The 72,089-nt window shown below is 36.0% G+C and overlaps 1 long non-coding RNA gene across 1 annotated transcript; it reads right to left on the bottom strand.

The window, feature by feature from the left end:
- Nucleotides 1–57,014: 57,014 nt before the first annotated feature.
- On the bottom strand, nt 57,015–66,060 carry LOC134421960 (uncharacterized). The gene is made up of 2 exons (XR_010028705.1): nt 59,580–66,060; nt 57,015–58,289 (listed from the first exon to the last, which is right to left on the bottom strand). It is a non-coding gene; the product is annotated as an uncharacterized LOC134421960 (long non-coding RNA).
- Nucleotides 66,061–72,089: the final 6,029 nt, after the last annotated feature.

Raw genomic sequence — 72,089 nt, 5'->3', positions numbered from 1 at the left:
TGCAATCCATGGTAGACTTGTTCAGTGAATTTAAGCATTAACTAACTGAGATTTTTTACATTTATCAAGGAAAGTAAAAACTATGTTGACCAAATCATCAAATGACACTGGAGAGCCTTAAAGGAAAAGCTTATTTAGCTGCTACTCAGAGACATAGTTCTGTGTAATTAGCATACTTCAGGTAGCAGGTCTGTGGTCTTGATAACATGGGATGGATGATTGGTAACAGAAATAAATAATGCATACTTACAGTTACGCTTTCTTTAATGACACATGTTTTAAGCTCAGTGCATCTAAAGAAGAAGAAAATTTTAATTTTTTAATTGCTAGAAAACATAATCATAACTCATGGAAAATGTCAGAAAAAAGTATTCAGTAAGGTAATATATGTCGGTGAAGAATATTCTCTCATTAAATGACAGCACCCTCTGGATCCAATCCTGTAGAACTTCAAATATTTTTTTTCCTAAAGTAACTTTAGGCAATATTAAGAAAAGCACTCCCATAGACTTCAAAGGAACTTTGCTTATACATTTTAGATTGACTGAAACTAAAATAATCCATTTATCTTAGATTCAGAAACAGAAAAAAATGATGTTATCAGATGTTTTGTACTTGTGGGACAGAACTGATAATATCTGTTAATTTGTTTCTTGACAAAAAGCAGGAAAAATTTGTTTGTACATAGTTTTTTGGCAAGATGAGTCTAGAACATGTGTCTTGTGGTTGAAAACTTCATTTAGAAAAGGTCATTTAATTTCCTGTTTCCTAAAATGGAGCTTAGCACAGGTTTTTCCTGAGTTGACCTTGATTAAATATCAAACTCCAAGCCACCTATCTTCCCTCCTCAACACAACAGGAGAAGAAAGTATGATGAAAAAGCTGGTAGGTCAAGATAAAATCAGAGTGATATCTTATTAGTTACTGTCAGAGGCAAAGCAGATTTGACTTGGGGAAAATAAATTTAATGCCAAATAGAAGTGTTTGGGGATGGTAAGAATCAAAGATAATAAACAAAATGTCTTTCTTCCCTATCTTTCAGATTTTTCTTCATGCTTTCACTCTCCTTTCTTCCTACCCCCTCTGCCCATTCTGCCCCTGGAAGAGCACAGGGGGCTGCAGTCATTTCCCAAAGGCTTCTCTCTGGCACTCCTACTCCTCACACACTCTTACTGCTCCAGGGTCTGTCCTTCCAGATGCCACAGTTCCCTGAGGAAATGGGCACTGGATCCATCATAGGGTCCTTTCCAACCCCAGAAAGGAATGTTTCTTTTGTCTCCTGTAGTCTCTCCTTCTCTGTCTTGGGCTTTTCAGGTTGCTATCTCCCTATTTTTCTATCTCCCTAAGTTCTCTCCTCCTCTCACCACATTGTGCTTTCTGCCCTTTCTTACGTGTGTTTTCCCCAGGGTACCACCCCTGGAACTGATGGGCTCAGTCACGTTGTGCTGGGTCGCACTGGGTCAGTCACTGGGTCTATTACAGAGGCAGTAGAATTGTCTGGATTTAGCTGCATCCAACACAGGGCAGTCCTAGCCTCTCCTCACAGAGGCCTGTTCTGTAGCTCCTCACTGCCAAAGACTCCTCACTGGGCTCCTGAAACCTAACAATGTACAAAAACTGGGGTTTCACTAAATCTATTGAAGTAAAAAAAAAAAAAAAATCCTTGTAAACGTATTCTTTTGAGATTTGTAATGACGAACATAACCACAGGGTATATTAGCTCACAGTCTTAAAAGTAGGAGTTGTTTATGCAGATGGAAAATTCAAGTCATTAATCAAACATCATCAGGAACTCTGAACTGTTTTCTTTCTTTTTTGAACACCTGTTTTCGCATGACATTTCTTTCTGAAACACCTGCTTGCTCTGCTACGTATTCTGAAATCATTAGGTATAGGAAAAATACAGACAAAAGATCAAGCTTTCCATAGGAACTCAGATCACAGATAGAAAGAAACTCCAGCTAAAGCTGTTTTACAATACAGTAGATATCAGCCGGAGAATAAGTAGAAAAGAGGCAACTCTTATTTCCAAAGGAGACCCTGTCAGAGGCTATCTGAGTTTGCAGTATAGGTGCATTGGCTAATGGGCTGGCTAGTAGGAGTTAGTCAGGAAAAACAGAGAACCTGACCAGTGTTAAGTTGTTCATGTTAATCTGAATTGGTTGCCGAACAACCATGAGGTTTTGGCAATCCTACAGCTACCTTGCAGAATTTCCACAAGCCAGTGAGCTGCAGGGCTACCTTAGTATTTTGATTAGGAGGTTGCAATATTGAGACCTCATATAAGTAAATTTTATTATCTCTTGCTTTTTTTTTCTCTAGACTGTGTTCCCAAGGCTTTGGCTTTGATCTTGCAACTGTCTTGATGTCCATAATTTCAGCTCTAAAACCAGCTGGGCAGTATGTAGAGAAACTGGAGATACCAGGCTGAAGATATGGTTAGGCCATGTGGTTTATTCAGCCTTCTGCTATTGGACGGGAATGCTGACAGCTTGAACCACATAAAAGCTAGAAACTTTCAAAATAAGCTTTCAAGCAGTCAAACTGTATAACTCTTCAAAAAACCTACTTGTGTTATGGGAACTAAACCCATTGAATTAAATCAGGATTGGATTCTCAAGCAGGAAAAAGATGCTAAAGCTGAGAACTTGTGGAAAAATTACAGGCTGTTGGACAGCAGAACTGACTGTTAGCGTAATGCTCTTTTCCAAATTAATCTTTTAAGTGAATTTCAGAGAATGATTTTCTAGAAGCAACCCCCAAATTATTTATCTGCAGGTTTACTCTCCATTTTTCTGAATTAAAACCCTGAAACTTCACTGGCAAATTACCTGTAGTTTAGGTGTTATTCACAAGAAATAGTTCTTCTATTTGTAGGACATTATCACAATTAAATCAAATACACTGCGGCTAGAGGGGGTGATGTTTCATTACACTCATCCCCCAAAATCATAAATTAATTCCTTCTAAGCTTTAAAGCCTAACTTCAAACAGGAAAGACTGATTATTACTGCAAGTATGAACCCCAAAACAATGTTACTTGCTAATAAATTCATTTCCAAGTAAAAGCTGGAAAAGGTGACTCCAGAAAACCCATTCCAGAGAGATTAAGCTGTTACAGATTAATTTAATTTTTCTCAAAGGTTTTAAAATAATTAAGGTATTGCTCAGTATTGTGGATGAATAATCAGGAATACCATCCACAAAAATTAAGGTTCTATAGCACAATAATACTGTCTAGGAGCAAAATCCATCTCTTATTACTGATATTTTAAAATAATTTTATCTCTTAAAAACACCCTGTTGATATTATCCCAGCAAGAAATGTTAGATAAACACAAGTGGGCTATTTTGTCATTACTGATTTTTTCATACTTCTACTTTTTGAAAGAGCTGGCTACTTCTTTTGTGTGATGTTTTCTATTATTTTATTCTCTACTAGGGTATGTAAAGAAGAGTTAGACATGAATGTAACTGTCTGGAAGTATGTCTCATCTGTTAAATTGCTATTCTCTTACCATCTTGCTCTTATTTTTGAGCATATGTCGTACCATTTTCTATAAATAACTTCTATTACCTAGTGGATCTATAACTGTCTTCTTGAAAACATCATGCCAAAGGATACTTGGCACATTCTCTAGACTTTATATATAGAAATTACCTGAATAGTGTGACCAAAATACAGACAGAATGCAAAGCTTTCCTTCTTTGTGTCTTGGCTATTAAAAGTGATAAAAACAGCATAAATAGAATAAAATTAATTAAAAAGTTGTCTGACCTGATGTTTGTGTGTCTTGATGTAATATTGGATGTATGGTTGTTTTTAAAAACAAGTTCCAGGAAATGAAATGAAATGAAATGAAGTGAAATGAAATGAAATGAAATGAAATGAAATGAAATGAAATGAAATGAAATACCAGGAAAGTTTTCTGGTCATGAAGATGTAGGGTATTTTTGGCACATATATGAATTACAGGAGTTAAAATTGAAGGTAAAAATGCCAAACATTCCTTCGAAAATTGATCTTCCACACGTTCTGTAATAAAACAATAGTGATCATGTTTGTTTTGAATCACTGAAATCTTTACATGTGCACTGGGATTGGGATTTATGGAAATTAATATTCTGAAGAAAGCCTTTATATAGTTAGCACACAACTCAATAATAGAATAATTTAATCTAGCCGTACTATTTTAGGTAGACAACAACCTCTACTTTTTATTTGATTTACGCTAGTCTGAATGATGAGTTGCATAACAATATTATTAGCCAGTGTCACCAGTAGGTGTTAAGAGTCCTCCAAGAAAGCATCCTGATATATCTAACTTAAATATATAAGGCAAGTGTTGCTTAGGGTTGTTTAGGTTCTCCAGCCTCATTCTGTATGAACTTTTGATGTGAACAATAAAATGGAAAGGTTTAGAATTGAATTTGACTCAGAGAGCAGGACAGAATGGGATTTGTCTGTCTGTAATAATATGCAAGCTTAAGGTGAAATACCCGCAGGAAATTTTAGCAGGGCCTTTGATCACAGGTATTAGAAAGTTATTGGTTAGATATGACAATACCTTAGGTATGACAATACCTCAGAACACATTATCAGCTTATTAAATGCTTGGATGTATGTATGGCTCGCGCTGGTCTAGTAATGCACTGATTTCTCAGCCTGGTTCTGAGTATTACACATCTGAATTAACAAGACTTCTGTTAAAACAAAGTCTAGTATCTTATTCGAGATTGCATTAAAAATATTCACTGGACATTAAATGAAGTCTCTTATTCCTCAGAGATATTGCAAAGATGACTTCTAAATTTTGATAGGGATTTCCTGGTTCATTCACATTCTGTGTGCAGTAAAAATAATCAGACCTGTCCCTGCTTTTCCCAGTATAAAGGTGAATAAAACCTGCCTATATTCAACCCTCAAAACTATTTCTGTTTTTCTTTAGCTTTATCCTGGAATAATGGGTGTTTGTTCACTTGGATTTTGAAAGAGATCTGAATACAACCCAAGATTGACTAAATTACTCTGTGACTCATTATGCTGGAATAAACTTAAATTAATAGCAGGTTTCAGCCATATCAGCCTGTAAGAAGGATGAATTTGGGTAGTTCTTTGGTGTTAAAAGAGTGAAAGTCTAACCTGTAAAGAAACATGCTGTGTTATTTATTTTTTTAAATTATTTTTTACTTGATCTAAATTTATTTTGATTCTCTTTCTTAATCTATATCAGGGGATGCATTATTAAATTTTCCTTTTAGAGATGCTATGAATGAAAGCCTTGGTAGGTATCAAGTATCGGATGTTTAGGGTTTTGTTTTAATGGAAATCTTTTAACTAAAATAAGATAGAGAGGAAGATTTTCCCAAGATGTCTGGAAACAAATATGATATTTAACATCTTTTAAAGTGAATTGCTTTAGAAGCAAAAGGAAGCTGTGAGCCGGGGTGATTAAAAGTAGGATTTAAATTTTCATGGACAAATATTAGAGGGATGGGCAATCTCCAGCCCTGTGAAGTTTAACAAGGGAAAGTGCCAGATTCTGCCCCTGCAATGGGTCAGCCCTGATTGTGTGTATAGACTGGGAAAGGGGAGGCTGGAGAGCAGTGCTGTGGAAGGTGACCTGGGGGTCCTGGTTGATGGCAAGTTGAACAGGAGTCAGCAGTGCCCTGGCAGCCAGGAGTGTCCTGGGGTGCATCAGGCACAGCATCACAGCCAGGCAAGGAAGGGGATTGTTCTGCTCTGCTCTGAGCTGGGGCAGCCTCACCTCGAGTGCTAGGGGCAGTTTTGAGCACCACAATGTACGAAAGGCATTAAATTATTAGAGAGAGTTGAAAGGTGGACCGTGAGAATGGCAAAAGGCCATAAGGGGAAGCTGTATGAAGAGTGTCTGAAGGTGCTTATTCATCCTGTTCAGCCTGGAGAAGAGGTGACCAAGGGGAGACCTCATTGTGATCTTCAACATCCTCATGAGGGCAAGCAAAGGGGCAGGCACTCTTCACTCCTGTGATCAGGCACAGGACTCTGAGAATGAGCATGAAGCTGTCAGGGGAGGTTTAGGCTCGATATTAGAAAAAGGTTCTTCACTCAGAGGGCAAAGGCTCTCCAGGGCTGTAGTCACAGCACCAGCCTGAGAGAGTTCAAGTGTTTGGACAATGTCTTTGGGCTGTACTCCTAGGGTGTGATGTGTAGGACCAGGAGCTGGACTCAATGATCCTTGTAAATCCCTTCCAACTCAGCTTATTCTATAACTTTATGTTTCTATGATAGAATAATTTAGCTTTTCCATATTAGTGAATACTGCCTTAAGATGTACTTTATATTTAAAGATGAATCATGGAATCATATAATTGTTTGGTTTGGAAAGAGCCTTAAAGATCATCTAGTTTCAAGCCCCCTGCCATGGACAGAGAAAACTTTCCTAGACCAAGTGATTCAAAGACAGATCCAACCTGGCCTTTAACACTTCCAGGGATAGGGCATCCACAGCTTTTCTGGACAACATGTACTAGCATCTCACTATTGTCACAGTGAAGAATTTTTCCTGACATTTAATTTAAACCTGCCCTCTGACAGCTCAAATCCATTCCTTCTTGCTTTATCACTGCATGCACTTGCAAAAAAAATCCCTCTCCATTTCTCTTGTAACCCCCTTTAGGTTCTGGAAAAATGTTTTAAGGTCTTCTTGGGTCCTCTTCACCAGGCTGAGCAATCCCAACTCTCCTAGCCTGTCTTCATAGGAAATGTGCTGCAGATCTCTGATCATATTTGTGCCCCTCCTCAGACCTATCTCCTGCAGGTCAATGTTTTTCTTGTGCTGGGGGAACCCAGAGCCAGACAGACTCCAGCTGGAGTCTCATGAAAGCAGAGTAGAAGAGGAAAATTCCCTTCCTCACCCTGCTGGCCACGCTGCTTTTGATGGAGCCCAGGACAGAATTGGCTTTCTGGGCTGCAAACACACATTGCCAGCTCATGGTGAAGCTTCTCATCAAGCAGCACCTCCAAGCTCTTCCCAGCAGGGCTGCTCTCAATGAGAGCAAGTATGAACCTGCATTATATCCTGCTGAGCTGGTTTCTTATGCAGTGGTATTCAGTGCCTCCAAATATTTATTCAACACTTCTAAATGACCTCTAAGAACTGCAAGACTCACTAGACTAAGTATGACTGGTGTGGGGGTAGCTTCCTGCTGAAATATGATTTAAGTAAAGCTTTGTTCATAACTTACCATTTAGACATTTCCTGTGGCTCTGTTTTAAAAAAGTAGTGCAGAATGAGGTTTTATTCTACTGCTGTCACTGTTCCAACTATTTGCTTATTTTTCCCATTTTAGAAACTTGCTTAGCCCAGATTCTGAAATGGTATTAAGAGGATGCAATTACATTACACCCTTACAGATCAGGATTGGAAAGCCACTTGTGCTTAAGATGCACTTGATTTCAGTGTTATGAAGACTAGGATTTCTTGTTATTCCTACATATTTTCTAAAGCTGTTCTCTACAGTGCACTTTCAAAAGCCTGTTTTTATTGCATCTGTTCACTTTTAAGAGTATCCCCTGGTGCAATTGCCAAAGGCAGGAAATGGAAAGGCTGAACAGGCATCTAACAGTAAGATCTGTAGTAACTTGAGACATGAGTGTTAAGTGTGGTGGCTCTTTCTAGGTTACCAATTCCAAAGCAAATAGGATCTGTTACCTTGGAGACAAAGCTAAATTCTGCTCAGAAGCCAGTTCAGAGAACCCAAGGAGTCCCTGTCTTCTGTAGTTTGCCACCACCATGGAATTCAGCAACAAAAGGTCTCTTCCACTGTTGGCACTTCCCAGTTCCAAGAATTGTCAAACAATGTCTTTGTATTCAGTGAGGGACAGAGAAATACATTTTTTTAAACTGCCTTCAGTGACTAATCCAGACAAAATAGATTCAGGTATAAACTATGCTTAGAAGAAGCCTATCAAAATAGCAATCCATGTGAAGATTCAAAAATCAAAAAGAAGCATGGACTTTAATTCCAAAAGTTGTAAATTACAGCTAATAATGGAAAGAAATAGAAAGTCCCTCTGAATGGAATGCTAGTTGCAGTAATTAGTATAAAGAAATGTGAAAAAAGCTCTGCATTTAAGATGAGCACTAAGCCACAACATACATAGAGTAGGCAGGAATCTATGCCCAATAGTATTGAGAAAGAGTGGAAGAATTAGGACTTTGTAAGAAGAAAATGTAAGACTTAAAGTTTAGAATGTATGACACCAGGAAATATTTTTTGCCAACAGCCTTTAGTGGAATTTTGTGCAGAAGAAAGATTGCTTAGGTCTAGGCTGCCAAGTGATCTGACCCGAGGTAGATACATTTGTCTATAGTGCCTAACACAATCACACAAAAAAAACTCAAAAAAACCAAAAAAAAACCAAAAAAACAAAAAAACCAAAAAAAAAAAACCACCCCAAAAGAATAACAAAAATCCCCAACCAAGAAAAGAAGAAGAAGAAGAAGAAGAAGAAGAAAAGAAGAAGAAGAAGAAGAAGAAGAAGAAGAAGAAGAAGAAAGAAAGAAACAAGAATCTGACTTATCACTTAGAAAATTATTAGGAAAAGGTTAAATATCTTTGTCAGACGAATGTATAGCCGAATATGAAGCAGTTTTGGGAGATAAGTATAGAGAAGACCACGTTTACACTTTACTAGAGGACAACTTACTGGGTTGTTGACATGCGCTTCTAAACAGATAAATTGCTATAAATCTGGATTGTGTAATTCATCACAATCAAAATAATGTTGGGTTTTTTGCTTCCGGATTTAAATGTCTTGAGTGTAGTAAAAATTGTTTTCATGCTAAAAAATATTTTCAAATATATGGAAACCCAAGTAATCAGTCTGGAGTTTTACCCTGTTCTTGCTTACACTTTACAAAAGCTTTCCAGCTAACTTTTAGTGGGAGTTGGGTTTTTGGAGATTTTAAAAGACTGTATCATCTGTTTGGTATAAGACTGTATTATTTTCCCAAAGTCTTATTTAGGTTTTTTCAAAAAGAACTTCCAAGCAGAAATGGTAGGTCAGTCAATCAGTGTTTTTTTTCAACAGCTTTGTTAGGATAAAAAGTGTCCTACACCATTTGATTTTCTGTCAGCATCAGAAAAAAATTGATAGTGATTTCCCCTCTAGTGTTTTCAATACTCTTATGTGAACAGACTTGCATTCTGATCTAAATTATGAAACTGAGTTGTGTGCTGCTTGTGCTAGAAGCATGAGTGCCATCATGATATAAACAGAACATCTTCCATTCAGGAGGTAAAGCTGAAAAAATTGTTCCTGGAACATAGTATTTTGGGTGAGATCATAGAATCCTCTTTTAGTCCTTTTATTACAAACATTATATTGTACTATCCTGAGAATGCCTTAGCTTTTTGAAACATATTTGTTATAAGAAGCTTAGCTACTCAGATTTTATTTACTATACTTTTACTATAGAGAGGAAAAAGATAATGGAATACAAATCTAGGTCACTCTCCTAATCTTCATCTCCTACATGGTTGGACTTTCAAGCTGCAGCTCAAAAAAACCCTAGTCCCCAAGTTGTTTTACACTAAATACAGCTATCAATAAGTAAGTAATGAGAATAAAACCATTTTTTTGAGTAAATAGAAAGAATAAGAAACTGGTAGAAGCTATCTAATATAAACATTAGTGGGAGGACAATTGTTTCAATTGACACAGAGGACACAGAACAAACACCTAGTGAGAAGAAAAAATAAATAAAAAGTCCCAGGAGCCACTAAAATTTGAAACCAAAGTCAAGCTACAATAGTTGAGAACTGTAACAGACTCAAATGATAAATGGACTGATGCTAGTCAGAATTCACAGATAACCCTTTGGCAGGAATATATTCTGAAATGTTATTCATCCAAAATAAACTCCTTAGAAGTCACAGTAATCCCGCTGCACCTTATACCTAAAGCTGCATTTTGGCAGAAAGGGTAGTCAAACATTCACCAGAGGCACAGATTATAGACTGTATTCGTAGAGATATTTTCATTTTCAGTGATATGGGAAATTCTAGAAACATGTGAAAAAGTATCAAGGGGACAGACATGAAATATCTTTGATAAAGGAATAACTGAAGAATCTGAAGTCCTCTCCATTGGGAGAGGACTGTGCAGGATACCCTGTCACTCTAAAGTAACAACCTGATAATTTTCACATATGCAGCCTGTAGCAAATGCAGTGGGGGAAAAAAAAAGCACATAGATGAAGCAAGAATGGAAACATTTTGCTCCTGACTAATTTGTTTTACCAGGTGCTAGGTAGTGAAAATAAATTAATCACTTATGTGCTTCAGTACTTGAAATGAATGAATGACTTGCACTGTGAATATCCACTGTGTGGATTTGTAGAGAGGTAGGGGTGGGAACTAGGCAGCTGGAAGTTATAGCTGAAACTCAGTGCCATTGTTCTTTTAATTCCATGTGTCAAAAAGAAAAGTGTTCACAACCATATTATTTATCTTATTTCTCTTAAGCTAAAAGATCCCTTGCTTTTAGCAAATGCTAAAAACAGCATTCTTGATTTTGTATAGCATGTGCTATAGTCTTCAAAATACTGAGGTTGGTTTTAATACTTTATACTTTTTATCCCTTTTTTAATCCTTTATTTTGTCACTTGGGTATATGCCAATTACGAACACAAAAAAAAGATCATCATTAAATCATGCAATCCCAAAGTAATGTGGTTTATTTGAAAGGTCTTCTGAGCTGCATTGTCAGTGTTAATGCAATACATATCCTAAATCAAAATGGATCTGAGTGTCATTAAAGGATTATATTTGCATCTTGCATTGAGCAATGGACTGTTCTTTCCAAAGTGTAATAGGAAGATGTTTAGTAAAAGATAATTCTTGGCAGACCTAAGAGAAGAGAACCTGCAAAAGTAGCTTTTGACAGAACAATCATTCTAACTAAAAACAAAATAAAAATCTACAAAGCCATCCTGAAACAGCATAGACGTGACAGGAACAAGAGCTGAAAAAGTATCATTAAAGGAACCTATGGACTAACCACAAAAACTGCTCAAGAGGGATGTAAGAGTATTTCTCCTTAGCATTTTAAATGATCTGCACCATGTTAAACAGTTACAAATATTTCTTCTTTACTTTACTTTCTTTAATTTCTCTTCTTTATTTCATTTACTTGCTATTTACTTCAATATTTGTTCTGAAAAATCCTGAACAACAACACCAAACCATTCCAAAATAGCTCTCAAAAAACGGACCACATTTTTTCCACTGTACTAGAAAAACAAATTACTTTGGAGTTCGATATTATCTTGTAACTCTATCAGACGGAAATTGAAATGAACTTGCAAAGGAGTAGAGATCTATTAATTTAAGAGATATTATAGAATATCCCCAAGTTAAACAGACTTTTCAAAATGAAGTAAATATATCTCAAATAGTTTCATATAATAAGAAAGAGACATCAGAGATTTACATCATGTGTGATATGCTCACTAATGAGAAGTGTAGCCAGGATTATGTTCTAATGCTAAGACAACTGATTGTTGTCCCTGGAGAACTTTTGTACAGTAGAAATAAAAATTCTTGCCAGTGGTATAGGCTGAAAATGGATTTGAGATCAATTCTGAACCTGAAAAATAAAATAAGCCGAATATAGATTTTTGAATAATGAATCCTTTGGCTACACTTACTGATTTACTTTTTTTTCTGACCTAATTAAGTGTATTGAATTACATGAATATATAATTATCTTATTGGATTTTTAGGAAACATCCAATCAAAACTGAAAACAAAATCATGCAGTGTAAAATTCCCTATTTGTCTTCTTTATCCCCATCCTATTCAATGTCACTTTTGCATCTGTCACCTGCATTGTACCACCTGGGATGTTTCAATTAATTTTCATACTGTTATGCTCAAATGTTGACATTATTCTGTTGAAATATTTATCAATTGACAGGAACAAATGTGCCCACTAAAGTTTATATAAGAGATGAGCAACAGTTCTGAACGCCAAATTCATATGGGTGGACATCCATGCAGAACAACCTATTGTTATGTGATTAAAATGAAGAATTTAGTAAAATTTTTACTGAATTAAAACTCTTAGTTTTCAAAGAACTATGGGAAGAGAAACAGTTATCAAGCCAACTTTTTTTTTACTATCCTTTAGCAAAAGTTTCACAGGCTTTGTGGGACTTCATAACAAAAGCAGCTTGTAGGGCTACAATAAGAAGAAATCTATGGTTCATCCATATATCTAGACAGAAAAAACAACCTGATTTTCTGTACTTGTTGACAGTGATTAATACATGAAGCTCTTTGGAAAGCAATCACATGATGTACTATAAAAACTGAAAAGATATATGGAGTAAAAAACACCTACAGCCCTGAGATGCAAAATGCCGAGAATGACGAAGACCTCCCTCTTCAGACTGGGACCTCCACCACCATCTTCATCTTTCAGTCAACAGAATAAAATGAGTCACAAAAGAATAAGAAAGGAAATGGAGCATCAGAATATGTGACTTTAAATTAAAGCAGTTAATTTGGATGTCTGTCCATATGGTAGAGGAGCCAACATTTTGTGTTAAGAGGTTTTATGCATGAAGCAATGGAGGGCATTTTGACTTTTTTGTGAAGTCAAGGTCTTGGAGCAACAATTTGGGTGTGTGGCCCTTCTTTTTATGAAGTAGGAAGAAAATTCAATGTATAGAGACCAGAGAATTTGAGTCAAAGTCTTCCTACAAGTTTCATGCAGGTATGCTCTGCAAAAAACACAGATGGGAGTCTGGAACCAGTAGATCCAGAAAAACTAGTCAGATATACCAAAAGCAGGAAAATCACATGATTTAAGATCTTTTATCAAAAAAAAAAAAAAAAAACAACAAAAAAGACCAACAAACAAAAACCAAAAAAAAAACCCAAAACCAACCAAACAAAAAAACCCTGAAAACCCCAAAGCCACATGCGTAAAAAACTAAACACAAAAACCAAAATAAACAAAAGCGCAAAACAAACTAAAATCCAAACTCAAATAGTACAACCACAGTTGTACTTCATGATGCCCTGAAGTGTCTGAAGCATTTTTCCCTTACAATAATTCTGAGCAGTGAATGGCACCTAGGGTCAACAGTAGAAATCTGTTCTCTCCTGATTTCTGGCCAGTGTCAGGTGTACAAAGGGAAGCTAATCTACTTGTAACCCCTGGCCCGCTTTTTCTATTTCAGTCAGAGTCGTCCTAGTCTATGACTTGGAAACATCCTCTTCAACTTCTGTGTGCTCCAGGAAACACCTGCAGCTGTAGAAGAAAGCAGACTGGAAGCAACTACTAATCTGAACTCTGAGTCCCTATTGAGAGAGTTCTAAGTGAGAAAAAGTCAAGCTAGCTGCAAGTTTGAGGTATTCTTATGGCCAAAGTTTTTCTTAACTCTTACTTGAGCATGTGCATCTGGGGGCAGAGTACAGAAGATCAAGGAGAGCAAGACTACTCCTAAGGTTCTTACAGTAAGCAGCTTAGAATTTCAAAGAGAAAGTTTGGAGGAGCTGGGTTTTATTAATCCTCTCCCACTGTGCTGCTTCAGACAAGTGAGCTGAGAAAGGCACATGATTCACCCTTAAGTCTTCAAAAGGAGGTGCTCTCTCCTCCATCCCCAACTTCACATATCGCTCCTGCTTTGAGGGTAGCTCTGCAATACTCATGAGAATGTGCTTTTACTCTTTATAGGAAGGGATCATCGACATAATGGGTGTGAAAATTTTTAGCTTAAACCCATGGATAAGCATGAAGAAGCAGAGGTCGCTTTTGAAGATTAGAAGAAGTTTGATTGTTAAGTGCTACCTTCAATTAGACTAATCCTCCTTTTCCTTGGACCATGTTGGAACATTCTGGATAATAAAGTTTAAAGCCTTGTTTGTCAGCTGGCCTTCACAGAAACCTTTTTTGCAGGTTTGTTAACCATGGGCAAACAAAATAGTACTTTTTGGATATTTGTAAGTATAGGAGAATGCTACCTAAGAACTGCATTTAACAAATATTTGGAAAAAGACCTCTTGATAATCTTATTGGAATGAGAAGGGTTCTAAGATGAAGGACATAGAATAGCAGTACATCTGGAATAAGTATTAAAAGAACAAATACAATTATATAATGTATAAACTAGACTGCATTGCTTGGTGGATAGGAGATATTATTCCATCTGTGGTTAACTAGGCGGGTACCGAGTATGTATGAGAAGGCTTGCATTACCTAGATTTTCAAGACAGCCCAAGTTCTTTCTTCTGACAGACTTTCATCCCTCATTTAAGTGAGTAGAACTGTGTGATTTATTATTATTTGGAGTGGATTTATGTATTTTACTGTGTTCATGAGATTTTGTTTGGTTACAAACAGACCTGAACAGCAGGTTATCTAATACTTTCCCATGAGTATAAGGAATAGTTAGAATCAAAATAAATAGAAAATAAAAGATCCCAGCTAGGGGACACAAATTAAAATGAAGTTATAACATTTATGGATCATCATTTACTTAATTAAGTGCACTATTTTTCCATTTCTGTGGGGGGAAAAAGATCCAGACTATTGATATACATGATATTCATAAAATTTGTTTGTTGGTTGGTTGGTTGGTTGGTTGGTTGGTTGGTTTATTTGTTTGTTTGTTTATAGGGTTTTTGTTGCAAGCATACCACCTAAGTATAATTTTGTGAGTCAATCAGTAGAAGGTCTTTAAAACTTCAGCACTGATTACTAGACTGGACTTTGCAGACCCTTGAAGAAATAAGTTGCAGCTGATGCCATAGGTATAAGCACTCATGCCTCATTATTACATCTTCATTTTAACACCATGTTCTGATTTTGCAGGCCAGTATCATTAAATGCAATTAGTGATCTTCTATGATTTAAAGAAAGAGAAAACTATATCCTGACAGTTCACATTGTAATACTGGTGCCACACAAGACAAATTGGAGTTCTGAGGACAAGGAATTTAAAGAAAAAATTCCTAATTCAGTATTTTTAGCTTCAAATTTCAAATTCTCAAACACAGAATTGTAATTAAGGACTGTTTTTGCATTAGATATCTGTAGTTGTATGCTACCCAAATTTTGGATATGGGGAAATGGCTGTGAATAGAATTTGATAAAATAACAAAAAGATTGGTTTGAATTTTTTTTTCCCTGGACTATGTAATGTGCAGAATGAGATGCAGTTGAACTACTCCCTAATATAAAGTTATATCATTAAAAAAAGTTTTACAGGCTGCATTTACAAAATGTAGGTGTGAATATTTAACAAAAAACAAACCAAACCAAACAGGTCTGTATGGTTTGAAGATAGTCAGATGTTTATTGGACCAGTAGTTTGCACTATGAAACTATGTTTTTTACAAAAAGCAGTAAATACTAGGGAAAGCTGAGTAAGAAAACTGAGTGCTCTGTGTATCTTGCTATTCTGGTTCCAAAGGAAATACTCTGGCTTTTTGTGTCTATGCTCAAAATAACTGTATTGAAAATTTAGGAGGTACAGAGAAGAGGCATTAGTTCAAAAGGAAAAAAAAGAGAAAACAAACCCAACTTGGTGAATTCAAACTGCCTGGGTTTTTTGGGAGTTTTTTGTGGGTGTTTTTTTTATTTTATTTTTTTTTTTGTTTGGTTTGGTGTTGTTTTTTTTTTTTTTTTTTTTTTTGTTGTTGTTTTGTTTTTTGTTTTTGGGTTTTTTTCTGAGAGAGAGCTGCTCAGTGATTGGTCTACAGGTAGTTCAGTGTGAAGTGATCTTTTGGATAGCAGTAAAATATCGTGAATGCCCACGTTTGGAAGTAAGACTAAGACATAGTAGAAGTAAAATATAAATATGATGAGTACATTTTAACTGTGAATCTTTGATTAAGTATGATTTTGGTGGATTCCTCATCATTTGAATTCTATAATTGAAGATGGGATATTCCTCTGCCAGACAGTGTTTAGTCCAAAGAAAAATTACTTATGATTTATTCTTGTTACAGAAACTCTTCTGATTATCTCTGTACTTGAAAAATATTAATACTTTCTTATACCTCTAAAGTGAAAGACACTTTCTGAAATAGGACCAGGAATGAAATATTCAGCCCAATTAGGCTTAAATAAATTAATAGAATTATTTATAATAAATCTAACTGTTTAACTTACTGTGAGGCTATGAGGTTTTTATTTTGTTTTTTTTTTTTGGTACTATATTGTCCTGGACAGCTTTTGTATCTTAGGCTCATTTTAAGAACTGAGAGAAAGAATAAAATAGTCAGGGATCCCTGTGCCAATCCTTACAAAAATTTATAGGAACAAAGCAGACTGGTGTTCATTGTATAAAAGAAAGCTCTTTATGCAGATAGTGGTTATGTGTGAATTTAGTCACATTTGCTTTGACCTTTGGTGCAAAACACTGTCAAAACAGACACAGAGAACAAAGCTTCTAGGTGGACTATTTTATGTTAAAAACCCTATTAAAGTGTTTCTCAAGTGCATTTTTAAGAAGAAAAATTAAATTACAAAGGAACTTTCTGATTAAAAAATTATTTTCCTGGGTCTTCTGAAGAAATTTGAGTGGATTATTTTGAAAAACTGTCCAATTTCAAAGAAGTAGTTATCACAGTGGGAAAGGCTATAACTTGTAACTACAATAATATCTCTACAGGCATGATAAATGTATCTGTGATTGGACCAATTGGGATTTCATGCTCTGAAGCATTATGAATTTGTCAGTTCTGTTCAATTGTTTCCAGCAAAGTGACTCCATCATATTGTTCATATTATTTGAAAGAAAAAAAAATGTAAAAATCAAAATGAAAGGGTTTAAAATTAGATTGTGTTCTGACTCCAGGCAATCAGTCCTTGTCCAGAATCATTTTCCTATCTGTTGATAGATTCTTGCTGTAATATTCACGATCCATTTGTGGCTAGTCACAGCCCATTAGCCATCTGTTCTCCTATTAAGCAACTTTCTTTTTGTAATGTGAGTATTTAATTTTAATAAACTCTATCTGCTGAGCATCTATCTTACACATAATAAGGAACTGTTTCAAACAAGATTACTGGGCCTTGTAAAAGCAATATTTTTTATGTACTTCCTCAGATATAGAATGGAAAGACATAATTAGAATACCTTGAAAATTTGAAAATATTTGAAATACAGATTATTGTAAATAAATACTAGCTCTTTAAAGAGTGATATGAACAACAAATTTTGCATGCTGAAACATTGCTAGCTGTAACTTTGATTTTATAGTTTGCAACAGGCAGCAAAAGATCTCATAACAGCAATGTTTATAAAACACTTCAAACATAAAGTATAGATGACTAGTATGTTTTTAAAAATCCAGTTACCTGTCTTTCTTTCTTATGACAGTTTGGCAAATATAATGAATAATATGAACCAACAACTATGGAATTATATCTATGAAGTTTAAAAAGCATAGTAGAAAATAAAAGGATTCTCAGAGTGATATTCAGTTTCAAAATGTACACATGGGCACTGCGATAATTTCTAATTACCTAATTATAATTAATTTCTGGCAAATTTCTGAATGAGATAGGACTCCCACAGAAATTCACATATGGGTCAACCTATAAGATAATGGAGGAATACTTGGCTTCAAGTGTTGAATTTTACAGCAGCAATAAAATTACCAGTTTTAGTGGAAGTGTTGTTACTAAAGGGGGGGGGGGAAGTAGAGGGTGGGTTTTTTTGTTTTGTTTCTGTATTTATTTGGCTTTGTTGGTTTTGTTTTTGTTTTGCGGTTTTGGTGTTTGGTTGGTTTTTTTTGTCATACTGTTTGTCTTTGGTTACAGTGTAAGGTGTAACCAAAGTATGTGTTCTACCGCCATCCTTATTACCTTCTGATGAGCTGTTAAAATGGGTGGAGAACTGCTTCTTTATCTTCACCATGACTCAACTGTGATAACTCCCTCTGGGAAAGCAGCCGCCACTCTGAAGGGGCCATCTCTGCTAATGGACCTCCAAGGACTCCCTAGAACAGCTCACAGAATTACAACACCCCATTGTGAAATTCCCCACCCTGGGGGAGGTACCAAACATTCCTGTCTGTAGATAATCTGGGGCTTGGGACACCAAGATCCCACCATTGGATATCTAGAGGACAAGAGGTCCTGACAAACCACCACTGGACCTCCAGAGAAGAACCAGACCTTTCGACAGAATCACTGCTTCAAACAGATCACATTCCATCACTCCAACAGGACTGCAGCCACCCTTCAATCAGACTACTACCACCACACTGACCAACAGATTGTCAGGTCGTATTCTGGCTTGGGCAGTTTAGGCCAGTGTCTCTGTGCTATTGTCTTTCTTGCACTTGTTCTATGAAATTGTAGGTCTGACTTTGAATCTATCAAAGGTGTTTTTGTGGGGATAATTCCTCCTGCTCGTTAACCTTGAAACCAGCACACTGCATTTTTTTAAACTGGGTTATGAAGTACAATAATAGAACTCACTCAAGCTGTGAAGGCTATAGGTCCTACCTGTGATTTGGAATTTCAGTAAATAGTTTGTGGGGAACTTGGTATTTTTTGTCCCAGTCTCCCCTTTTTTTTGGTTGGTTTTTTTTTTTTTTTTAATAGTACTGAAATCATCTGCTTACCAGTCATCTTGGAGAAAACACTGGTTACTCTATTCTTCAGTTCACTAGTGTGTTGGTTTCTTTGTTTTTTCCTCTCACTCACTTTGTTGCTTGGTTCTTAATTTCTTTCACTTAGATGAAAAATGTTCCCCTGCAGTTTTCACTGATGTTGGTCTGGTTAGCATAAATCTGAATGTTGCTCTCACTCCAGGAAGTTTTTTTTGCTTCATATTTTGGATTTAACAGGAAATAGGAAGGTGATGGGGATAATGTTATTATTGTGCTATGTATAAAATAATGAAGTTTAGACTAAAAAGATGTACTTTAAAGATAAACAATTTGGTTTAAGTAAAAGAATGTCTAAAAGAATTCCTGTAGCAAGACAGAAGGATCTTTCTTGTAGAAAGAACTGAGGAAACTATGGCATTCATGTTCTCCAGAAATGTCCTGAAAATGCATATGCTTTTAAAATTTTCTCTTGAAACAAAAGAAAAGTTTTCTGTGAAGGAAAATTCCAGAAGACTCTGCATTTAAAATTAAAATATGGTCATATGTTTTTAAATATTTGGACATATCTAGGAAAAGAAGTTACTACAGCAAAATTTCCTGAATAACTGAACTTTGTTCCACTCTCTTTGTGACATGGAACTTATTCTTCTGTAACTTCTGAATTCAAGTATCCAATCTGGATGGAATTGAACAAGGGATAGTCTTAGTCTTGAAGGCTAAGCTCCAGCACATTTTATTAAAGGGCTGCCAGAGAAGCTTCAACAAAGATACTGCCTACAGAGCTTATTGCTTTATTTTGGTTTCAACTGTGATAGAGTTATTGTCTTCTTACTAGCTGCTACAGTGCTCTGTTTTGGATTTAGTATGAAAATAATGTTGATAACACATTGATGTTTTAGCTTTTGCTGCGTAGTAATGTACATAAATCAAGGATTTTTCAGTGTTTCATGATCTGCCAGTAAGGAAGTGCACAAGAGACTGACCTGAACCAGCCAAAGGGACATTCCAGGGCATAGGACATCATGCCCAAAGTGTAAATTGAGAGGTGTTACCTGGAAAAGGCTGATCTTTCTTTGGGGCCAAGCTGGACATTGGTTAACAGGTGGCCAGAAATTGTATAGTGCATCACTTGTTAATAGTATTATTGCCATTATATTTAACCTTATTTCAATTATTGAACTCTTTTTATCTAAACCCATAGATGTTACTTTTTTACCCTTATTCTCCCCCTATCCCACCAGGTTGGAGGATGTGGAGAGAAGTGAGTGAGCTTACTAAATGACATGCTTACTTGCATAACAAGCTTACTAAAAATAAAATAATATGGAAGATTAACTGTATTCCACAGAGGAATCCAATCTCCACTTGTTTGTTGCTAATGGAATTATTAAGTTGATTGTTTTCAATATTTTTGCTTTTTACTATTGCCAGTTGCAGTGCCTTCAGAAAGTACAGAAATTGGAGGGAATTTCAAGAAGCTGTGCTCTCAGCTGTAAGACAGTTTAGTAGTTTAGAGATTTTAGTTTCTTAAATTTCATCTAGTGTACAGCAACTTTCAGAACAAAATCCCTGTCATTTAAAACTGAATTTCAGTATTTTTAAGCTTGTATAGACTTTCAGCAGTGAAACATTAGTGTAGTCCGATTTAAAGGTTACATGGCAGCCAGAAGATTTTGAATTAATAGCAATTAAAAATACTAGGAGAAACCAATAATACATTGGGAAAGCCACCATATCTGTCTAAATTTCAGAAAACATTCTCTCCATTCATTGTTCCTGACCCCATTGTATTGTGCTTTTGTGTTTATTAAGAACTCATGTCAGACCCTTTATCTTCTCTATACATATAAACTTGTGAATGTAAAACATTCTTCACAACTGGCTACTCTGGTCAAAATCACCTGCCTATTTTGCTGCCCAAAAATTTTTGCATCAATTTTTCACAAAGGTACAATATACATTGCTAAAGAAATTTTGAAGCTGTATTGCTATGCTCATTCCATCTCTCTTTCTCTTCAACACTGTATTCAAAAAGAAAAATAAAATAAGTTGCCATCTCTCAGCTACATTTAGATTGAACCAATACAGGTAAGAAGGAACATGATACAAACAGTAATTAAATATTGCAAACAATTTCAGACAAAAGGTGAAAATGGATGGGTTTGTGAGTATCTTTCCAGCTCTCTTTTTCTTACCTTATATATCATTCCACTAAGAGGGGAAGAAAGCTGAAAATTGAAAAGACAGAGTGCACAGTATCTGGCCTAATCACTTTTGACATCTGTGGGAATATACATGCTTCAGTTTTACTTGGCCACTGAAGGTAATGTTGGAAAGTTCTGCATTGGACTGGACTGCCAGCAGTTTGGAAACCAATTCCGAATCTGTAATTGAAGTACTATGTGTTTGGAATTAAAATCCATAGCTGATGCTAAAGCCCACTTCTTATATAGATTTTTTCATGAGGAAAACTATTTTTAGCAGCAAGGCATAAAAATATGTCAGCTAATTATTATCAATTCAACATAAAGTGTAAAATAAGTAGTTAGATAGTTTTGTTTTTTGCTTTTTTGATTTTGTTTTTTGTTTTTTTTGTTTTGTTTTTTTTTTAATATATATTCAACAATGAGCCTTGACATAAAATATTTTAGATCGCAGTTTGAAAGCTGAGCATGTAGATGTGCATTTATCAATGTCAGGACAGGAACTTCATCTTGAACATTCAACAGGAAAAAATGTTATGATCCAAATTCAGTTTTACTTGGGTTAATATTGATTTAAACATTTGCCATCGTCTTGCTTTCAGAGTTGCCCATTCACTTCAGAGAGTGTGATCAAAAAGTTCTCTCATCCTGAACGAATGTACTATTCATCTCACACAATATGAAGGGCCCCAGCAGGTGTAAATTGGCTTTGCTCCATTGAATTCAGTGAAACTGTGTCAGTTTTCCATGACTGGAAATGTGGCCATTTTAACTTACAGAATAGGTTACGTTCAAAGAGGTCTTTAATCACAAAGTTTAATGAAGAATTATTCTTTCATCTGAATGCTGCCCTAACTCCAGCCTTGACTGTCCTTCCCCTAAGCTCTATAGGCAGCACTGGCTTCATGATACAGGCAAAGACCTTTTATTGCTTTATGTAGTTGTTATAATCAGGTATTTAACCACTAAAATAAGAAGATCTTTTGCTTAATTTAGAGAGTGTTTATAAATGAAGTAGAGTTGGTGCTTTTTCTTGAAGGTTGCTTAATAGACTTCTCCTGGGAGTTGCTATAGTAACACACAACAATAATTGAACCTTAAAGGTGATGTCTCATTTATGTGGAAGATAATGCATACAAAGGGAGAGAACATAGAAGTTTTTTTACTAAACCATTTAAAGTCTGTTTAAGAAGGGGTATTAAAATGGCAAAATTCATAAGTTGTTTTTTATTTTTTTCCCAGGTTTTATTTAAGGAAAATGTCAAAGATAAAACCCTGCTCAATCTTTTTTTTTCCCTTAGGTGTTCAAGTGAAAAGGAATGCAAATATTCCTTTAAACAGAATTTAAAATTTTTATTTAACCTGTAAACACAATTCAAATTTGACTCATCAAGAATTAAATCTGCTTTCATTATAAATGCTGCCATTCCAAAGGACTGCATTTTCATACAGAAATCTGTAGTCATTCACTTGTTCCCAAGACCATGAAAGAAAGAAATTTGTCGGGCATGGTGGTATTCAGAAATTTCTTGAATTTTACATAGCTGGTATCAGTGATAAGGCTTAAGCATCATTTCTGGCTCAGCTAGGACACAGCTGAAATTATTTTCCAGGTTTGACATCTAAGGGTTACACTGTGCATTAACATCAATATCAAAACTAGGCAGTAGAATTCTGAAAGAATGTTCTGTCATCAGTTATTCTCCAGCTGAATTACAGTAATCTATATATCTTGGTAAATTTCATTAATATTTAGTAACTCCTGTGCAAGCCATTAATTGATTCCTTTCCATAATCTCCAGGGTATGTAGTGCCAAACAATACTAAACTTTATTAAAGGAAGTTTGAGGATACAACGACAGAAGAAAAAGCGGATTTTGTTTCCTGGCATTTCACCTGCTTGAGCCATTGCTGAGACAGAAATTGCAAGTTTGGTTTCATTTAGCTGCCTTTCAGATGTGACATTTTGGATCTGGTGCGTGCTAAAGGACATGACTGTATGGTTCACATCATTTAGAAGCACTGTCAGAGAAGTGAGGTTTCTATCCTTGCAAGCCATGAAACTAAAGATATGAATTGAGGGATATGCCAGGTCACAGCTGGAAGGAAGGGCAGAGCAGAGATACATTAGATGGTGTTAAAGTTGTGAGAAACATGGAGTATGAGGCATCAATTTATGTCACTTTGAACTTCTTTTTGCACTCAAAATTCAATCATCCACATTCAATAAAGAATCATGTGGCTGCAACTCATACACCTGTAAAAATAGGAAATATACAGGTCTTCTGAGAGGAAAATCACAGTGTTTTACTGTACTATTTCATAGATTAAGGGTATGAGTGGAATCTCTAAGGAAGTTAAAAGAAGAAAAAGGAATTAAAATACTTTTGCTGATATAAGAATTATCTGAGAATAATATTACGAGGTTAAATCTTTCTCACTCTATTAATTTAAACCATGATTCCTATATGTGAATGGGATTTAAAATTAATACAAGAAGATATGAGAATTTTAATAAGGCTGATACTAAGGTGAAATGATGTGGAGACTCTAAAACTTATCCCTAATAACCTGACAAAATCGTCATTTTTTTTCTACAACACGACAAAAATGATAATGTATTTTGCTTTGAAATTGGTTCTGATGGATGCTACCTGCATACAGACAAGATTTTTCTCTTCAACAGAAAGCTTCAAGTAATTTTGTGATTTTTCTGAGTTGTGTTTGTTTGTTCCCATGCTTCATTTAGGTACTGGAAGATTGCTATAATGTATCCCTAGAGCCTTCTCTTCTCAGGGGTTGAACAACTCCAAGTCTTTCAGCCTTTCCTTGTAGGAGAGATGTTCCATGCCTCTAACAGTCTCCATTACCCTCCTCTGGACTTGCTTCATCAGGTCCACAGCATGATACCAATGTCCATCAGGATATGAAGCTGTTGACCACAACCCCTTTAATAAGAGCTAAATTGCCAGTGCTGTTTAAGTGCCCATGTTCTATTTAGAATCTGTTCACCATTGATTTTCAGTGAGATGTGGGCACCAAAATTAGAATTTTTTCCTCCTGAAGAAGTGCCTAGCAGAAAGCTTTGCCACTAGCAAGATGCTACAGGCATCAGAACTGTACCAATAAACTCAGTAAAGTATTTAGTAACAGGAATGCAATGGTAGATAAATGCAGAATGCATATGATGTTGAATATCCAGATGTGGGACTTCAAGTTGATTGCACAGTAACCCTTCCTGGCCAGTTGCTCGGACTAACCCACAGCTCTTCTGAATAGACACCAGGAGAAATTTAGCCTGAAATTTTGAATTTGGCATGAGAAGGAAAAATGAAGTGGTTTTGTCTGTGGTTTTGTGGGGTTTTTTTTTGTTGTTTTTTTTTGGTTTTTTTTTTTTTTGTTTTGTTTTGTTTTTTTTTTTTCCCCTAATGTATTTTTATTTTAACACAGGCACAGCAGCAGGTTGGTCAGGACATTAGAAATATGATGTAGGTCAGGAAGGAGATGAGCACAGTTCTGCAGCAGAATGACCCCACGCAACGGCACACACTGGGACTGACTGGTGAGTTAGCAGTCCTGCAAAAGAGTAGTGGAGTTTGACCTGAATATGAGTGGGCAGTGTTCACTGTAGAAGACAGACTGCATACTGAACTACATTGCTGTGACTAACAGATCAAAAGAAGTTATTAGCTCTTTTTGTTCAGTCTTACTGAGGCTGCCTACTTCCTATGCCTTTTATTCTCCCAGTTCAAAAAGCTGTTGAGAAAACCAAGTGCAGTGGTGGAAAAATCAAGATAATCAGAACCAACTAGAATAAGAAGTTGAGAAGATTGGACTTTTTTTAAGCTGATGTAGTTTTCGTTTAAGGGTAATTGGAAGCTACTTGAAGAGGAATTACAAAGGTCACAGATAATTCTCAGTAGTGGCAGGAGAAGTGATAAAACAATGGCCATGAGCTGCAGCTTGGAATTAGATATTGGCATATTAGATATTATCCTTCCCTAGCCAAGTTGAAGGGGATGGGAGTACAGATATATATATATTTATAGATTTATGTAGGTATGTGTATACATAGATATAGATATATAGATATATAGATATATATACACATATTTATACATATATACATACAAATATATATATATATACATGTGTAGCATTGTGTCAGTTTACCTAGAGATGTCATGGAATCTCCTTGGAGATCTCCAAGACTTCAGTAGGCAGAGTCATGGCTGATCTGACCTAGTTCTGAGAAAAGTTACTCTTCAAGTAGAAATAAAATTAGGTGACCTCCAGAGACCTTTTACAGACAAACCTTTATGACTCCATCAGCTGCTTAAAGTTCTTACATCAGCTGCTGAACTACATCTGAAAGGACTAAAATATCACAATGGGGAAATTGCCAGGAATGTAAAAATGGCTGAGGAAAGAGTAGCCTCTCCCTGTGTACTCCACCTACTTAAGTAGTACTAACCACAGGAGTGTGTCCTTTCCCTCTGAACTGGCACTCAGTTTATGTACAGATGCAACATGATGTAGTACAATTTATATAATGGATAATTTTGCCCTCTTACAATTTTTAATTTATTTTTTAACTGGCCAATTGCTTTAAAATATATGTGAAAGAGACTGTAAGGTTAATTATTGCTTCTTCCAGCAATTTTCTTCCTGTGGGACAAGTAGTCTCATTTTTTCCTTTTGAATGTTGAACCTCCTTGAAAGAGAGAAAAGGATGTGAGTGCAAACTTCCTTTAAATAAGCTTCCCCTAAATAAACTTAATTACATTTCCATTGGGGAAAAAAAAATCAAACTCTAATAGGTTTTGAGTTTTTCTTATGAATTTATAATTCCATTTTTCTTGTTAATCTAGGCCTGGCAATACCTGGGTTTGATAGTTCAAGGAAGAACTAGAAACTTTTACTTCCTGTATCCAGAGACAACTGAATGTAAACAGAAGATTTTCTGGTATCTACATTTTGACTTCTCTCTGAAGGCTGAAGACAAAGGCTTTTTTCTCTCAGTAATTCTCTGACTGATATTTCCATCTGTAGTGTTAGTTTGAAATACTTTTAGGTTTTATTACATTTTATGTCTAGTGTCTGGTCATAATGAACAAAGAAAAAGACCCATTGAGGATCAGATGATCAGACACATTAGAAGGAATGCTTGTGCCTTTCTCCTGAGGCTATCAGAGGAGAACAGTCAGCCCCACTGTGACCCACCAAGAGAGTTCCCTTCTTTCCTGGACCGCCTTGAAGACTACAGTAAGCTACTGATACAGTAGCCAGTATGGGGCAGAAAAAGATTTGGGGAATGTGTAAAATTCGTTAGAGGATATTTTAGGCGGGAAACTGAATATGGGGTTCTTAAGTGGGGGAGCAAAGGCAGGGAAAGGGACAACCAGAGGTAGATAAAGAAGGAATGAGCACATGAAAACATGCACATGAACAAGAATATGAAAAGGCACAAAAGAAATTGTTACTGCCAGTTGACTGTAAGCAGATGGCTAGCCAGCAAATTTATCTACATTTATACCCTGTGGTTGTGACTGTACTGTGTCATGTCTTCTTTTTAAACCCTATCCTTCTTTTCCTGGGTGGAATATTCTGTGTTTGCACAGCACTAGTGAAATAATGAAGAGACAGATGTGAGAGTTAGCTGCTGCAGGCACCATAAATCCAAAACAGCTCCCAGAAAGACAAAGGGACCTGAAGGTCAACATCAGCAAAGATCATCAGTCTGGACAACTTATTGGAGAGAACTGTTGAGAGAAGGAAGTGCAAATGCACTGTCTATGTATATGTTGGTAATGACAAGAAATCCAAATACCATCAGCTGTAGTGGGGCTGCAAATCTCAAATTCTTGCATGTCCTGGTGAAGGAAGCCAAGGAGACTCAAGATGTCTGGGGGAGGGCCACTGGATAGACTTGAGTGCCTAAGGCTACTCAGCCTCTGGAGTGTTCCATATTGTCTGCTCACTTTTGTGCAGTAGCTGACCTCAGTACTGAACAGATGGACAGGAGGAACAGGATTGGCCCATCTGTGCCGTTCACATTTGTGGGAATGTTACTTTTATTCTCCTGTGCGTTCTGCTAAAGTAACATTTGCTACATGTCCAACTGTGTAGCCACATATGGGTAGTACTTGAAGTGCAATTTTACATATATTTACTGTCATCCTCACTATTGGCCAAACCTGGGGACATGTAGCTGCAATGTCATTGCATCTTTTTTTTTTTTTTGTAAGATACAAGATGACAAAGTAAATATAAAATGCCATACTTCCTCAAGTTTGAAACAAATTACAATGAAACCAAAGCAATAAAATATTAGCTTGCGAATGCTCCAAAAATTAAATACTAGCCAAAGACGACTGTCAGAGTTTGAGACTCCTGGAATTTGTAATAAGAAAAAATTTAATCTCAGAAGAATGAGAGGGAAAGGAAAAATAGAAGTCACAATCAAATTTTCATCTATTCTGCCTAGATATATAGACTATTTATAAATACTGGAAGAAGGCAGGGGGAGAACCCTTTAATATTATTGCATACTACATCAAAGAGTCATCTTAGACATTGCAGAATCTTGTTGTAAAATTATTTCAAGCATATATGAACCAGCTGTGCTGAGAATAAACAATGGACCAAATTATGCCTTTCAGAACCCCTGGACAGTTGAAACTTCATAATCAGAAACCGGAGCAGACACTGTAGCCTCTGTTCCCAAAATATATGTGTAGTGTCTGATGTCTTGTGGGAAGTTAAGGAGTAGTTCCAGCTGAATGTCTGGGTGTGTAAAGATTCAGCAAGGACTCACTGAAAATGCCAGTCAAACACTACTGGGCAGTGGGGGCAACAGACAGAGAATGACTCAAAATACATTGGCATTAGGCAATGTGGGCCAAATGCACACACTCTTTAGGTAAAAGACTCCAAAACTTCACATTACAGTTTCCCCTATGCTTCTCCAAGTTCAGGTGTGATGATGTGCTTTTTATTATCTGACAGTGGTACTGGCAAGTGACTCTAGTTGCGAGTGCAGACTTTATAAATTCATCTTTTCTGTGTGAGTTTCAGATTGACACTTTTGCTTAGGAGTAGTTTAATTTAAATGTTTGTTTCTAGAAGTTGATATTGTTTGCATCTCTCCCATTAGCAGCCACGTTAACCCAGAAGATTTGTTCCCATCTGTTAACCAAAAATTAAGAAAAGAGAAAAATACTTCTCAGGTCTGAGTTCCTTGATTCCTGAGGTCCCTCTCTTTCTCTGTCCAGCTCACATAATTGACTTAGTTTCCTATTTTTTTACCTTATAATATGTGACTGAGGCCCTGGGTTACAGAGATAATTCCATTTATTAGGGTTTCTCTCATGGAATGAAGTCACAACTACATTCAATCCTCTTGACCAGTCCTTCTGGCTTATATTATTTAGCTGTCAAAGTCATTATAAAAATATTATCAAGGGCAATTAACAATCAGTTGCTGCATCCTTTTAGGAATTTGGCCCTGTGATAAACTGGTGAGGAAATTCCATTAGCATTTTGCGAATTTAATTTCTCATGACAAAGCAGTTCCAGTATTAGTCTCTTTGATAACATAAGCACTCTCAGATCATATTTTGGTCTGGCTCTAAGATTTTGTATCAGATTCCTACTACTGCATTAGCACTTTATTCTTGATTATCGTTGTACAAATTATATAGCCATATCTGTTACATCTATTAAGCCTAGTTTGTAGTCTTAGGCATCATGGACGTAAAATGTTGATTCACTCTCTCTATCCCTTCATTGGCTTGCCAGGATAGAAGAGTATCTTTCAATACTTGTTTTTGTCACAATTACTTCTCAGCATGATTTGTCATGAAATGTTGCCATGAAATTCATAATGAAAATTTTGTTGGGTACACTTGATTCACAAAACTCCTAGATGATACTTCCAGTTACTTCCCTTAAATTCTATAATGTCTGCTATTGTTCTGACAATTAATGCAGTAATAAAAAGAACAAGTGTCTGAAAACTGAATATTTTGCATAGATGACTTAAAACTTATTATATTTACGGAAAGGATTTTTTAATATTATGTAAGTTTCAAGTTTAAAACACAAATGTACTTGGTTTCTCCACTTATAAAATTCAAAAGGAATAATAATAAAATAAGGATTTCACAAGGAATAATTATGAAATTAATGAGAATTGTGCTGGGAACTACCTTAGCTGAAGGAAATACATGTTTAGCTCAAGTATTAGACATGAATATTATTTTGCTAATAAAAAATTAGTTTCCTATTCAGTTGAAGTTAATAGGAGAGTTATATTGAAATTCTTTGGATCATGACTTTCAAATGTTGTCATACTTAGAAAAATCCTGAGTCATGTTTTGGCAATATGTAAATATTTCTTTGCTTGTGCTGCTTGCTAGCCAGAGGCCATAGATGTGCACTATTTCAATCAAAACAGCAAAGTTACTTTTTCTGGTTATGTACACCTCTTCTAGAAGGAATTTCCCCATAACAATTCTGTAATATCAGCCTCCAAAATTAATTAAACAAAGCTTATGAGATAATCTGGGAGAATTAAAGAACTCTTAAAATTATAAGAGAAAGCCAGAGGAAAAGATATGAAATAATCTGCTACCAATTTGGAATTTCTTTAAGTGTTTCATTATGTTACTAGTGCTTCATTATGTTATTACTTATGTGCATTATTGTTTAAATATAACTTTCTTAAATGTCTGTAACATCACTCTTTCATAATACAGCCATACCATATAAATTAAACACATGTATGGCATATTTCACTTTATCCTTACAATGGAGAAACAGAAAATTCTAATAAATTTTCATACAATCTATGAATTTTATAGATAGATAAATATCATATATATAACACATAATAGGTATATTATGACATGTACATCCAATTCTTATTTCTTAGTTGAACTTGCTGGAAACGACTTTTTAAAGATTTTGTGGTTAAATTGAAAAAATTAGTGTTGGAGAGAAAGAGGAGTAAGGTATTCCCAAGTCTTTTGTAGTATTGCACTGATTCTGGACAATGATGTAAACTTAGACACTATTCATGTCTCAGAGTTCATAGGCAGTATTGTGTCATGCAATTTAACCTCCTCCTTTTATCCATGAAGGAGAATTTTACAGATTAATTAAAAAATCTTTCTACCAATTTGGTTATTGAATTACATGTTTATACAGTGTATAAGGTTTTTGTCACAATGGCATTTGTAAAATAAATAAGTTTAATTTTTTTTTTGGCCAGTCCTTCAGGTGGGTAAATTAGTCTTTACTCAAATCCATTCATTTGAAAGTACTTTCAAATGAATTGCAGTGATTTAGACTTGTATTGTGGGTTACATTTTGAAAAGTGTAGAGCTGCATATTTTCAAGAGAGTCTGTGGGTGCACAGATTTCTATCTCTTATTGAATCCTTATAATAGGATTTATAACTGTGAGTCATGCTGGTGCCTTATGAAAAAGGTTTAATCATCCCTGGAAATATGTGTACTGTCTGACTATACAGGGACACAGAGGCCAGAGATTCAGGGTGAAGAGCAGAAACAGGGTATGACCTGGTCAGATCTGCTACAGTTTCTGGTGACTGACTTATTCATTACTTTATCCAGGAGCACAGGGGTAGACCTCTCTGAAGTCAGGGGACATTCAGGCTTTGTGCAGCTGCTGACCTGCCCCAAGAAGGAAAGGGTCAGAAGTGTGCCTTCTTCTGTGTTCTGATTTACAGAGTGGACAAAGAGGTGTTGGAGACAGAGCAGAAAGTATTTCCAGCATCCTCAGATGGGAAGCAAGCAATAGTTGAGGTGTATCAGGGCCACATTGTTGTTCCAGGCCTGAGAACAGATTGCTCTGGCATGACTCTAGTTGAAACTGCAGCTCCTTGTGTGACCTTCTCAGCTACAGAGAGTGCTGCAGCAATTGCAGTTCATCCCAGGGACAAACCAGCACTGCCAGATGAGGCCATTGTCTGACTGGCAATGTTCCTCTTTTGCTCGGAGCACCAGCTGCGCTCCTCACCTCTAAGACAGTTTCCCTGTTAGAACCAAGAAAAGGAGGAATCTTATGCTGAGAGACAGTCCTCTCATTTGGGAGCAGTGTCAGTGCAATGCTGGTGCATCCCAGCCATGCCCAGTGCTGAGCAGCTGAGCTGTTCTGTGAGGCGCGCTCCTCCTCCTGCCTGGCACACACCACCAGTAACCACCACCTTTGCCTTCAGGCTTGAACTTAAGCAAGAGCTCTGTCTTTGACCTTTAGGTAGGCTATTTTCAAGTCAGCATTGTCTACCTGGTACTTCTGCACATAGTCTGAGCAAGATGGGGCCGTTTATGCAGGCTCTGACATGAAGGCTTACTCTGTTGTCTGGTCAAGATACCTGTGAAGGTATCCCTTGCCAGCTGCTTGGGAACTCATGGACAAAAAGGTATCTTGTTTGGGTTAAAAGACTGCAGAATTTTTCCTGAGGGATGGAAAGGTGTTCCAGCATCTCAGAACAAGCTTTCAGTTTATAAAATGTCTTTGCAGTAATTGTAGACACTAGAAGGTTAGACAGTGTTGTTCAGGAAAAGAATGTGATGCATTCCACACTTGAAAGAGAAGGAGTAATAGGCAAAGAATCAGAATTCACATGGCATAGTCCATCCTATTTTGGCACATGTTAAGAAGACAATACAGTACTAAAGAGTTATTCAGATCTACCAGTAATAGCTACTGCTCCAGCCCAGGAGTTTAATTACGAATTGATGCTATGCAGTGTGGTGGTGTTCACAGGGATCCCAGGAAGAGGGAAGAGACGAGGCTCTGACTCCATGTTTCAGAAGGCTGATTTATTATTTTATTATATATATTATATTAAAACTATAGTAAAAGAATAGAAGAAAGGATTTCATCAGAAGGCTTGAAAAGAAAGAGAAGAATGGAATGATAATAAAATCTCGCGACTGACCAGCCCATCCGCGAAAGCTGGGCGGTGATTGGCCATTAATTAGAAACAACCAACATGGACCTATCAAAGATCCACCTGTTGCATTCCACAGCAGTAGATAATTATTGTTTGCATTTGTTTCTGAGGCCTCTCAGCTTCTCAGGAGAAAAAATCCTAGCAAAAGGATTTTTCATAAAATGTGTCTGTGACAATGCAGGGGTATAGAGGGCCAGGACTCAAGTCAAATGTGGATTATGGTCCTATTATCCCTCTGTTTTTGTTTGCTCCTGTTTATTTTAGAGATTCCAATAAAATCATCTGGAAGGAGATGGGAAAATGCTCTTCTTTCAGAGGCTATTGAGGTGTCTCAATATGCAAAGTACTTAAGAATTTAAAGCGTAAGGCTAGAGAAGAATTTCTATTTGCAGTTTGAAGCCTGAACCTCAAGGATATCAAGAAACTTTTCAAGACTGGGAACTGAGAACCAGACTAGGGATGACATGAGCTATGCAAGTGTCTGCAACTCTGAAAACATATCCCTGAACTGGCCGTGATAAAGGCCTTCCCTCCAAGGCTGCAATGTGGAGTACTTGTCAAACCTCCTGTTTCCCTGCATTGGCTGGTGTTTTGTCTATTTAAAAGTTTAGAATTTTTAATTCAAATAATCTGTGGGGCTTTGCTGCTTTAGAAACCTTTCAGTCTTTTGCAGAAAGTCTAGCCACAGTTATCAGTAAACCTGCAAACAGCACAAGAACCACTTGTCAGTAAAATTCCCAGTGCTCGCTATGCTCAAAATTTGGGTAAGCTTACTTTTGTCATGAAACACAAATTTGCTGGAAGCAGCAGAGATGGAGCTCAGGCTCTTTGCCTCATAGAGAAATGTGTGATGCCTGGAACCAGAGTTCAGCTGAAGGATGCGATGAGAAAAGAGAGCTGCAAACAGGGAAAGAGGTTTTATCTGCTTTATTCATATACACCACATGCTCCTCTGTTATAGCTCTGCTGTCATGAGTGATCCCAGTGGTACCAAAAATATGAAACCCACTGAGCTGGTGAATATTAAGGGTTAAAACACTTTTACATCCTTCAATAAACTGTCATCTTAAACAGACACATAGAGAGGTTCTGTGCTGACTGAGGTTCCTCAGGGGTTGGTAACAGGACTGGTGCTGTTAAACATTATTGTCAGTCTCATGGACAGTAGGATTGAGTGCATCCTCAGCAAGTTTCACCATTGCTCCAAGCTGTGTGGTGTGGTTGCCATATTGGTGGGGAGGAATGCCAACCAGAGGGACCTACACAGGCTTCACAGAAAGTCCTATGCACACCTCGTGAAGTTCAACAAGGTCAACTGCAAGGTCCTGCACCTGGGTCAGGCTCTGATCTTCCCCACCAGTGATGGGAAGAGGACATAGCAGGAGAGGTTTTTGACCTGAAAATTTTCATTTTGAGCTTTGATTTCTTTTCTTATATTGATGTTGCTCTTGCACTCCTTGAAAGATGTGCTATCACTTCCAAATGTGCTTTGTAGTGCAGTTATGATTTCTTAGGATTTGTGTTATAGAATTAATTACATTTTGGTTAGTGCTATGTACTTTACATGTGATGTTCCTCAAGCAAATTTCCCTAGGTTCTCATATCCAATCTAATTAACAGTAAGCAAATTAGTTTAATCATAAAGATAGATAAGTAATATAAATATTTGTTCCATCTCTTCTGTTTTGCTTAGTACATAGTGGGATTGCACCTGCTTTAATTTATTCTGGATTTATCCATTTGCTTATGACCTTCCTGCATATTTTTCAGGTATCTTAGATTCTGGTTGGCATCATCAATGGGAAACCCACCTACACCTCCATGTAACTTTTAAGTGAGCCTTATTTTCTAATTTCTTTCAAAGTGCTGTCAAAAGTCCAGTCCTGTATTCTCTTAAAATTTGTTCATTAATGTGCTAACAAATACAGTTCAATTTTTACCTTTTTTTTTTTTAAATTTAGAATGGTTAAACAGTAGCTGCATTTATGTTAGGTAGATGTTCATCAAACACATCCAGAGTGTGAATTCAGGTTTCTCTTTTCACACTTAAGTAAATGCACATACTATAAATGTGTACTGTGGGGTTTTGCCACTCTAACTGGACATATAGCAGTGATTTTCCTACTTCTTTTTATGAAAAATCTTTTCATTAAGAAAATATTACCTGACAGCTGGATACTTGGGGCTGCTCAAAAAAGTTCAACCTGTCCACCTTATCTGTGACAGGCTTTAGTAAAAAAAAAACTTTTGAAATCCTATCCTTGCCATTTAGAAAAAATTGCATTCCTAAGATTTTAATCACAAATCATTGAAGTCAATTAGACCTCTAATTGCCCTGGTTTTCTATTAGCATTACAGGGTCAGATTACTTTAACATTCACTCCTAATAATGACAAATTTCAATCCAAAATGTGTAAAGCTCACTTTAGCAGAGAAATTTGGTTACAGTGAATATTAGCAGCATTTGACTGAGAACAGCCACATTATACCAAGTGGCTTTCAAACCCTGGAGCAAAGAAAATTAAGTCAGGTACAGAGTTTGTTACAAGACAGAGAGAAATGAAAATAAGGAGACAATGAGTATCAGGGACAATTTGTAATGCTGAAATAATATGTGTTGTGGATATAATGAAAGCCCTTTGATTTGGATTCTAAGTGCTGCATAATAGAAAAGCTGTGGGGAACTGTCCTGTGCCTGCAAACAAACTGACCCGACTAGCTAATAACTTGTTCTGCATCCAGCTTCCACGGTGAGATACCAGACCTATAGATCAAATAAGTAAATTTGAATTTCATGTTATTCAGAATCAGAATAGTCACTAAACCTAATGTTAATAATAATAATAATAATATATATATATTTTTAGTCTGCTTTTATGGAGTTCATTAGTCTCACGTATTTATTTTTGTTGTGGAGCACAGATCTGGATTGCCCATTAAATAATCTGGGGGGGTCCTCAAGCTGATTTACAAGCTTGAGAATAATTGCATTTTAAGCAATACATTAGAATGGAAAGAGAGGTCTGTCTTTTCTGGTAGCTTTCCATTTTTGCAATTTAGAAGATAATTTTTATTTTTTTACTTGATCATACTGCCCTCCCAACAGCACAATATCAAGATGCAGTGCTACTGCCAGTCTACAGCCTTGAGACAATTGCTGGTGAGAGGTTAATTTCTAATGTCACTACCCTGAGAGGTTGAGGGACAGTCAGGTGTGGTACATCGTGTTACTACATCTTGACCTGCAGTTTAGGTGCATCTGGCATGTATTGTTTGAGTTCTTTATTCTAAACAATGACAGCTTTTGTCAGCTTGTAGAAACCCCAGATAGTGTGAGATAAGGTCCAACTTTGTGTAATATAGCCGGGGATTTTAATTGTGGATCTTGTATTGATTCTTTCCCAGCTACATCTGAAGTGTGCATGCACCAGTAGAGAAATTAATTCTTCTCACAAGTTACAGTCTTCTGGGTTTCTGAATTGTACATGTTAATTCTGCAGCCACTTTAGTTTATTGAAAATAAAACTTAGAGTCTGTACGATCAGTCTTGAGGTATGAAAAGTACCTGTAGTGGTGCTATCTCATAACTTTCAACAGGAAACATAACTCTGCTGCTGAGTGTGCTGGCAATAAAAATTGGGGGAAATTTGGAATTATGATAGCTGTAAAAAAACAGTTTTACAAAACCAGTCAAAATCTGTCTTTTAACAATATATGCCTGATCTATTTGTTTTGTGAAGCTACATGAGAATTTTATATCAAGTAATATTGAAGTTTGCAGTCATTGCTTATGGGTAATACCGAGGGGCTTTTTTTATGTCTAAGAAATTATTTATACACTGTCATTCCACAGAAATCCAGCATTTCCTGAGCCATTTCAGTCCCAGTGGAGATGAGAAGGTGTAGTTTAAGTAATGGCAAGGACGTGCCAGGAGTAGCCTGCATAATTTTGGCAAGCAATAGAGTTACAAGCAGAATTTAGTCTCGTGATGCTCAGGCAGTTTGTCATGCTACCTGAGCATTAATAGAATTGATTAGCTAAGGTAATGGTGCCCCTGGGGTGAAGGTGCAGGGCTTCTCAGCTACTTTTAATTTTTCATATTCACAGAAACTCTTGTTCTTCATTCAGAAACTTTGAAAGAAAACTGAAAAATGCAATTTTCAAATTAAAAAAAAATTGCACTGCTGCAAAACACTTTGAGGAAATTTAAAAGGTTAAACTTTCGTAAAATAATTCTCCTTGCTTTCTGCTTCTTGTATGTATTACACTTACTGAGGCACTAGCCCCTAATATTCCATTTAGTTCAAGTCTTGAACCTGAAACTTTATCTAGCTAAAATGTTCCTTAAAGTAAGAATTAAGCATGCCTGTATCTAGAGTGTGTATGTTCCAGTCTCGTCTCAGCCTTTAAAGAAATACATTTTTATGCAAATCAAAGAAACTGCTCAAGGTAAAAGTTCAAGAGTATCTAATGTGTTTAAATATTGATGTATATTCTATTGCAATTTTTTTAATGTGCCTTGCCAGAGCTTTGGGATGCATGCACAAATCAATTTAAAAACACACAATCTTATGTGGAAGCATGGAAAGAGAGTCTTCAGAAGAATTATCCATCAGAGGAAGGCTTATTCTCACTAGCTAATTGAGAAGGGTATGGTATGGTATAAAATATATATGCTCATTTGTGTTTTCTCTTTATAAATTTAAAATTGAAAAGGGAAGGTCTTCATTACTTTTGGCACAAGTAATAGAGCTGTATAGAAATTCACTGCTAAATCTCAGTAGCATTTTTGATAATTCATTTGCATTCATCTAGTATAATGCAGTATAATTAAATAGCTTATTAGACCAACAAAATATTTTACTTAAAAGAATATTTTATGCTGAGGAAAATTTAGTAAGGATAGAGTGCCAGGAGAGGATGCAAGCTTAACTCATTATCTCAATTCAGGGGGGAAGAATAGCTGTAAGACTGCAGCTGTAGGGGTGACACAGGGTTAGCCCAAATGTCCTTGTGTATATTGTCCCACAGAAGTCTTCCAGGGTTCAGAAGATAACTGGCATTTAGGGAGGAAAACTAATCTTTGCTCTGGAAATAATGTCTTCATCCAGAAACAAATGTTGAGAAAGCCTGGCAGTAGTTGTATTTATGCACTATACTGTTTTTATTTCCAAACTGTGGCCTTTACTGTTCTGGATCAGATGTTATGCTAAAATACATAGACTTCTTTTGTCCAACTTAAGGTTAGGTCTTTTTCAGTGTTATCATCCATTTAAAAGTATGTGAAAGTTTTTAGTTAAACCAGTGTGTTTTCACAAGAATTTTAACAGAACTTGTTTGATATGTATCATTATCTCTTGAAATAAGATGATATGACAAAATACATTGAAACTCACAGTTTAACTGGTGATGAATATCAGGACAGTATCCTTGAATGTATTTCTTTTGTGATTCATATTTATAAAGTCCAGAGTCACTGCTCTGAATTAATTTGATGATTGGCATATACATGTCAATGATATCAAGCACAATGATGTAATTTTTCCTTAACACTGAATAAAATCCCTGTAGATCTCCCCCGTGTGCCTTAAATGAGGCAATTAGTGCACCTTAAACCTGTTCCAGGTTTCCTGTGACATAATATGCAGCTTTGGGAAGTACATCTCAATCAGCCTGTCACTAGGATTAGTTTCATTTTTTAAACTTCTACAGCTGTGTCTATGCTAGCAGATTAATCAACAAGCATTTCTACACACTGAAATATGACTGCCTAGTCTATAAAACTATGTTCCCTATGTTCCCTAAATACAAATTAGTGAATCCTAAACAGTTTATTGGAACAGCTTGGGGTTGATATAACTCCAAGGGTTGTTCCCAATGTTAAGCTCACTGCAGCATGTCCTGTGGTGGAGAATAAGAGAATATGATCATAATTTTTGAATACCAAAAATCCGACAAGCTACTCCATGCTACTCATATTTGGGGGAAGTTCCTGGGCACACTCAGTCAAGTATTGTAGTATGGACAGTGTCCTGACAACCTTCCTTATGCAAGAAACTGAAAGGGAAGTCTTATCTCTGCAACCTCTATATTTCTGGAAAGCATAAGATCCAAATAAGAGTGTTTTCTAACTTTTCCATTAGTAAAATTGGACTAAAACTCTTGCATGCTTACTGTTAAAATAAAAACTAAACAATTTGTCTGTAGAGTGAAACAATAGCAACTGAGATTAAACAGACCCCAAACATCATCAAATTCAAATTTTATCACTTCTATTATGAAAAAAAATATAATTGGTAAAGCCAGTTTGATGTTAAACCATGCTAATTGAATGGCATGAAATAATGTTATCTGAATAAGAAGAAAACTAAATACAATAGATTCCTTTTTCTACAACAGATTTTTTGGTTTTTACTCACAGAAAGTATAAGGCTTAGAAGAAAATCAAAGCTTCCTTCAGAACATTCTGAGCTTGTGAAAACTGCTTTTCTTACAAAATCATTCTGATTAGAAAACTGTCCAGCTCTTCCTTTGATGTATATGTACCAAATACTTGTCCAAATTAAGCTTGTATTTCAAAATCTCTCCCTCTTCAGAGTCTTTCTGTAGTTAAGAGATTTTCAGAATATTAATACTTATATTCATGCTGCAATATCTGCAGATATTACTGTGAGATTAAGCACCTTTTTTTTCTTTAGGTAGGCTTCCTAATATAAAAGTGGAGAGGAAGTGATTTAAAGCCAAGATTACCATTACTATGTGTTTGTTTGTTTGTATATTTATCCACAAATTTTGTGTGTTAAACTACATGTATGTTTACACTCATTTAAAATAATGTATTTTAAATATAATGGATTTTTTCCCCTTCCAGCCAGAACTGGAGCTATTATCATGTTGTGATCTGAACAAAAAACTAATTGCAGATCTACAAAACAAATTATGATTCTTTAAAAAAGAAATATTTTTCAGTTCAAGAATAGAGAGATGCTTTATATCTACATACATGTATAAATAATTGGAAGCCAGTAGATGGTGCTCACTGTGTAGCATAATCTCTGGGGTTACCAAGACCAGTACAATTTGTCGCTGCGGAGTCAAACCAGTGTCTGTACACTCTTTACAGCTACTCTGAACAGATGGTAGGAATCTTCTGTCTAATTTAGTGTGTAGTACCAGCTTGAATACAGATCCATATACCACATGAAGACGGAGAGACTCCTTTTGCTGGCAGTAGAAAGATTTCTACTGCCCTTGCGGGTGACTGCTTGAAGTAAACATGCTGGCCCAACAAGTGAAGATAAATTGGGAGGGATTCCAAGGAGCAAGGGTGTGAAGGGACTCTCTTGAAACAGCAAATAACTAATGCCAAGAAGAAAAAATCAAAGGATAAGAGCAGTGGGTTGAGGAGAAAAAATAAAGTGATAGACAAGTGGTTACAATATTTAAGGAAATATTGATGGAGATGGGATAATAGCAATTGAAGTGGAATAAATAAAGCTGAATACAGATAAAAGACATAAAAAACAGAAGATAATTAAGAAGATTATTAGAAAAAATATTGAGGAGGTAGATATTAAGAGACAATGATACATACAAGGAAAAAGAGTGATGAGAAAAGGCAACATGTAGTGGTTACGTGTAGTACTAGGAAAGAAATATTATTGAACTACTGATTTCATATTAGCCAATACTATGTTGGTGTAAGATTTGAACAAGAAGAACAAGGATTAAATGTCTTTCAATTCTTGAGTTCAATGTCCTGACTTTTGCTCTCACTTAAACATTTGGGAATAGTAAATATCTTTTTGGTTATTTTGCTCGGCGTAAGTCTATGTAAAACATTGCTTTCTGTCTTTCTCCTGGTGGACTGTTACATTTAGAGCAATATTTCAAGTGATGCTGTTTTCTCTGTGTGGTGATATTGCCTTTAGTTGTGATTTTGGTCCTAGGGAAGCTGCCTGGTGTCCCTGAGCCTTACCAGTGACTGGACTGTGCCATGGGACATGTTCTTTGGTTGATATTTTCTGCCAGGCAATAAGGCTGATAGATCTAGGATATAGCAGCTGGAAAACACCACTAGCTCATTCAGAAGGTCTCACTTAATTTTTCTGTGGCACAGGTGAGGACAGCAGGGTAACTCTGGGCCCAGAGGACTTTTGTACAGAAAACTTCCACTGAGAATAGAGAAAACAGGGAAATGAGTAAAGCCTTCTTCCTCTCTTCCAGCAGTTCATCAATAGATCGAAGCAGAGATCCTTCCCCAGACAATCCTCAGCCAACCTGTGGTTCCCTGTTTTCATTTCTGTGGGGCTGAGGTCATGACATAAAAGCAGCAAAATGTCTTTGCACAGTGGAACAAGTGATGAAAGAGAGATGGGACTGCAGAGAGTAATATTAAAAGAGCAGAGAATGTCAAAGCTATTTGTTAGATCTGTGTAGACCAGTGCAACTTAATGGTGTGGAGAGGTAAACAGGGCTTCTATTTAAGACATCATTTGTGTACCTAGAATTCTAAAAGGTTTAAAAGAAGTTTACTTAAAAGTTAGTTAAAAAATATTCAGAACTCATAGATTTAATACAGTTGTAATGTATTTTTCCATCTATGTTCTGCTTTATATGAAATTAAAACACCTGTAAGAAGATACTAAAAGAAACGTAACTAAACTATAGAGCAAATAAATCTTTCAAATGCTATTACTATTGCTTATTAGAGATTCAGTTAGAATACATTTAAACCTACTTTATCTACCAGCCCTTCATTTGTCTTTGCTCTTTGTGTATATCTAGTAAGAATCACTAGCACCTAAATTTAGTGAACACAGCTGATTACACACGAATTTGAAATGCAAAATGATCTGATATACAATTCATTCTGTTTAAGGTATTTAATGCTGTTTAGCTTTAGCCTCTCCAGGAACCTTGGTTGTAGAAACAGGATAATCCTGCTCTGAACATGGAAATGGTGTTCCAAAGATATAATCTAAGATTGGTCATTCTTCAGCCGTTTCTATACCTTACTAATAAATTTTGTGCTACATTATTAATTACATGCAAAATATTGCACTTCTTCTTTCATTTTGGTATTTCTTTAGCTGAATGGTTTTGCACAATGTTGTGCATTTAGAGATTTTATATGATGGTGTTTTATAGGGGTGAGCATAGACGTACCACCAGCTAGAATAATGGTGTTTATCTGTCCAAAAGAGTGCTGCATCTCTCTGACAGCCTATTGTAGATTGGATTGTTGTGTTTGGGGCCTGGAAGCAGCAGCCTGGTCACCCTTTCACTCAGCCTAGGCAGGTGTTACAAATAGGTGGATGCGTGGCATGAAGTGCCAGTATACAAGCTGGAGAGAGACTGAGTCCTGCTACAGCTCTGATTCAGCCTGACTTTCCCAAGTGTGCCTCTCATTAAAGATATAAATACTTCCTTTGGAATCAATGGGACGATTCACACACTTAGTCAAGCATGTACTTTAAGTAGATTGCTTAAATGGGACCATTCTGCACCATTGAAATGACTATACACACTTCAGAAGAATGGAAAATCAGTCTCACACAGTTATTTTAAACATGACTCAGAAAATGATTCAATTTGTCTTCAAATGTCTTCTGGTGGAAATGAATTAGTTGAAGCGAAATATGGAGAAACATCACTCACAACATCAGAAAAACAGATATAAAAATGTTTTCTCAGGTCATTTTGAGAATGTTACACCTGATTTGTGGTGCTGTATCAATAAAGTTAAGGAAGTGAATTGTTATTCTAACATTATTTATTTGAAGTAAGTGCTTGAAAGACAACTAAGGGATGATTATCATGTTTTATTTTTTAAACCACAAATGTAAAATTTGCACCCTCTGTAAATCCAAACACCTGCTGATTTTAAGTTGTTTTTTTCTTTCCTAAAGACTATAGGGCTCAGTCTGTACAGAGCTCTCCTCTGTTTTCTTGAAATGGTTACTGTGCAATAGTTCTTAACAGAGATAAAATTTGATATATTAAGAAACTCATGAAGTTTTCACAACAGAGATATTTTGTTAGTAGAAGAAATAGAAGAGTAAATAAAGATAAATAAATTTTGAATTAGAGTTCACTGTAATGATGACTTAAACCAGCTAATGATGGTTTTCAAAGGTCCTTGATCACCCTTGCCAAATGTAGCTTAGTGCACCATGTCACTGGAACCAAGGTGAAGCAGAAAAATGGGAAACATCTAAAGTTAAAGACAAATGTGGTCTTTCAGCACATATTGAACTCAAGGTACAGTTTTTGTTTTAGAGTAGCAGAATTTACTTGTTCTGTATGCTTGGATTTTATGACTCTGAAATCCCTTTCCTGTTTCATTCCAGATTCTGCATTTTTCTCATCCAGCAAATCAACCTGCATAATTGCAGAAAGGTCAGTTTTTGTTTTTATTTTTCTTCAGCAAACATTAGCTCTCTATTTATGTAATTTTACTTGGTAGCTACTGCTTTCCATTATACTCGAAAAATTTTTATTTATAAAATCCTCTTGACTTGTTGAACTGCCCCCATCTCTTGCCTTAATTGCCCAAATATAATTAGAGGTCTGGATGAAATTAATCACCTTGGCAAAAATTCATCCTGTTTTATTGCCAAATTCAAAGACTGAGTGAGGGGAAAATGCTACACTGGCACACTTGATTTAAAAATAATTCTAAATGTAGCTGTGTGTAGTATTAATTCCAGATGAAGCTCTGGAGACTGATTAATCAAAATGTATTGTTGTAAATCCTTTGTGATGTGCTGCGATACCAAGTGTACCAGGCCAGACTGTGGTTCAGCATCTGTATCCTAGAAGAGAGTAAATTGTCAGTTGTCTCCTTGCATGGCCTTCTACCAGAAGGAGAAAATGGGATAGAAGCATTAAATGTCTAGCTGCTATTTTTTATTTTCTTAGCAGTGGCCAAACAGTGGCAGGAAAGAGTAAGGAGCAAAGACTGATAGCCAATATGTCTCGATTGACTGAAGAGCGACCTGAAACTGCTGCAAAGTGGTACACAAAGCACTTCAATTAATTGATAAAATAGGAAGGAGATCAGAAATCACCCATTTTTTAATTTGTGTGTCATTCTTTCTGCCCTCAGAATGTCACCTGAGGAGGTTGTTTCCACTGTCTGAAACATCTGCCATGCCTTTCAGAGTATGGGTCCATGGCTCATGTTTGGAAGAAGATTGGGGTGCAACAGCTGAGGTGCCCAGGAAAAAATAGGTACCTGCTGGAGGTGTGGTGGCATGGGCTGTGCCAGAAATTGAGGTAGTGGAGGCAGAACAAGCAAGGACAGCTCAGCAGCTTTGGCTGTTACAGAGGGTGTGTTCTGTGGAACGTGGAAATGGGGAAAAAGGAGTAGGTGGAAGAATTGAAGGGGAAGGAAATTGTAACTTTGCTATGGTTAGGAGAGTCAAAGCAGAAGAAAAACTGAAACTCAGAGATATGTGGTAAACTTGGAAAGTTTTGTGAGAAACAAAGATTTTCTGCAGTGGATGGGAGATGTAGGGAACGGCTCCCTAGGCCATCTAAAGACAAAAGAAGCAGGTTATTTGAACATTCAGGTAGAAGAGGCATGGGATACCACCTGATTGCTTCTGCAGGAATATTATTCAGGGGCTAGTATCTTTTTCACTTTGCCTATTCCCTTGAAAGAAATGTGAAAATGGTAAGTGAAAAAAGAAAGTGCCTTCAAAAACACAATTGTTTTCCTGAGGCAGTAGTTACCTCCACATCCACTGCTGTGGTTCCCTCTAGCCCTCAACATTAAATTCCAGTTGTCCCTAAAGCAGGCTTCTTTCACAAACAAAAGTGATTGGACACCCATGCTTGATCACTCATGCCTATGACAAAATTCCTAATGCTGATCTTACTCTTGATAGTTCATTATATTATCATTTACATATACAAATTTCCCTGAGGCTGTGCTTTTTAGTATTAAAATCAACTCTGGTAAATCTAGGTTATATTTTCATACTACCTACCATCACCAACTTATTGTTTAAACTTATACTCTATTACAGTTTCTGTTTGAATCTCTTTGAACAATTAGTTCTCAAACAAATAACTATTTCTAGCATTCTGTTCCTGGAAACTCGTCACTCCTCCTTTACATCCTTTTGTCATCGTTACAAGACCAAGCAATAGCTGCTGAACTTTTTAGTGGAATTTTAATTTCATCTGACATCATTCTCACCCCTTTCCAAAAGAGATCCTTTTGCATTAGTTTATTTTTTTCCCCCCCTTTAAATACATACTTCTGTGTTTCAGTTATCAAAAAGTCATTTTTCAGTTAATATTCAAATGTCTTCAGGCTAGACACTGACCTGGGCACAAAATGTGGACAGCACACCTTGAAATCCTTGAAATATCTCTCACTGAAGGGTTCCCACTGAATTTAACTTCATCTTTCTCAAGATGTAAATGCTCAACCAGAAATTTGTAAGTGTGAGTTTCCAACCTGGAAAGCCAAGACACAAATAGCAAACATGACAGTGTTTATAGGATGGATTAAAAAAACCCAAGACATTGCTATCAGAATATTTATCCAGAACTGGTTCAAAATAGACCTTCAGCTTTCTGTAGGTTTTACTAGATTTTTTTTTCAATAAATGTGAACAAAAATGTTTTAAATATTTTCCTCATCTTTTTATTTTTACTCCTTACTTACAGTTGCTTCCTTCACACTTCTCCTTTTCATAAACATGACAAAAAACCCATCTGATTTGATAATTTTCTTCCTTCTGCTAGCTTCCTTAGAGGTTACATTCATCTTCCACCATTTTTTATATTCACAAGCTAAAAGATGATTGTGGGAGGTGTTTTGACTGTGGAGAACATGCTCTCCCATCTGTGGCAGTATACAAGAGTGTCTACTTACAGAAGGCTTGTTTGGGGTTCTTTCTGGATAGATACCAAGATGTGTAAGTTTATTGATGAAACATGCTTAAGTGAGGAGAGATTGTAACATAATTGCATATTTTCCACATCCTGCATAAGAGATATGCTTCAATAGTATTCCACCTGCTCTTGGTTAGATTTAGTTTCCTATGACAATTTCATCTGCAACTTCTTTGAGAAGGGTTTGCATATGGAATACAACATTAAACTCCAAAATTAAATTTCTGAGTTTTATCTATCTCTGTTACCCATTAGGAAAGCAAGATGCTAGTATTTGCTCATCTTTACAGAGGTTACTATATATGAGACAAACTAAAAGAGCGGAAGAAGAAAGATTCTCAGACTAATTTACACATATCTGAATTCACTGTTAATTCCATTTATCATTAAAAAAATCATGAATTATGTAGGCGAGGTAATGAATAAAAAGGAGAAAATAGAAAAATGCTCTTCCACATACTATTTTGTAAAGTTTTTTCAAATTGTTTCATTTTCTTCATACTTTTCTCACACTCAGAAAAGAAGGAAAATGGCATTACCTAGATGTTGTTCTCTTTTCAATAAAGTGAGGCTAAATTGCTGATCTAACTGTACCATAGGTAGGAAATTATATTACATGATCATTCCTTAATGATTGTAAAAGCTAGTGCAAGATCATTAATTCAAACTTGAGCATGCCACTTTTACATATCAGCCAATGTCTGCATATTCACAAATGCAGATCCATGATGAATGTCCTAATGGTTTAATCTTCACAGTATAGAACTGAAGTAGGAACTTCAGGTTATCAGCTTACAAAATCTGCTTCTGAGATGAGACTCTGAATCATGTATGTCCGTCGTGCATGAGCAGCAGAAAAAGAAAATTTAAGTACAGAGAAACAAAGATACCCTAATTAAGAATTGGAGATAAAGTTAGGATATGAATCTGGCATTACCTTCATGGTCTAACCCCAGCAAGGAACCAAGCCCTGCAGAGCTGCTCTCTCACTCCCCCACCAGTGAGGTCAGGGAGAGAATCAGAAGGGTAAGAGCTAGAAAACCCACAGGCTGGGATAAAGACAGCCAAATAGAGAAAGCACAAGCTGTGCACGCAAGCAGAGAAAAGCAAGCAATTCATTCACCTCTTCCCTTGGGAAGGCAGGGCTTCAGCCAACCCCAGGAAAGCAGGGCCCCATCACACGTAGCAGTGACTTGAGGAGACAAATTCCATCACTCCAAAAAACACCCTCTCTCTTTCTCTCCACTTTATGCATGAGCATAATGTCATATGTTCTGGAATATCCCTTTGCTCAGCTGGGGTCACCTGTCCCAGCTGTGTCTCCTCTCAATTTTCCATGCATCCCCAGTTTCCTCAGTAGTGTGGCAGTACAAAAAGTGGAAAATACCTTGGCTCTGTGTAAGTCCTGCTCAGTGAAGAGGAAAATATCTCTGTCATCATCATTCTGTTCAGCACAAATCCAAAATGCAGCTCCATGCTAGGCACTGTAAAGAAAATTAGCTGTAACCCAGTCAAAACTAGCACATCTGGGTCATAGATGTGAGCATTGATTGCAGTACATCTTGCAGCAGTCAGCGTCAGTTTAGGCAGTGTTCTCAAGTTCTTCTTGAATCTGTATTTTTTGGAGTTGAGATCTATGTCCTGACTGGTAAGAGTATTGTGGGAGTTGGAGGTAAATGCAGTTCTGTTATGTGTGAGTTTATTTGTAGACAAATTTACTTTCTTTTTAGGACTGATACTTACTCTGGTATTGTTTTTATTCTTTCAAACCAGACTTCCTTGACTTCATCACCAAGAGAGAAAACATCTTTCTTGACTTGAAATTATTACCAACCAATGTTAGCAATCTTATCTACGACTACAAGCCTCTGGAGAGACAGAAATCTGTAAAATCTAGCTCATGTTGTTGATAGTTTTGTTCCATTGAAAATTAAGTGTGCATATCAGCTACTTTGTTTGTACATCTGTGGAAATGCCTCAAAAATATTTATCTGATGTTAAAAAGTCTTAGAATTGATAGAACTACAGATATTTTGCAGCAATAATAGTGACATCTCAATGCATAACAAGGTAGAATATTGGACTCCCCTGACAGTCTTATTTGTCTATAAGTATCAATAAAATAACTTGCTACGATTTATGCTACAAATTGTATGCTGCAACAATGTATGAGCATCATTATTTTTACAAGCAGCTGGAAAGGTATTCTACTTTAGCAAATGATTAATACTAACAATTTGGATATGTTTTCAGTTCTGGAGGCACATAACAAGTATCAGGAGCAGATTAAAGTGGAGTTAGCCACTCTTGGAACGCCAACAGGACACTATTTCACAGTTGTCTGGAAAATGAACACAAAAATCATTGGCAGAAGAATGCTTACCAGCCTAGAATAATTACTTCTGAAGATCTGAAGAGATTGGGTCCTTTCAAGACCTGGCCTGGACAGAATTTCAAGAACTAGAGTTAATTTACTGGTAAAAACCAGTGCTTTAAAAGCTGGGCAAAACTCAGGCTGCCATATTCCCCTTGCAAGTGTGCCTTGTGGTTGGTTCTCCGCTGATCTGTTTCCTCAAACCTGCTTGTTTGCTGAAGGGAGGAGGTGGGAGCAAGGGGAGGGAGTGATGGCAAGACTGCAGCTGTGCTAGTGTAAATTACCTCAAGAGAAGGAGCCAAAGCCGCAGTGCCACAAGTGGTGGAGAAAATTAAAACTTGTGGAAAATTCCTATCTTGGCGGGGAATTAAATGCTCCTTGGAAGTGACTTTGTGTGGTTAATTATACTGGGCAATTTAAAAGGATTGGGCATTTGATTAGAAAACTTAGGTGACATAACTTTCATCCTAAACATAAACTAAGAATAAAATTGAAGTAAATAAGAGAAGTAATGATTAATAACGAGGGAACTAAAAAAAATTGAGAGAAAAGAGGTAAGATATATGATTTGAAAAACAGCATAATTTTGTGTGAGGAAAAAAATAGCATTTCTATCCTGCTTGATCCATGAAATAAATAGCAGATAAGAAAATCTAGGAAAATGGATTCTTGGGGAAAGCTGCAATTAACTGTATTAAGTAAAAAAAAAAAAAAAACAAAAAAAACCCACCAAAAAACAAAACAAAACAAAACAAAACAAAAAAAAAACAAAACAAAACAAAAAAAAACAAAAAACAAAACAAAACAAACTTTTTTTGGGGGTTTTTGTTTCGTTTTGTTTTTCTCTAAACTCTTTTTTGACCAGTGTTGCAACAAAGCATAATTTGATTCTACTTTATGGCATCTTGAAGCCATATTAAGACACTAAAGAGGATCCAAATATTTTGTTTTTATACATCTTCATGTAGACCTTACTTTCACTATGCATGCTTTGTCCATTTGAAGAAACTGGAAGCTCAACTTAAGTTAGAAATGTTTAAATACTTTCTTCTCTCCTGTTCACTTTAAAAAATAAGAAATAATCATGTTACTTATGTCTGGATTCTTATGTATTTTTATTCCTGCAGCTCATGCTCCAAGATTCAATCAGTTTGTGTGTCATGGGTTTGTAAAGAACTATTTTCAAGGAAAATTTACTATTGTGAAACCAGATCATGTTTTCTTATGGAGTATAGGATGGCAAGCAAGAATTGTGGTAAATATTAATTCTGCTTTTCCCATACTAGTTGCTTTAATAGGTTTTCTTTCAAAGGATAAAAGGTATAAATCCAGGGAAAAGCATATGAGAGCCTCTGGCAAAGCATAAGTTATGGAGATTCCTATATAGACTAATCTGCCATTGTAGATTAGAACAAGTCAAAATTTGCCCAGTTTTACAGCCTTTAATATGGTCTATATAATTGGTTGGGGCTTGTTATTTTTATTAATTGTGTTAGAATTATATTTGTACTCCGACTGAGAGTAGCACAATATTTTGTTACTTTGTTCTTGAGAAATATGTAGCTCATCATTGTCCCAAAAGACTGCATGCTGAATAGATCAACAAGAGGCTAGGAAGAAATTGGAGACACAGCTCTGAAGGTCACACAAGCATCTTGCTAATGACAGAATCCTTTTGTTCCGATGGGAATCAAGAAAACTCCATCTAAAAAACATGAATTGTGGAATCTAGGAAAAGCTGGAAAAAGAAATAAGTGTTAATGGTCATCTTATGCATCCATGAGTACCTGATAAATAGCATGAACTAATTTGATTTATAGTGTTAAAAAAAGTCATAATTACTTGAAAACATAATTGGTTGCAGCACTTTGGTGCTGAAGTGGTGAGGTTTTTTACATTTATGTTAATTGCTAATTGGTGTTATCTGTTTTTCCTCGATTAGGAATTTTATTCATTATTTCTCTACTAAAGATAGAAAAGAATGGGGTAGAACTCTAGTAAAAATGCAGGATAAGTTAATGCACACTAAGTTTGCACTGTGTATTTGAAGGGAGAATAGGTCTTCTAATGTTTCATAATATAAAGACATTGAAGTATTCATTATAACAATAAATATGAATATACATTAGGTTTTTTTATCATGATGGTGGTGAAACACTGGAAGAGGTCGCCCAAAGAAATGTGGCATCCTGAATTGTTTCCATGCCTGGAAACATTCAAATTTAAGCTGGGTGAGGTGCTAAGAATCCTGATCTATTTGAAGATATCATTGATCATTGTATGGGGATTGGATGACCTTTAAAGATTCCTTTCAATACAAAGTACTCTATGTTTCTATTATATCGAATCCCTCATTTTTCCCTCATTATGACTGTTTGCAGAAAAATGTTTAACTGCTGTATGTGTCAGAATTATTCTTGAAATGACAATGATAATTTGACAAATAAATGTCACCTAAGCAGTAGTTAAATTAATGCTTTCAGTAGTATGGAATAAAAACTTAATGACAAACACTAGCTCCAAAATATATCACAATGTTTCAGCCTTGGAAAACTCTGTACACCATAATATAATGAGACTATGCTTTATATATAATTTTCCAGGGGAAATTCAATTCTTTTCTGTGAAGTCTGTACATCATGACTGTTATGCTGCCTGCTATTTTCCAACAGCAACATTCTCTCTTGGATCAAATGTATCTTTAAATCTTCTCTTCTTTCTTAGGGTCTTCTCATCATTTGAGCTGCTGTGACAGATGTCAAGTTCAGTGCATGGTGTGTTTGTATGTAGGAATTTGGCACCAAAGAAAGTCATGGTTAGTGCCGGTCTATAGCATGCCTTCCAGTCTGCAGCACATGCCATCACTTGCTAAATTACAGAGATACAACTCAAGTCATATTTCATTAAGGTGTCTTCACACAGGCTGCATAAATTCACATCAAAGCTTAGCAACTGTGTGAAAAATAGTCATTTAGCAGATAGCATTTGTGTTAGTCTGTCATTATGAGGTCTTCCGTACCTTTCCTTGATAATAACTAGAGACAAAGAACAACTTTCATCTTCACCACCTCAAGCAGAAAACTCAATTTGCGAAGTGATGATTTTGCTTAGGTTTTCATATCTCTTGTGACATGTACCATGCAATTATAAACTGCTTTTTTGGAAAGCACTTGGTGTTTCCAAAGACAGTAGCCATACATTTCTCATAGAAGAAATTCCATTCTAAAGTAATATTGACTAACCTGAATTCTTGTGTCAGAAAAAACATCTCAATTTTGAGGACTGTTTTTCCATGTAATATTTCCAGTATTAACTCATTTACACTAGAGGGGAAAGAATCATCTCTCTGACCATTTGTTGCAAATGACTGTTTTAGGTTGTTCAAAGGATCAGCAAATGCATCAGCAAAACCAGGTACGGTATTAAAGTGAAAGAGTGACAAGATCTGTAGTAAAAATTCACTCTACCTCTTACTAAAGCACACAGAGAAAAATCAATCAATCTAAAACTAAAATCAACCAAAAATTATCTGTTTGGAGTCTGAGGATGTAAGAACGGTGAGGACGGAAAAGGGTAAGGATAAAAAGGAATAAAAGACTCTCCCATTGAGTCACAAGGTTCAGAGTAGACCCTCTGAACTTCACCCTGGACTTGACCAATGGTTTAGGCCTAAAGGTTTTAGTAGCACTTCAGCTTAACAAAAGTAAATTTATAGCCTGTTTTAAATAATTTAACAAAAGATTTTATGGAATTTATTATAAGCACAACAGTAACTCATTTAAAGGACTATCTTACTTAGGAATCTAAGTTACTTAAGAATCTATGAGAGCAATGTTCATAATACATTTTCTATTGCATATTCACAGCCACACACATACAGACCTAAAGAAGCATGCATGAGATATATACCTGTGAAAAATTCCCCTCAAATTCAGTGAAGTACTCACATTTTTGCATCTCTACAATGGACAAAACGTAGAGCCTCAAGGAGTGGGGGTATCAGCTCAGTTTCTGTTGTCATTGTTCAGTCCTCCAAGCACAGCAAACTTGAGAGTTCACTGTCTCTGAGAGGCCTCACTCAGAGAGAGGTTGGTGGTCACAGCCCACTGGAGTCCAGGAGAGCTCAGAGCATCTCATTTAGAATGGCTGTTCTTGTGGTTGCAAGAGCACTGGATTCAGACGTGGTAATTTTCCATCCTGCCAGCAATTTGGGTCCCTAACTTTCTCTGAAAGTTTTATAACAAAAATGTTGTTCCACTTGGCTTGTTTTTCAGGCAAGAAATGTAAGTTACCAAAGCTGTTTGTCAAAAAACAGGAGCTCATTAGACAAACTAGTTCCTGGGAGCTGACAGTGTTTCTGAGAGGCTCAAGAGGAGCTTAATTCTGGTGCTATTTGTCAAGGCCAAGGCCTAATGAGCATTTCTGAAATCATTGCGGGGAACAAGGAAAGGATGTGGGTGGCATGCACCATCACAACCATCAGTTGTTCTTTCTGCCCTAACAGAAACAGAGAACATAGCAGAACATGGACATAATACCAGTAATTCAAAAATACATTAAGGAGAAAGGGTTCAACTTCATATGGAATATGTTCTTATCAAATTGCATCATCCATCCATAGTTAAAATAAACTATACTGCATTGGAGGAAAAAAAAAAGTAATACTCAAGAAAGATTATATAAAAAGTCTTGTGAAGATCTCAAATGAATCAGCATTAGCTCTTATAGAAGCAAATCAGCATATCGTTACAGTCCCTGCCAAATTTCAACTGCTGCTATCAAAACAAATCTATATTAATTTATTCAAGTGCTTACAGTAAATTTTAATAATTCACTGCAACTGTTTCCTCCTAAATCAAACCATTGAAATCAGAATGCTTCAAATTCCTGCTGTTTTGTAGAAGCCTAAATTGAGATATATTTGAAGAAAGCTATTTAAAAGGTAATAGTTTCAAACTTAAATCTTTCCTTTAAATAACATTTTCATCAACTAAAATCTTTTCCACTAGTAGTGAAAAATGCAGATTTTTCTATCTGCATTTCTTTCCTGTTAACATTGCTGGATTAGCCTGTTCAACCAGGAAGAACTTAGCTGCAGGGTTTCCTTTCTTGCAATAATTTGTATAAATATTCTTTTAAATGTTTATATTTTTACACCTAAATGCTGAGTTTGCTTTCCTAAGAGTATTCAGTAATTAAAAGGACAAAATATTTCTGTATTTAATTAATACTTTTAAATGTAATTAGACAGTGTATTCCAAACTGAGACACTAAATGATTTTGAAAAATAGTTACACTTTCATGTTCATGTACATTTCTTGCTTTAATTTTTGCAATGATTTTTCTCCTGTCTGAGTATCCTCTCTAGTACTTTAGGGCATATACCTGAACCATAGATATTTTCTTCCCTCAGCCCTAGAAATTGAAGGAGAGGATGAGATGAAAATGGAGTTCCTCTGTCTACAGAGGCAGTGGCCTGAACAAGGCTTTGGGCTGCACTCATAGCAGGAAAGGGGTTAGTGTTTCAAGCTGAGGGTGTCAGCAAATAAACCCTTGTTTTTAAAGGGTTTTTTATATTCTTGTTTACCAGAAGTGCTTACAGATTTTACATATTGGCAGAGAGCATTAGTTTTATGGTGGTGCAGCATGGTCTAAACAAAAAAAAAAAAAAAAAAAGGCTTGAGTGGAGCATATGAATCAGTTTGCATCTATTAATGTTTCTTTTTAAATAGATAGTGATTGTTGAATTTTATCTGCTATCATATTGCCCTTTCTTGAAAAGTTATTTTAGAGCTCTTCACCTTCTACCTTTATTTTTATGACCTTGAATAATGCATTATCAGGTTTATCCCCTCTCTATTCACCAGATTTTTATCATTATTTTAGAAATATTATTGACTGCAGAACTCAGTGGGCTTTCAGTCCTTGCTTTGTAAAAACTGACTTTTAATTCCCATATGTTGTTAGCCCACCTTCTACTAGTTATTTGTTCAAGGGAACAAATGCCTGTCCTAAAACTTCTGGACAGCAATTTAAACCTACTTCTTCTGCATGTTTCTAGTGAATACTGAGAACAGTTTTGAATAGTGAGATCAATTTAATTTTTTCCCTGACTGCATCATGACTTTGAGTTTGTTTATTTGAAAGAATCACTGGTCTTATAAAGGGTTTTCCCTTTGATTAAGAGATCTACTCTCCTTATTCTCCTGCATTTGACTGTTTTCTGATTGTTTATATTGTGGAGAAAGCAATGGATTTGCTGCATCTACATTCTCCATTCTCTTTTATGCCCATAGCAGGGAATAACTCACACAGAAAAGTAACAGGCAATTATATTCCCTTATCGGACTGGAAGTTAACCAGCTCACAGTAAAGTCCTTAAAGAAAGAGAGCAGTTACCTAAATGAGTTCTGTATTTAATGTCTTAGTCAGTCTCCGATTACGAGTGTATCTCAGATTTTCTGCAGCATCAAAGGAATACTGATCCATTTAACAATGCAATAGTCTATAAAGCAGCTGTCACAGCAGTAAAGACAACCATTTTAAAATCTAAGTTTGTGTATGCTGATTTGAGTCATTAGTCTTTCAGCCCATTTTATATGGTTTAGTAAGTACTGACCTCAAGGCATCTTTAATTGGTGAGACTGCAACTGTCCCTTACACTGTGCTTCCTCTCAAGTGCTTACGTGAATGCTTCATTTAATTGCTGACCTTGATTTGTTCTCTTCTGGCACTCTTCCTGTCTTAGGAGCCAAGGGAAGGAATTAGAGTTCTTGAGACCTCATATGTTTGGTGGTACTTCCCATTCCCTGAATTTACCTTTCTTTCCCTGGTAATGATGTTAGTCACTAATGGATAGTCGGTGCAAAGCTGCTAAACCAAGGCAGTCTTTGTTTTCCTTCTCAGCTGAGAAAATATCAGTAACCAAATAGAGTGCATGGAAAGCGGTTGATCAGTCATGCTGTCTTCCTGCAAAAGTACACTACAAGCATGAGGGAGAACAGGAAATTAGCATGCATCTGTGAAAAGGTGTAATCCATTTTCATTGATCCAGAAAAGATCAGTTGAATGGCTGAAGAAATGACAGAAAACATATCCCAGGGTTGTTTCCTCCCTGGCATCCTCCCCTTTTGCATCCAATTTAATGAGTGCTATTTTCCTAAATTCTAATTCTTTGTTTCATTCATGTCATTTTTAGTAAGTACTAATTTGCTAAAAAAAATTACACAGAATGTATCATCTCTACACATCATTGGATAACTAGGGAGTTCTGATGTATTCTGGGACATCCTTAGGGAGCTAAAAAAATGCTATAGGATTTCATGAAGAGAGCATTATAATTAATACATTCATAATTTGGTCCCTCTTTGGTTTTAATCAGAACTGTATAGATATTGTAGCATATTATATTAAATGAAAATCTCCTAGTTACTTACATTATACTGCAGTGGGAAAATATTATCAATTTCATTAAATAGATTTTATTTTATTCATTAAACAACTAAGTAGTTTGCTTGGTTTTTTTGGTGTATTGCTTATTTATCAAATTTTCATTGTGACTTCAGGGACATCTTTTCATTAATGCAGATTTTTTTTAGAACAGAACTATTTAGTTTTACTCCAGGGTAGCCTATTGCTAAATGGGACCAGATATAATGGAATTTGTAATAGCAGGAATGTTGTAGGTACTCTCTGGTCTGGGCCTCTGAGTATTTCAAAATTAATTCCATGTACGAAACAGGTTGAATGGAACCCTTTCACTTGCATGACCATATGTATATGCAAAAAAAGATTTCTTCACATCACTAACAAGACAGGGAGAGTCTGCAGCCAAAAAACAGTGTCACAAGCAGCTGCCGTACCCTAGATATTGTTGCATCTGGTTTCATCATACAAGCAATACCTGGCTCTGCTAATGCTGGGTTGGGAAATCACTAAGATGTTTTGAGGAAAGCAGGGCTATGACTGTGATTGAACTGTTATTGAGCATGGAACTGAACCAATATTGTTGCAAAGCTTTAAAGTTCAATTTGCTTCCTCTGTGTGAAATACCTAGAACACCGCAAGAGTTACTCTGTCTTTTTGGTCATGGTGGAAAGAAGAGAAAAAGAACCCCCAAATCATTAAATCAGAAAGGGAAAAAACCCCACAATTGCTACAATACATAGAAATTCAACTCATATGAGCAGAGTAAACTGGCTAAAACAGAAATGGGTGCCATCACTTCCAGGTGACTTTCAGAGCTTTTAATCTGGGCATTTATTCTTTTATGTTCATTTGTTCCTTGCTTCAGTTCCATACCTTTTTCTCCTTCAGGGTGTTTACACCATCATCCCTTCATTTTCCCTATTTGTTTTCTTTCTATGTTTTCATAGTCCTTTTATTTCTTTCTCTTCAGTTATTTTGTCCCTTTCTGTCTTCCCCTAATAAATTCCTTCTGTCCTGACCAAATTTTCACCACAGGAAATAAACAAGTACACACAGCTGCCAAAATAAAACAAAATAGAAGAAACCACACACTCCCGTGAACATGTCAATCTTGGGCATGATTTATTCATGTGACAATAAAAACAGGTGTCCATATTTTTCTTTCTGTGAAAATAGTGTTGTGCTATTGACAACCAAAACTTTGAAAAATGGAAATCCAGTTCCTTTTTTTTTTTCTGTTTGTGATAAAGTGATATGCAATCATAACCTTTAAAGCACATTCTTGCTAGATATATTGAGTTCTTAGCAAGTGTGGTGGGGTTTTTTTGTTGTTTTTGGTTTTGTTTTGTTTTTTCGTGGTGGCAGGGACTTAAATTGATAAGTGGTACCCAATTTCTAAAGAGTTAACATTTTCTACACAGTTTTGTCTCCTTCCAATGCTTCCACTGCAGTGGTGAAATGGCAGTAGAAGGTTGGCAAAGATTCTAAAATTCTTTTTCTTCAAGAAGTGCATCAGTTTTTGATAAGAACAAATGGGTAGCTATTGGTTAAGTTTCTTGGGTGTAAATATTCAGCAGACTAAAAGGGAGAGAAGACACCTGTATGCCAATAAAGCAATCTTCTGAGTTTGAACAGGTTCTGCCGGTTTGGACCAGATAGAACTAGAGTGTTGTTTAATGACAGGAATGGATAGAGGTGGGCTGAGTTGGCTGAAACAGTCTGACTCAGGAACAGTCTTGAGCTGCCCACTATGCTCCATTCGCTAAGAAGTGACAAGAGTGTACGACACGGCACTGCAAATCAAGAGTCAATCTCTTTATTGTCAGAGAACTAACATTCTTCAATGGCATCTTAGCATTCAGAATAATCTCTCACCTGAGCCTCACTTAACTATAAGAAGTTAAAATGTACTGCCAAATATAGCTTTGTACATGAAAATAATGAAAAATGTGTGCTGTAATCTGAAATCCAGATGCTCAGCATGCTGGATCAAGGGCTAGACCAGTGTGCATACTTTTAATACAGGAAAGCACTTAAGCATTTATCTTATGTATTTATATATCTCTTCACATTTATACATCTATTTACAGAAATTATTTGTTATTTCACTAGTCAAAAAGAGTGTGAAAATCTAAAGATAATTCATCATAAAAAGCACATAATAGTAGTGCTATCTCTTCCTTTTGATTTGAGTTAAATCCTCTAATCTCCTAATATATACATTTTTGCATTAGACTATGATATTTGATAGCAAGTAAATCTTCCTAAACTCGTGCTATATATCTGTGGCATTCAGAACTCCAGGAAGTATAATAATTTAACTCAAAACCATCGTGAATCTTGCATTAGAAAGCAATTTTGACCATTGTGATGCATTATGACTAATAAATAATAGGACTGGGAATCTGAAAATATATTCACAAAATATACATTCTTTTATATCTTAATCTTTAAAGAGAATAAACAAAAACATTCCAGAGGTCAGTCTTTCGAGGGCTGCAAGATGGATATTTATTCCAATGTGATCAAGTACATGGGCTATAGGGAAATAATTTGCTCCAGCAAGAGTTACAAAGGACTGCCTGGTACATCACCTGGAGCACATCCTCACTCTTCTTGTCAGACAATGTTGCTTGCAGGATCATTTCTCACACTTTCTCCTTCTCTTATCTCTTTAAATGTACTCTACCAGTTGTGGGTCCATTGTGGAGAAGGCTGAAACCAGCTGAGTCTGGGAAAAGACTCATTCTGATCTCCTGCCAAAGCAGCCATCCCTGTAGCCCTCATGTTGCTCAAAACCTTGCCACCTACACACAATACAAGTGGAATTTCAGAGATTTATTTAGTTTCTCAGGCTGTTTGCAGCCATTAGAATTTGGACATGCAATGTCTTTGATCATAGAATCATAGAACTCTTGGCTTGGAAGGGACCTTGAAGACCATTTCCTTCCAACCCCTCTGCCATGGGCAGGGAGAATTTACACTAGACCAGGTGTCTCAATCCCCATCCAACCTGGCCTTGAACACTTTCAGGAATGGGGCATTCACAGCTTTTCTAGGAAATTTATTCCAGTACCCTCACAGTAAAGTATTTCTTCCTACTATCTGTCTAAACCTACACTCTTTTAGTTTATAAACCTTGCCCCTTGTCTTATCACTATATGTCCTTGTGACCAGTTCCCCCAGCATTCTTGTGAGTCCCCTTAATATAGTGGAAGGGTGCCATAAGGTCTCCTTGGAACCTGCTCTTCTCCAGGCTGAAAAACCCCTACTCCCTCAGCCTGTCCTCACAGATGAAGAGTTCCAGCCCTCTCATCATCTTTCATGGTCCTCCTCTGATCTTGCTTCAGCAGGTTCACATCCTTTTTATGCTGGTGAACCCAGAGCTGGATGCAGCACTCCAGGTGGGGTCTCAGGAGAGAGGAGGAGAGAGAGAAGAACACCTCCCTCACCTTGCTAGCCATGTTACTTTTGATGCAGCCCAGGACATGATTGGCTTTCTGGGCTGAAAACACATTGCCAGCTCATTTTGAGCCTCTCATTAACCAACACCCACAAGTCCATCTTCTCTGGGCTTTTCTCAATCCGTTCTCTACCCAGACCGTATTTGAGCTTGGAATTGCTCTGACCCAGATGCAGCACCTTGCACTTTGCCTTGTTCAGCTTCATGAAGTTCACATGGGCCAACTTCTGCCTGTCAGGGTCCACTCGGATTGCATCCCTTCCCTCCAATATTTGCACTCAATCCCACGCGCTGTGTTGCTGAAAAAGATATTAAACAGCATTGGTCCCAATACTGATCCCTGAGAAACAATGGCTTCAAATCATGCAGAATTATGATAAAGAGAAGAACTTTGGATGTATTCTCAGTCTCGTGTCCTTAGCTACACTGAGTGACTATTTCTCAAATTATGTGAAACTCTACCAGTAACACTATTCTATGGATAGTTCAGTGCTTTCAGAGATGGCCCAGTTTACCCCAAACTTTTCTCGATATACAAAATTATGAAGATTTGTTTAAAAACAGGAATCAACTTCTCCTTTTGGAATTTTTCAGACTGACCATTTTCAGATTGAAAAATTGAGCAACTAACTCAGAATTGCTAGAATATGCACTTAATATGTGGGATAGTCTGGTACAAACTCCAGTTCTAATTGCAGTTGGAAGTTGGTACGAGACTGTGGGCTATTTTGCAGTCTATGTCCTTCCTTCCTTTTTGTAGCAGTTCTAATTTTAGAAAAGATATATGCCTGTGTATGCCTGTTATCAAATAAAAGGAGAGACATTATCCCAAGATATTTAGAAAATTTATACATTTCCAGCATTCTGTTATGATTTTGGGTACATGCCACAATCAGTAAAATGTATTTTACTTTCTTCATCATGCATACTTGTTTCACATAAATTCTAAGGAGAAAGACTGTCTTGAGCCTGAGGAAAAATCATTTATTGGATTTTGTTCATTTAGTATTAAAAAAATGGACAATGGCCAAAACATTATATCTAGAGAATGACCATTTTTAATGTCTGTAATTTTCAGAGACTTTGCCAGGGTATTGGCAGCAATATAGAATGCTTTGAAGCAAGGCCACTATTAAAAATACAGTTGTTGGAAACATTTGATAGTGATTAGATTGTTACCAGCATTTGAAGCCTAAATGAAGGAGAAAATACAATAACAAGATGAACAACCCTGAGAAAGAATTTCTTCCTCAACTGAAATCATTAAACTCTGAAACCTACCTTTTCAAGGTCCTTCATTCTAATCCATTATCTTTCATTCCCCTTTGTGCTACAAAATTGTCAGTTTGATGATATATTACACATAACAATGTCATTACATTGGCATAACATGACAACTGGGACTCATTTGAACTTTTAAAAATTTCTAATCCCTAAAATAAATTATGAACTGAAGACATTTCAGACATAGAAAATAAGTCACTTATTAGAAAGAATAAGGTTCTCCATACGTTTTGGAGAATTACACTTTTCTGAGACATTTTCTTTTTCAGTTTTTTTATTTTCCTTAATGCATATAATAAACTTACCAGGAAATATAATCCATAGATGTCCTTAAGCTTCTTGTCCTTAGGCTTACTGAAGTAATGAGTCCTCCTGTAGACGACAACTCATCTACATCAAATCTCACAACATTTTAATTCAATTTCCTGGAAGCAAAATAAGAATTTTACCATAATTTTGATCAGAAAAATTGTTATCTGACCCCTTAACTGCTCTTACTTTAGTTTTTTTCTTACCTTTAAAAATTTTTGTGTGCTATTTCTCTCTTCCTTCTCTGTTGAACTGTTTTGATTCATGATTTTGGGTATTCAGTGAGACATATAGCAGACAGGAAATAGCAGACTAAGGAGTTTGGGGTCAATTGTGACCAGATGCATGCAGCCTCATATTTCCAGCCTGCTCAGCAGCTGAGTATTCAAGCACAACCCTTGAAATGCTGGCATGTAACCATAGTGCCTTCTGGTCAGTCACAACTTTTGGACCAACAATTTGCAGCAATGGAAGACGCTTATCTTGAATCTTCTAGGCATATTTCCCTACTGAAGGAGAGCCTAGGCAGACAAAATACAATTTCCAGGAAGAAAAGTCAAGGAAGGCTTATCTCTTTGTGCTGTTAGTGAAGAAGGAATTCTGTGGATCAATTTCAGGTAGAAGACAGTTCAATTCCTCCGAATTGTTTTCTGGAGCAGTATCTTCAACAAGGATATCTTGTCTCTGGAGTTATGCCTGAATGCTCTCTGACATTTGGAAGGCTGAGAGTGTTTATCAGTTTTTTGCATGCTTTGAAAGCCGCAGAACTTGTCTGGAGCTTGCTGGTTGCATGTAGCAGTCTGTTTTGGGACAACACTTGAATGTGGTTGTATAGCTTCAACCACATTTGCTCTCTTGTGAGAAAAGGTGGTCAATGGGTTTCAGAACAGTGGCCAACTTCGTGTTATTATTCAGGTGTTTTGGTTTATAGGAGATTGAAAACTAAACATGAAGCTGGAAGTGCAATTGTAGATATTTTTAGGGTCCTCTGCAGCTAGAATTCTGATGCAAGCTGTGTGTCTGTTTCTCTTACAAGCTACTTTTTAATGAAGTATGTTGTGAATGTGTATTGTACTGGAACATAAACATAACTGATGGCTCTATCAGGAAATGTGTATTTTCTGTACATTATAATAATGTGACATAAAGGATAGCCAATTCTATTGCAAATGGTTGTGACTGTGCCTCCTACTAGGTTTAGAGTTCATTTTAAATTTTTTAATATTATTATTCTTGCTCTGTAGTATATTGTAAAGTTCAGCAGACGTAAGGTTCAAATTTTTAGTCTCTTGGCTTTGCAAATAAATATAAAATGTGTTTTCATTTTTCAGCTAGTATTTTAAAGCTTCTCACAGATTTGCATGATGATTCAGCTCAGCTTTACCATTTTGCTGAATTAGCACAGTTAGTAAGGAAATAGCACTTGTTTCAATCAAAGCTCATACTCTTTCAGATTTTGAGATCTGCTTGAAGTAGCTGTAACATGTGCGCAAAAAAGTGAAAATGAGTGGATTTTTGGGATGCCTTCAGCTTGAAAGTTTTTACCTGGTGCTGGAATAACTTCAACCTACTTTGCCTATAGGCTGCTTGTCTTGCAGAAATATTTCCATGGGGAAACCATATTCTGTGTAGTCTCTTCTAATGTTTTCACTTACATGCTACTTTTTTGCATGTAGCAGCCAATATATTCTGGTAATGTGTAGGGTATACACTCCCTCTTTTTTTGTTTTGTTTTTTGGAAAGGACATATGCAAAAGTTTGGCTAAAAGTATTCATTTTCACTTGAGAAGGGATGATCCTAATATCACTCTGGTGTTTTAACATGCACTTTGTGCTGATACATTGCCCACTTTACAGTTTAAGGGATATGTGAACAGATGCTCCAGTTGATAGCCTGAAGTATAATGAAGTTTTGTCAGAGTAGGTTGTTATAGAAATAAATGCATTATATCAAGTGTTTCTTCCATTCCATGTTTCTTGAAACTGAAATAAAAAATGTTATTCCAATAGCATTCTGTTAGGATTAAATATCTTAGACATAGACAGAAAGTCATAAAAGTATTTTTTCTTCAAATGCCTGAACAAATATATATAGCCCTGTGGATTTTTTTTAAATGCAAAGGTTGGTACATACAAATTGGAAAGAAGGGTATGTAGAAGAAAAAAACAATGTGTAGATGATTGTAGGAGAAGCTGTTCCAAATGAACATCAGGTTGCATGAGTTTAACTGAACTAGAAGGTTATTTCCTTGTGTTGAAACACTAAAAAATTCTTTCAGTACCATTTTTCAGGGATCTAAACTTAAGTTTCTATCTTCCTAAAGGCAAAAATCCCCCAAATCTTATATATGTAAACCAAGTATTTTTTCTTTGGATAATTTAAATCCTATATAGTTATTTGAAGAATATTTATTCTTTCAAATAAAGGAATATAGGAAATGAAAGGAAAATAAAGAAAAACAAATTAACAAACTCTCTTTTATTGTGGAAGACTCAGTAATAGTAATAAAGTAAAATTATTAAACATGGACTTCTTTTTATCTACCCCTTTCCTTGCATTTATATTCATCCTTCTACTGCTTCTTGGCCTCTTGCAGTTGATATCTTCAGTTGGACATGCAAGTTTTCAGGATCCTGAATGCATTGACAAGAGCAATATAATGTTAATGGTAACTGCCTCCCCCTCACTGTAGGAGCTGGTTTGGGTCATTTATTTGTTCTTCTAACACACCACACAAACTTTGCTCTTTCTTTGCAGGTCTGTAGGTCCATGTTAAAGCTGAATTTAGTATATAGAAAGTGTGTTGCATATACTGGGCACTTGCTTTTTTCTGAGTTACTCTGCATTCCTTTAATTGTCCATAGTTAAGTTTACAGGTCTAGGCTCTCTAGAGCCAACCCTGGGTCACTTCTCTCACCATCCCATGCCTGGGTTCCTCTACATTCCACGCAGTTTCCAACCCGCTTTTAAATCCTCCACTGCCATAACAAACCTGCATTTCTCTGCTTTACACTATTATGTCAGAGCCACTACTATTTTGTTCTACTTGTTGCAAGAGTATGTACAGGATTACAGTTATATAATACAGAGCTGTAGAAAAATAAAGCAAACCAGTCATAGACACCTAGTCGGGCTTTTATAGCTGAACAATCGAAAACAATGTTCCAGGCAGGTCAAGAAAAGTACAAGTTATTCCTGACAAAGCTGATTTCTGAGTCCTTGCAACACCAGTACAAAACATATGGCCTAGTCTTTGCAATACTATGTTTGGTGGGCTATGGGGTTATACTGACCTCTATGTAGTGCACCTGGAGGGGAAGAATGCAGTTTATGAATTCCAGTAAAGGAAAATTTCATATTCTGAAAAGACAGAACTCTTAAATGTTTTTAAAGTCTGTGAGTTGTTTTTGTTCGTTTGTCTTTCTAAAGTTTTCCTGAATTTCTTTTGTTGGGATGAGATATATTTAGCACCAAGCAGCTTTTGTTTCCTTAGCTGTGGCATTCATAGTCCTTACTTGCCTTCTGATTAAGGTGCCTCTTGAATTTATTAGGCTGCTTTTTTTATATATATGTTGCATATGAAAAAAGTCTTCTGTATAATATTTAATACGCCGTAAAATCCATGACAAGGATTGATTTTATAATTTTTTTCCTTATTTAAAATATCTTAGAAAATAAGTAAGGCAAAAACCATGAATTTTTCTTTAAAGGATGGAATTGACTAATTTGTATTTACAAGCCTGTGTATTCACATCGTACACACCAAATAATAATATTTCCAGTACTCATCAAGTCACAAATATATTAAAAAAAAACTGTGTGATTCTTATATTTCACAATGATTCATCAGAGCTGAAATGATTTGAAGTTGAAAAGATGCATTATAATTTTCTAACTCTCTCAATAATCAGTATTGAAATACACATTCTAAAACCTCTATTGAGAATTCACTATTTTGCTTGCAATTCCACCCAAAAAATTAAGAACATTTTAAGTGGTCTTGGTGATCTATCACTTTAACAAGAGGATATAGCCAGAATAATTGCTGTAAGGAGAGATGGTTCTCAGCCTCAAATAGAAGAGCTGGACATTTAGATGGAAATAGTCCATTATTTATACTTTTATCTCAAAACATATGCTGTAATTAGATACTTAAAGACAAGACTGTGTACTTTAAAACACCACAATCAGTACATGAGTTACTCTTGTTTGTGAGAGAGACTTGTCTTAATCTTGAAAGCTCATCTAGATTGCAGTACAGTGATGTGTATCCTGCTGATTCAGACACCAGTTGTCTCTGTAACAAACTTTCCATACCCACCTAGGTCCTTGAATTGGTTTAAGTGTCTGAACTGGGGGTGGAGGTGAAAAAAATAAACAAATTTATACATGTAGACACACACACACACACACAGATAGATAGATAGATAGATAGATAGATAGATAGATAGATAGATAGATAGATAGATAGATAGATAGATAGATACTAAACCAGTGAGTATTTCCTTTAATTTTTCTGTCACCTAACAGTGGATGGATGATTTATGTGTTTTCCTCAAAAAGCATATAAATATGTAGTCAAATGCTTGAGCAGCCTCACTAAATGTGGGAAATAAATTCATGTTTGCAAAATTTCAGGGCGCAGCATGAGAACATACAGATCTTGAGGTCTGAAATCAAATCAAATAAAACATCATATTGTGTTATTTACAGCTACAGCCTCCCTCTGAAGGTGGTAATTTTAAAGCATTAAAGTGACTTAGCTTGCTAGCCCTGTTTTTCTGTGACTACAATTTCTTAAAAGAAAGCTTGAAAATCCATGTTTAAAATATTCTAAATGGCACTTAATTGTGCACATTTTACTGAATAATTTATTACTGTTAAGCTCCCTCCCCTAAAAAATTTCAAAGACAAAATATCAAGGACTCTCATGTAGGAGTTTTTTAGAGCTAAAGGGTTCATCATCTCTCCTTCAGCTTCCCCATGAAATCTGACTTTTTAAGTTGCAAACAAGGTGGATGAAGAAGTTATTAATTACTAAAAAAAAATTGAGATCTATAACTGTTTTTGTAAAACATATTCAATTTGCTGTTGTATACCAGCAACCACTTGTATGCAATAAAAATAAATAAGAAATAACTTTTTAAAAGAGCATATGATGAAGAACTGCTGTAACTGCTTATTCTGTTTGACTTTGAGAAGATGTTGAGTAGATGGCTTACATAGCTAATTCTGTTTGCCAGATTTACCAGGTGAGTTAAAGAAAAACATATATAAAAAACTGAGGCTTTCGATGTTATAACCTTGTATAGCATTTTATCTTACAACAGAACTTCTTGTCTGAACACCTAGATTCCTCCTTAATGCCGCTTTTATGAGTGAATTTAAATCAGTCTTTACTCTGCATGCAATTAATTCAATTTTGTACTGAATGCTTGTGGCCAACTCTTTTTTGTTTTTTCTGATTTTTGTTAGCATTCCGTAGATATTCCTATTATTCGCATTTATCCTTTTCCTTTTTGTTCCTCTTAAAAAAAAAAACCAACAACAACAACAAACAAAACATTGTCTCCTATGATCATGCTTTGCAGAGTAGAAGAGTGAAGGAAGTTTTTGAATGCTGGGGATTTATTTTGATTTGTTTTTGTTGTGGAGTGCCAGAAATGCAGTAGGTTGCAGCCAGTCAGATTATATTCTATTATACAATTTCCCTGGGAGTTTTAAGTGCCCACTGGGGATCTAAGAGCACTCAATGAAGGAATTGTGTGGAGTTGTGCTGTGGCAGCAAAAAGGAATGCTGTAAAGTTAAATTGACCCCCACAGTGACAACCACCAGCAATAGATAAGGTCGCTGAAAATTTTGCCCTTTTACAGTGCGCTGAATCTTTGACCCATGGTGAATCACCCTTCCTCTTTATGCAAACTAAAGCTAAATTTTACATGGGTAATGGAGACACTGACACATCCGTGGTGACAGAAGCTAGTCTTTTCACCTTTTTGCATGTGTACTTCTCAAGTAACAGCCACCTGAAATTGCAAATGCTTCTAAGAATAACTTTTTTCAGTTATGTCCAAAGCATGCTAAAATTTCCTAGGCAACCGTCAGTGAACATGTGTCAAAATCCACATTCATTTTAAATAAGGATGAAGAACTTTGTGGACTAGGCACTAGATTTTGTGAAAACTGTTCAGGGAAACTTTAAAAGTGAAAGTATTTTATCAATATATTTATTGCAAGGAATTCAACATGGCAGGTTATAATTTGTATTGTAGAAAATCCCAGCTAATGCTCTTCAGGAGCTAATATTTGATTTTTGTTTAGGCTACAACTGATTTCTTTAACCCTTTTGATTTTTCATAGATCAATTTACAAGACATGAACCAAATATTAAAATCATAGTCTATTGAAGATATTGCAAGGGAAGAAATAAAATTAAAAATTCTCTGCCATTAAATATGTTGTGAGAGAACTTTAATTAATTTTAAGCTAAAAGTACTTTAGAAAAATTAGAAACATTCTTGATTTTCACTTAATTCATCATTATGGGCCTTACTTGATAAAATATTTTACAGCTAAACTTTATATATATCTTGAACTCCTTATTCAGCTAAGCACTCTGGCCTTGCCAAATTGAGAGTGTTGGTACCCTGTAGTCCCCAGTCTGGAAGCTATTTCAATTCTTAATGCTTATTGATTTTATTGAAGGTTATTCGGTGGCTAGAGTGTGTTTTAGTGTGCTTACAGGAAAGCCATGTTGTTAAATTAAAATTGCACTCCTCTAAATTTTTGCTTAGAAGCAGTGTACGTAATATTTTACGTCCAGTTTAGTAGGTCCAGAAACAGTTTGTGAAGCTCACAGCTGTTCATCAGCAGTTGGATTGTTTCACTGGTTAATGTATTTTGTGGTAGAGCTAAAATAAATACCGGTGAAGAGGCACAGTTTTTATTTTGACTCTTCATTTTCCTGTGTGAATATTTATCCTACCTTGAGCAGGTGCATTTGTGTTTTATGCATTTGAGGAGTCTATCCTGAATTTATGTCAATATGTCATGTGTTGAGTAATTGTAATGTTGTCCAAACTTCTAAAAAGTACCCCTAAATAAATACATTCATTAGTATTTTATACTTTGCATTATGATTTTCAAATCTGTACTTAAAATTAGGCCAGTGAACCTTCATTTTATTGAAGTAGCAGACCATATGGTATCATATAAGTGGTACAAAAAAAAGGTTACAAAAACATCTCATATTCTTTATCATGCTCAACAAGCTGCTTCTGCCTGTTTCATGGCTTTCTAAATTCTGTAATTTACCACAGTATTTTCCACTAGGAAATTCGGTTAAAAAGCTATATCTGATATAAAGAATTTATTTGTAATATGAATGCACATTTTTCTGAACTGCATCATCATTTAAGGGTAGTGTTTTAATCACATAGAAGTTTCATTATTGTTTTCATTGATGGAGGAGATCCAGATTTGACTTTCTTTAATTTTTTCTTGTCATCATTAAAAATTTAAAAGGTTCCATATTTTATTATATTTTTAAATGCATAAATAAATAATTAATAAGTCAAAACACAACTATAAATTTCAGATTTGCACACAAATGTTCAAAAATACTTTTAAATTACTTGGTATTTTTGCAATAGTGTAATCTAATCACTGTTTCAAAAAAATCACAATAGTCTTCAGGATTTATTGAAATTATGTAGAGAATGGAAGTGTTTGTCATGAACATATGTGCTACATATAAAATACTAACTATTGGTTCCTCTGTTTTGTGCACACATATATCCTGCTTATGAATATTTTTTTTCTTTTTGTTGGTTTGCTTGGTTTTATTTGTTATATTTGATTGTTGTTTTGTTTTGGGGGGCATTGTGACTAAGGATCTGCTTAGTACTTTCTGACTAAGTAGATTCAACATATAGTTGAAAACCAAAATGTTTTTATTTTTAAGTTTACATTTTTCTGTTAAAAAAAATTAATTAAAACAACACAACGCAGGATTTGGACAGTGTTTTAAATCACAGAATTTGATAAATAATATCAAAATCCTTTATTTATATAATATAGCACAAGTGTCAGAATCTATCTTGACTTTTTAGAGAAGGCTAATGCAGAATGGATATTGAAATCAGGAAAATATTTTATTTCTTAATATAAACCTTATGATGTGGTGGCTGAAGGAAATGATGATTCACTTTATGACGGGGTATTAAATTTATGATGGGGATTATATTTGAGACAGACATTTTATATTTTGAAATTTAAAAATGATATTCTGTTTTGCGTATGACAAATAATATGAAGATAAATAGATTAATTCAATGTTGGTGCACTTGTGTGTAGAAAGTGTCTTAAATATCTGAAGCTATTTAGGGAATGATCATTTGACACTGTTCAAGTGGGGTGGGGGGAAAAGTCTTATGAAAGTTAAGTAATTAATTTTTTAAAGAATATTGTTAAATTATGTACTAGGACTAGTATGTAGCTGTAATGAGAATACTTAATAAATTATGTTTGGAGGTTTAAGACAGAAAAAATACTCAAGACCGCTAGCAGGAAGAGTTTACTTAAGCTTTAGCCATCTATTTTCAGTTGCTTCCCAAGCCTGAGTTTCATTTGTTTGCTGACTTCTCTATGTTTTCTTTTCATCTTTGGTTTGCATCTTCTGAATACCTCAGCTTTTTCCATCCCAAGGTTAACCTAGTCTTTTCTTCTGATTAACTTTTATTTGCAGTCATCAAAGAGAAATCCTTGCCAAGGATCCATAGGCAAATCCTTGCTTTTTGCAGAAATTTTCTGCAAAAGGAATTTGTCACATAGGAAGTGTTGAGATAATGCTCTTTTGTCCTCAATCTATTCGAAAATGAAAATAGAGAACACCCTTTCTTCTGATTGAAAATTGTTTCAAAAATATCTCTGCAAACATTAGAATATTTTGCTTGAGTAACATTAACAATAAACTGTATGTTAACCAGGTATTTCTGATGACTGTCTCTTTTATCTCATTCTCTTTTATAGCTCCTGCTTTCTTTTGCCCCAACTAAATGGGTAGGTTACACTGAACATATGCCAATTTTTCATTTCACCCTGATTTTTAGTAGGAAATATTCTGTAGAAAACCCCCTCCAGAAACCTCTTTCAAATAATGGGTTTGGATGTAACAGATTTTTCTTTGAGGGGGACATTCTATAAATGCAATATAGCTAGACTATATGGAAATTCCTGTGGAGATTAAAAAAGAAAATAGATTCTCAAGTCTGGTTATAGCCCTTTGGCTCCACTGAGACTCTGTAAATGACTTTATCCAACCATAAATAACCAGAGGAACATTTTCCTGCAGGCACATCTGTGCCACTGATGAGCCATTAGTTTTTCCCCTTCGGGTCCTGCGCTGGTAGGAGGCATGTTGAGAGAGATGTAGCTGACCTTCATCACTCCAGATGAATCCTATAGTGGGATTGGCTTCATTAAAGACCAGTGTCACTAGCATTACAGTGGCCATGGAGCAGATTGTCAGATGAAGAATATCTGCTCTCTAAAGACCATCATCATTTGTACTGAGTGAAAACTGTGTAGTTGAGTCGTAGCTTAATTCTGAATAGTCCTATGTGCAAGAGTTTGTGGCCTAGTCTGTAGCTGCAGTTACTTTAGTACTTACTTGCTCAGGTCATTCTCAGTAAGGAAATCTGCCACTTCAATATTACTCCACGAACGCTTGAACAATACGAGTTACATTTATTAGCAAAGACCGCTGCCTAATGGAGAGAATCAGTTTGGTTTTTTTTTTTTACGTAAGAAATCTTCAGATGAAAATGGCATTTATGCCTTTGGCTGCCTCATATGAGATTGATTCTGTCCACTTACTTTTCTAAGAGCTTTCTGTCCTTCCAAAACTGTAATGCAGAGCAGCATATGCTGAAACACTGTGCCAAGTGGCTCACAGCCGAATTTGCTGTTGTTCCTTTTTCACCTGTCACAGTACTGAAACAGTCCTCTCCAAGACAAATGAAACCATCTATCAGCATGATTGATTGTGAAGTTCCCCAAATAATAATTCTTTTAAAATGTCTTTTTACTAACCAAGGAACCCTTTTAATGGAGTGCTAGGTTAATCTGAAGGAGTCTGCTGGTAGATTTTGCTTAACTGTCTTCATTCTCCAGCCTTCCTGAACTTTGTCAGCTGTGCATTTTGCAACGATATTTCAGAAGTTGGACATTTAAGCTATTTTTTCTCTGCTCAAAGTGAGTCTTTGAAGAAGAAAACAATCAGTTAATAGTTCGATTTGAAATCTGTATTCCGTAATATTGCCTGATCTTTTCGTCATCTGACCATTGACTATCAAAAGAGTCTTTACTTCTACACCGTCAAGACTTTCTCCAGTTACCTGAGTTTTTCCTCAACTAGGGTGTCCTTGAAGATATTTGGTGAATCAGGTTAGGTTAGAGTATGTAGTAGCCCCTCAGAAATAGTATAGCAATAAACCTTGTTTTCACCAAAAGTTAAAAGAGCCTTCAAACTGTTGTCTCTGAAAGTAAATTACCTCAGAATCTGCAACTGTAGACATTTTGGCTGTTTTCTTGGGGAAAAGATTAATCAGCCTCATAGCATTGCAAATCCATTTTTGTTTGAAGAACAGAAAAATATAAAAGTCAGATGAGCTAGGAGAATCCCTGAAAAATAGTTTTGTACCAAGACAAAGAGTGTGTGCGAAAGAGCGAGATGGTGAAGGGTTCCTTTGGATCTTGGTAAGAAATATCTGACAACAAATGGCTCAATAAAATAGCTGTTTTAATAAGATAGAGTAAAAAGAGGAATGCAGACAGCACGTAAATCTTGTATCCCTCAAGAGGCTGGGACCCCTGTTTTTATGCAGCACTGGATTGACCCCAAATATGTTTTTGCATTACATGCTGTGCAGATCTTATTTGTGGATGCAAATCCTCTTTTTGGTCATTCAAACAATTATATAAATCACTATTTGACATACAATGGTTTTCCAGTCTGAATCACTAGAGAGATACTTTTTTAAGATCTAGTACTGTCAGGAACAAGCTAGAAGGAAGCTTATAACTCAATACAAACTGGTAGAATTAGTTTTTTTGAAACACAGGTGTTCAAGTCAAAAAGCTACAGTATACAGGAAAATAGTGTTTTATATATTATTGAAGATTTTATGCATGAGGAGAAAAGCAGTTTTGAATTCCCTATGGTCTAATATTTGAGAGGTTGTGAAAGGAGGGTGTGATTTTACTTTTTTTAGAGACAATGACAACCACCCATGATTTATACATGAAGTAAAATTTTTATAGAAAAGGCTGACAAGCTTTCTAAAAACCTGTATTTATTGAACTTTAAGTCCAAATTTGATTCTTAGGCTTAAATGCTTCTAGAATTTCTCAATAAAATCTGTTACAGAGTGATTCTTTGCTAATGCCTGTTCAATTAGCAAATATGCAAATATGTCCTAGAAAGCAGGTGGACATAATTTCATACTGTGTTGGTGGTTTTTAATATTTATTGTAAATGATACAGAAAATTATCGACCACTAGTTGGGAACAGCTTGTGTTCATAGCAGGTCATGAGGCTCCAGCTTTCATGACCACAGCATATGCTGCACATTGGGGAACTTGCCCAATGACCTTCCACTCCTTGGCACTGTAGTAATTTTGATTGCTGATCTAGACAGTATCCTCCTTATCCTCTGGTTCATTTTAAGTGAAGATTGTTTTGAATGATGGCACTGAAAACACATAGGAGTCTTTTTTTAAATTTTTCTTTCAGGATCCTTGGTTGGATGTGATAGCATATTTCAATAAAAATTGCATAATTCTCTAAAATCTTCATTTCTGAGCCAAAACCCTTTTTTTTTTCCTATAATGTATTAGCGCCCCATGATTGTATGCTTCTTTTTGGATCCACCAATTGTTCCGCTGACTTTGAAGAAACTCTTGTGAGAGCTGTGCTCCTTCTCAGTATCACCATGAGTATATTGTCACTACAGGCTGTGCTTGCTTGTTGACTGATGGCTGTGAGTTCATTTTCATGATTTACATGTGAACTTATCTGTGTTGTTTCCTTTCTATACATTCAGAGATACATCATCTCACATATCTCATCTCAGTTTGTCATCTGCACACAAGCCCCCCTGTGCTAATTGACATGATAAGGATGTGCCACCTACGGAGGAATGACAGGGTTTTTTCTGTGCTGTGCAGTTCACTAAGCTGATTTTTTTGTGGGTGAAATGCATGACATCACATCTTCCCTTCACAGGCCTTAAAGCTGATATGATTTTGCCGTGTATATGAAATATATAATGTATACCTTATATACACAATCATCCTGAAAACCTGGAAACTAGTTTTTACTGATAGGTCATATATGTTAATTAGACCACGGAACCATTAGATAGGGACATTAATTAGAGAGTTAGAGAAGCTTTAGAGAATATTTTAGATCTTTCTACCCTGTGTAAGTGCGTTGAACTCTC

Source organism: Melospiza melodia, chromosome 1 (assembly GCF_035770615.1).
Source record: "Melospiza melodia melodia isolate bMelMel2 chromosome 1, bMelMel2.pri, whole genome shotgun sequence".
NCBI lineage: Eukaryota > Metazoa > Chordata > Aves > Passeriformes > Passerellidae > Melospiza > Melospiza melodia.
The sequence above is the reverse complement of the archived record's forward strand: the minus strand, read 5'-3'. Positions and strand labels throughout refer to the sequence as shown.